This window comes from Balaenoptera physalus, assembly GCF_965194825.1.
Source record: "Balaenoptera physalus genome assembly, contig: HAP1_SCAFFOLD_1551, whole genome shotgun sequence".
NCBI lineage: Eukaryota > Metazoa > Chordata > Mammalia > Artiodactyla > Balaenopteridae > Balaenoptera > Balaenoptera physalus.
The window spans coordinates 56,598-128,686 of record NW_028125245.1 but is presented as its reverse complement, the minus strand read 5'-3'; the positions used below and the strand labels follow the sequence as shown (position 1 = coordinate 128,686).

Genomic DNA, 72,089 nt, shown 5'->3' with positions numbered 1-72,089 from the left:
AACCCCATCTCCAAACCCAAATCTGACCCTGGAGTGCCAAACTGGGAGTGGCAGGTGGGCTCTGCCGGTGCTTCAGCGCCCTCTGGAGGTTGTCTGCTCTAATGGCAACTCTCAGCCCTTCCTCCTCCTCCTTCCCTAGTCCTGGGGGCTGCCTTGGCCTCCTGCAGCTGCTGGCCTGAATTCATTCTTCTTTTTTCTCCAATTACAATGAAGTGTCTTACAGAGGTTTGGAATCTCTTGAAGAAGGAAGATCTTTTAGCCAATACACCTTAACCGTGAGAAGTTGGTTTCAAGAATAAACCTGAAATACTGTATTTTTCTCCTGATGATTCCAAGGAGAGACAGCTCAAGTTTTCTAAATCATAAGAAAAACCAAGGTAAATATGATATTCTGAGCCAGAGATGAAAAAGCAGTTTTTAGCACCCCCTCCTCATGTCATATGACCGTGATTTAAATCAATCAACTGCCACTGGTTTTTAAATCAAGTGACCCAACTTTAAATCCATCAGCTGCTTCCCTGTAACTCACGTGACTTGGCTTTGAATAGTAAGAAATGCAGAGGTATAAAAATGATGTTCTGAACAATAAATGGAAAGACAACATTTTAGGAAGTTTTTTCCTTTTCGAATGGACCATTCATTGCCTACAGAATAAAGGATTCCCTTGTGGATTTCTGGAACTGTAAACACATACATTGTCTCCGTTGGCTTGATTGACTTAGATTTTGGGTTTCTTGTTGTTGTTGTTGTTGTTGTTAACATCTTTATTGGAGTATAATTGCTTTACATTGTTGTGTTAGCTTCTGCTGTATAACAAAGTGAATCAACTATTCGTATACATATATCCCCATATCCTCTCCCTCTTGTGTCTCCCTCCCACCTTCCCTATCCCACCCCTCTAGGTGATCACAAAGCACTGAGCTGATCTCCCTGTGCTATATGCAGCTGCTTCCCAATAGCTATCTATTTCACCTTTGGTAGTGTATATATGTCCATGCCACTCTCTCACTTCATCCCAGCATACCCTTCCCCCTCCCTGTGTCCTCAGGTCCGTTCTCTACATCTACGTCTTTATTCCTCAGCAGCGACTCCTGCTAGGGACGGATACTTCCTTTTATGCTCAGGGAAATCCCCTAGTTTGAATATGATTTGAGTTTGATCCTGTGAAACCATCAGAACTTCCCACCAGAGATAAATGAGGAGATTCTGGCCTTTATTAGTATGCATGATGAACACGGGTGTCCTGGCTGTACTTGCCAACCCTCCTATTTTACCCACCTATTTTTATCCACCTTCCTCCCTGTGAGTACCTTTGACCAACCCTGAGTTCAGACTCCTGACCTATTACAGTGACTTTGTCAGCCTTTCTTTAAAAATGGACAGGTAATGAAACGAATTTAACCTAGAAGCAGCAGCTCAGTAAGGGAAATAAAATCATCAGAAGTTATCTAATCACAGCCACAGCCATCCAGGGCTCTGTCTTACCTGCTGGGTCATAAGAATGGGACCTTCCTAAACTTGAAGGGCATCCAATCAAATAAGTAAAGGTCTGCTCACCTCTGGCTCTTGGAGGGATTGCTAGGCACTCTACCCAGTGTATACTAACTGCAAAACACTGTCATGGTTGTGAAACACCTATGTTCCAGGAAAGCTTTTTGGGGTGCATGGGGAAGGTTTCTTTTTGACATCAAGCAAAAAATAAATCACCAAGCTCTTTGAGCACAGGGGTTCTTAAGAGGGCAGTAGAAGGAAGGAATGGGCAGAAAAGACGATCTCCAGTGAAGTGAAGGCCGTTTTTCCAAAAGAGTAGGATTTAGTCTCAGTTTAAGGAGAACACTTTTAAATAGCTGGGACAGCTCCAAACTGCAGTTTAGGGAACGAGTGCTTCAAAAGAACAGTGCTTTAAAAGTCCTGGCAAGGCAGCAAGAGGATGAAGAGTTGGTTTTGCATAGTTTTGAACACAGGAGTAAAGAAGCAGAGGCGTCTCTGACTAAAAGGCCCTGAGATCTTATGGCATCAATGGGTCAGTTGCAGGGGCAGGGGGTGTGGGGGACAATATTTCTCTCTCAAAGTCTCCCAGGGCAGCCACCCCTCCCGACGCCACCCCCCCACTCCCTTCACCCTTCCTCCCTCCACTGTTGGGTCCCCAGGGACAGCACTTTTCAAGCTGGAGCCCTCAGGCACCATCTCTGCTGTCTGGATTCTTCCTGGAGCCTGGCAAGTTTTGGGACAGGAAGGCGGGTCTGCAAGGCCGCTGCTGTGCAGTCGGACCTGGAGGCCTGGAGGGGAACTGGAGCCCTGAAGCCCACCCACGTCCTTGAACCCGAGGGAGGAACACATCCTCCTAACACTACTTCTCAGGGGTCAGCGTGCTCCCCACCCGACGGTGATCCATAATCAGTTGAGGTAGCAAGGACTGCCTCTAACTGGCCCCCTCGATTCCGCCTTAAGGGTCCTCGCACATGTGTGATAGCGCAGGCCCCGGATCTCTTTAGTCAGCTGAGGCCAGTGCTGCCGGCATCCCTCCAGTCCCATCCCCCAGCCCCTCCCTCTGGGATTGTATCTAATAGAAGAAAGAGCACAGAGGAATTGGCTGAATCAAGGGACCTGGGAGCCTGGGGATGAGTTTGAAGACCGAGAACCTAAGGTGCAATTAAATATTATTGGAAACTCTTGTGCAGTGTGTGGGGGGGGAGGTTAGGAGACTGAGAGGCTGAGTCGACTTGCTGAGTCCAGCCCCAGGACACCACACAGACCTGTCCCCCTTTCCCTGCCATCAGACAAGCGGTGCCGCAACTCCAGCCGGGACTCTGCACTTCCCCCTCCCTGATTCTCCAGAAGAGCAGGTGGCCCCCCTCTGAGGGCAGGGGCAAGACAATGGACCAAGTCCCCCTGCACTAAGGCGCTACTGGAATCTCTTCCTGAACAGCAGTGCTGGCTTGGAGCGAACCCGTGCACCGCCAAAGTTGGTCTCGTCCTGCAGCTGAAGGACGCAGGCTTTAAGTCAGCTGCCTTGGCTTTAAATCAATCAGTCCCCCCTTTAAGTCAGGTGACCCGACTTTAAATCACTGTGTGGCCCCCAAGCCTGCCACTTCAAAAGTTGGGAACTTCACTTTGATCCCAGCACCTCACACAGCTGAATGCACACTGTAGTCACCCCCAAGCCTGGCTTAGAGGCAGGATATAAGGTAAGGGGATGGGCTGCACACATGGTGAGGAGGGTGCACTTCATGTACCAGAAGGGTCCAGGTACTCTGGGTACAGCAAGCAGTGCACGATACAGCAGCTCCCTGGCAAAGCTGGTGATGCACAGGGGGAGCAGGCACACTCAGGCACGCAGAGGTTCCAGGCCGGGAGCTGGGGCACAGCCAGCTGGGAGGGTGTGAAAGCCGAGGATCTGAGCCTTCTTGAGAAAGGCAGACACAGAGGATGGATGAGAAACAAAGACCAGATGAAACATGGATTTGAAAAGCACACCCTGCTCTTGAAATTGGGGTGGGGTCACCCCAGATTTGAGTCTTCTTACGCCCCAGTACCTAGTGCTTTGGCATTTGCCCAATTACTTATAAAATGTGACTGATAATATCTAAACCACAGAATACTGCATTTGGAGTGGTTTTGCGTGTTTATGTTTCTATAGTAGAAAAATCTTTTCTACAAGAAAAATGTACACAATCTCAAATAAATTCAAACCCCTCTTTAAGAAGTACTATATCGGACTTCCCTGGTGGCGCAGTTCTTAAGAATCTGCCTGCCAAGGCAGGGGACATGGGTTCGAGCCCTGTTCAGGGAAGATCCCACATGCCGCGCAGCAGCTAAGCCCATGGGCCACAACTACTGAGCCTGCAGACCACAACTACTGAAACCCGCGCGCCTAGAACCGGTGTTCCACAACAAGCGCATCAAGAGAAGCCACCGCAATGAGAAGCCCGCGCACCGCAACAAAGAGTAGCCCCCGCTTGCCGAACTACAGAAAGCCTGCACATAGCAACGAAGACCCAACGCAGCCAAAAACAAATTAATTAATTAATTAGTTAACTATTTTAAACAAAAGTACTATATCCTTCTGTACAGCTTCTCTGGGAAGAACAGAGAGATGGTGTAGGAGAGTGAGAAAGACCAATATTTAGTGCACATCTCTCATGCAGGTGCTCTGCTGGCTCAGATAGATTTATCCCCACTTTACAAAGGAGAAAATAATCTCAGAGAGGTTTAGTAATTTTCCCAAAGCCAAACAGCTATGGAGTGGCAGAACCAAGATCTGAACCAAGTCTGTTACCTTCAAAGCCTAAGTCCTCATCACAACAAAACTCAATTAATATTTACATTTATCGAATTACATTGCAACCTGGGGAGTTCTTGGCACAATCCTGAAGAAGAGTGAGAAAGAAAGAAATAGCATTGTTCCTACATTCAACCCACATTTTTGGAGCAGCTGCTAGATGCCTGGCCCTTTTTGGGCTTCAGCAGTGATCAAGACAGGAAGAGTCCTGCTTTCATGAACCACGTAGTGGGGAGGAGAGACGGGTGAAACTTGGGTGAGGGATTTCACCTTGCTGGACCTCTGTTTTGTCATCTGGAAAATGGGATGGGTGTTCCTCATTTTCTGGGATTGTCCAGCCCTCACATTCTCTGATTCCATAAGAAGCATTTGTTTTCCTGTTTCTTTAAAATTCATTCAGGCCGTGAGCTGTGATGAATGTGGTTAGCTGCTCCCCAAATCACTCTATTCCCACCCTTTTCCTGTGATCAGGTCTTTCCCGAAACATGACTCACAGTCAGTCAAGTCACAGAACCTAAGGGGCACCCAGCAGAAAAATTCCAACCCTTGCTTCCCAGGAGCTCTGCGGTCTACCTGCCAGGTAAACTTAACTCACCTGGCACAAGGTGGCCATCCCTGGTTTCACATCAACATGATCTCAGGCACAAACCTCCTTGTTTTTCCATTTTGTCTTTAAGTTACTTGTTGAAACAACTGCACAAATATGACACAGATAGAAAATCAGGCATCTTCTGCCCCCAGTGCCTACTAATAAATGATTTTCTGCCACTTTAATGATAAAGATAGAACATTTCCACATTCTGCTACCCTTATTATTTGTCATTTTTGTTGATATTTCTATTGACTACATCTTTCAATATTTTAACAATGGAACATTTATTTAGGGTGTTCCAGACCCAGCCTTTAGTGGTAAAGGTTTCGTTGTTATATTTCTATTATGTTTCCTTTAAAAATCATTATCCTATTTAAATGGATTAAGTCAATTCTATAGGCATTTATCTTATGATATTGATGAAATTGATACATAGAGGGCAGTAGTACAAGTTGATTGGACTTGAGAACTTCTATTAGCACAATTAAGTATAAATATTATCTATATGTAAACCAAAGTACAGGCCGAGTGAGATTCTCTGACTTTTTTTTCCACTGTCTGCCCTTCAAGCCTGTGAGAAATGGAATAGTTCTTGCCCTATCAGTAAACAAAGGATATCACAGTCTTCAGCACTTGCAGCCCTCCAATGTGAGCCGGCGGGCCCTGAGGCACTCAGGATATGCAAATACAGAATGCAGGCCCCAGAGAGCTGAGGTGCATACCAAAGGAAGGATTTCAGTGAGCCCCGGGAAAGAAAAGCGCTGCATCCTCACCTTGGGAGAGCTGGTTTTCCTTAGTTAACAATCACCTTTTGATGTTCCCCATTACCTGCGCCAGTTCCCTGCCCTGTCCCCTCCCCCCGGTACTTTAGCTCAGGGAGGAAGGAGCGCAGAGGGACTCGGCTGAATAAGGGGCCTGCCTGCCTCGGGAGGAGTTTTCAGCGGCTTTCCCCGCAGTCGGGAAGAGGGGCGTTGACGCTGCAGCCAGACCCTGCGCCTCCCTTGCCCCGTTTCCCCTCAGGACGCTCAGGCCGACCCCCTCCTCACGCCCACCAGGCCTCGCGAGCCAGGACGAGGGCAGGGGCGAGAGGACGGACCGAAGTTCCCGGGGACCAGACGCTGGAGGCCGCTCTTTCTGCACAGCAGCGGCGGGTGGCAGCGAACCCGTGCCCCTCAGAAGCTGGTCTTGTGCTGCCGCCAGGGCACCGGACCAGGCGGAGGGTCGGCGCCCACTTACCCGGCCCGCCGTCCCCGCGACTGTCATGGCTTCGGCCGCCGGGGCACGACCAGAGCCGGCAGCCTCAGTGAGGTCGCCCTCCCCTCGGGCTCCGGGGCAGTTCCGTGAAGGCGGAGGGAAGAGACCCCGCCTGAGCCGGGAGTTCCAGCTCTGAGGAAACGCTGGCTCTGTTCAGCGCGCAGTGGGTGGGACCGCTCTGCCCCGAGGCCCTCTGGGAGGGAGCAGGGCGGCGGGGGAGGGAGCCGCCAGGAGCGCAGGGCCCCGTCAGGGGTCCTGGAGGGGCGGCCCGGCCTGGGGGCCATGCCCATTGTGGCTGCAGCCCAGGCCGTTTTCCTGGAATCCTACCCAAAAAAATTAGAAAGATACACAGTCTATAGTAAATACTCACAAATGATTGTTGCTGTTGTGCTCACTATTCTATTAAAGGTGTAAAATCCATAAAACACTTTAAGTTCAAAATTAAATATGAATTTTTACCTTTCTAATTATGTCTCTGATATTCACAGTTGTGGTTAATGAATCAGAGACTGTGGCATCACTAGTTAAAAATGAGCTTGTGAAAAAAATAGAACTCAGGCCCACCGGACCTACTGAATCACAATCTGCACTTTTACAATCTCCCCAGTGTACTCGTGTACCCATGAATAGTTGAAAGGTACATTTCTACCTCGAAAGGTCTTTTCTCTATGATAAATACACACATTTTATCCAGTTTGATATAAATAAAACACTCAAAAATGCATATGCCTGTGTTGAAACCATCATTTTATCATTTCTTTTCCAGACCAGTATAGTCTCTATACTGGTTTTGTGGCTCACATGCCATACTCTTTTCTTGTAGTTAGAAATAAGGTAGAGAAAGTTACTTTGTAAAAAAATATATATATATATGTATTAGTGGATAATTGAAGACACTCTTCTAAATTAAAACCTTCCTTAACTTGCTGTTTTCTTCTTGGGTCATATTATGAACTCTTCCCGTGGCCACATGGCATGTGTACGTTTAATTTCAGGGACTGCTGACATTCCAGGATGTGGCCATAGATTTCTGTCAAGAGGAGTGAGAATGCCTGGACCAAGATCAATGGGAATTGTACAGGGATGTGATGTTAGAGAAGTTAGGAACCTGCTCTCCTTGGGTGAGGATACCTTCCTTCCAGAATTCCTTATCCAACCACAGGGTTTGGAGTCCTTCTTTTGTAGAATGTCTCCTGGAATCTTCTACTTCCTACAATAGGGTTTCAGATTGCAACGTTTCAGGAAAGATTGGGAGTTTGTGGGTATAATTTTTCTTATTCTTTTAAAATTGCAGCCTCCTTTTTAATATACTTTGTAACTGCTTGGGATGTGTCTATATGAACTGTGTACTATATGCTTCTGTTATAGTCCTTACAATCTTTTATTGCCTTATTTTCTCTAACAATTTTCCATGGATTCTTTGGGCTTAAGGTATATTAACAGGGAGACTGCGAATCTGGGACTTCCCTGGTGATGCAGTGATTAAGAATTCGCCTGCCAATGAACTATGGGACCCGGTTCGATCCCCGGTCCGGGAAGATCTCACGTGCCACGGAACAACTAAGCCATTGGGCCACAACTACTGAGTCTGCACGCCACAACTACTGAAGACGGTGTGTCTTGAGCCCATGCGCCATTTATTTTTTGGAGAATAAAACCACTTCTGAGTGATTAAAATTTAGGCCAGCTAGTCAAAATGCTTTATCACCTGTTCTTCTAAAACACTGGTCAATGGAACAAGTTTTACTAGGGATAACAGTGTAATTGTATTCTGGAGTTCATATGGGCAATATGGTTTATGACCTTGATGCTGGATCACGACATTTCAACGGTATAACTGCTATTAATTGTCTGTTTGTTCAACGATTAAAGTCTCACGTGATCTGAGTTCAGACTGGAGTCATCCTGGTTGGTTTCTGTCTATTGCAGATTTCTTCCAGTATGAAAGGACAAGAGCAATACGGCTTCCTTTACAAAATGTCTTCAAACTAAATGATGATATAATCTACATTCAATTAATTTATACATACCCTACTGTAGAACAGGGTTCGTTACGCTGGCAGAGCCCGGTAATTATGTAAAACTGAAACTTTTTCTGCACTGGTTCAAGTCCTCTTCCTAAGAATATGTTTATAATCAACATTCTTTCACAAATTACCCAATTTAATTCACCATAGCATTCCTCATATTAACTAAATGGAAAATCCTAGGCTATATACAAATCCAAAAAGGGCCAAAAATCGTCAGCCCCCATGGATGATTACAACCCATTGCTGAGGCGTTCAAATTACTTATTAAAGAACCACTATGTCCATCAACATCATCAATTTATATATTATTGCCCCAATGCTAGCCTTAACCCTGGCTCTCACAACATGAATTCCTCTTCCCATATCTTATCCACTAATTAGTATAAATGTAGGCATATTATTTCTATTAGCCATATCACACCTAGCCATTTATTCCATCCTCAGATCTGGATGAACTTCACATTCAAAATACTCACTCACTGGAGCTCCAGGAACAATAGCACAGACGATCATCTCATATGAAGTAATGTAGCAGTTATTCTATTCTCAGTCTTACTGGTAAATGGATCATTTACACTTTCAACAGTAATTATTACACAAGAACACCTATGACTAATTTTCTCCTGACCCCTACCGAGAATTTGATTATCTCCGCAGTAGCAGAAATCCAGTGAAGCCCCACTTGATTTAACAGAAGTAGAATCAAAACCTGTACATGTCTTCAATGTAGAAAATGTAGCAGGCCCATTCACCCCGTCCTTCCTAGAGAATATGTCAATTTCCCTATAATAAACGTTTCCACAGCAATCTATTTTTAGGAGCATTCGACAATCCCTAGGTGCCAGAATTATAGATTCTTTCATCTTGTAAATATAGTTTTCTTTAAAAAATAATTTTTATAGTTTTACTACCTTTAAACAAAATGTACTCCATTGCTGTGGAATATTCCTTCATAGGAGCGTGCATGGTTCATTTCTGCATCCGTCTGTGATGGCCTTCAGGTTCCTTCAGGTTTGGCTCCTGTGGCTGCAAGTCCATGTCCGTGTGTCCTGGTGCAGGGCTGGTGGGTTTGTGTTCAACTGGGAGGAGCACTGTGGGTCTCTGTGCACGGACTTCGCTATCTGAGGCCCGATTGCTTCAGAAGTGGTTGCATCCCCCCGTTGCGTACCAGGCTTTCCATTGCTCCACATCCTGCTGATGTTTGATACTATGTCTTTCATGTCTGCCATTCTGGTAGGTGTATGCACAGTATTTTGCTTATGGCTTTAATCCCTCTGTTGTTAGTGAAGTTGTGCATCTTGTGGTATTCATGGACTATTTCCTGTTGTTTTTTGAAAAGTTTTAAAAATTGTGGTCTGGTACACATAACATAAAATGTACTATCTTAAGCATTTTTAAGTGCACATTTCAGGGTCAGGAAGTAATTCACACTGTTGTGCAAACCTGACCACCATCATCCTGCAGAACTTTTTCATCTTGCAAAATTGAAACAGTCCCCATTAAACACTCACTCCCCATTGTCCCTCCCTCAGCCTCTGGCCCTCAACATCCTACTTTATGTCTCTATATTTCCGACTGCTCTAGGGGCCTTGTATGAGTGGATCAAGCACTGTTTGTTTTTTTGTGTCTAGCTTACATCACTGAGCATAATGCCCTCAAGGTTCATCCCTGCTGCATCCTGTGTCAGAATTGACTTGCTTTTTAGGCTGAATAGCCTTTCCTTGTATTGATGGATCGTGTTTTTCTTCTCCATTCATCCATTAGTGGACACATGTAATATCTACATTCATTTCTACTGTCATAATATTTGTGGAATAAAATCAGAAAGTCCTATGAATCAAAAGTCATTTGCCATTAACTTTTTTCTTAAACTTTTTGCTGTGGAAAACATCAAGGCTAAGAAAAGGGAAAAATACATGTCAGCTTCACTTGTGTTCAGGAATTAATGCTTTACGGATTCACTTTATTCCCTGTGTGTGTGCTATGCGTGTGCATGTGCCTGTTTGCATACATATGCTGTGCATGTGCATAGGTATGTGAACTTGCACACATTAGTGTGTGCATGGGCATATGGGTGCATGTGTGTTCACATGCTAGTGTGTGAATATATTTGTGCTGTGCACGTGCATATGTTTGTGTGTGTGCTGTGCCTGCCTGTGCGCACACCTGTGTGTTTGCTGGAACCACTTGCAAGTTGGCTGCAGACTGAATTGTGCCCCAGATATATCCGCACGCAGCTGCTCTAACAATCCTGCGTAGTCACGTAAAGGTCACAGATCTCAGGGATTTAAATGGACGGAGCAGGATATCCTGACACAGAGTTTGTCTTCCAATGACTGTCACTGTCTCAGTAACATCCTTCACACCTTCTTTAAGCCCCATTCAGGGTCCAGTTTAGACTCCCATTACATTCAGTCACCTGTCCCAGGTCCCCTAAAGCAACAATGTCACCGTTGGAGAGCCTGGCCAAGGCCGGGGGTGCCCCTCCTGTTGGCCTGGCCTCCAGGCCCTGCCCTTGGCTCCTGTTTTCTCATATCTCAGCCAGGCCCCGACTTGGATCGGGCCGACACCTCTTTCCTCACACGGTCCCATCGCCCAGTCAAGGGGGTTCATTCTCCCCAAACACAGCATCAGGAGTCGGGGGCTGACAGTCCCCACTGGGTCTCCTTCATGTGAGACCCTGTGCTGTTGAAAGAGCAGGCACCCAGCCCTCGGGGGTGGGGGACTGGGGGGCGACATGCGGCCCACGATGGGCAGGCGGGTGTCCGGGTGGGGCGAGCCAGTATGCAAGGAGTTCCGCGGTGGGTTCTCCTCTCCAACGGCTTCTGTGCCCCTAACTCTCCCCGTGCCTCCCCTCGAAGACAGTGCGGTGCCCGGGTTGGGAACTATGGGAGCCGTCAGCCACCGCCCCCTCTACACACACACACACACGCACATGCACACGCACACGCACACGCTGCAGGGAAGCAGGACCTGAGTGCAGGGGTCTCAGCGGCCCTGAGCGCCCCACCCGGAATCGGCCAGCCGAATGGACAGACCGGATCTCCCTGCCTGGACCATGCAGGACTCTCCTGACCTGGCTTGCAGTGTGGCCGCCTCCTTCTGGAAGCCTGGGAGGCTGGAATCAGGCCACTTCTTGTCTGTCCTGGCAGCAGACTGGGCTGCACTCTAAGAAGTTCGTGGCTGGCCCGTGGATGCTGACCATCAGGTGGCCAGAGACATTGGGAACATTTCTGTTTTGCCTGTTGAAATGTTTAATGACAAAGATTTTGTTCAGTTTCCTGATGTGGGTGTCCAAAGATGAGAGACCCATGTGTGTGATCTGTACCCCCTATGAGATCAGCCCTAAGCTAGTTTAAACATGATCAAGTTGTGTCTACATGGTAGATTTAGACCTCTGCATGTCCTGTCTACTGATTATGTTTAGAGCTGACCATGTGTTGTCTAGAATAAGAAGATTTAGACCTGACCATGTTCTGTGTACGCTAGGACTACGGGGACCTGGGTAGAGACCCGGCCTGGCCTCACTACTGGGAAGCTCCGTGCCTGCATCTGAATGTCAGTGCTTAGATGTCTGGGGTCTGGAGCTGAGGTGGGCTTGTGTACGTAACAGCCTCTCTTCTGAGTGTGGTGACCTGGTCCTCCCAAGGGTCAGTGCTATGGTCGGGGCCTTAGTCTTAATCCCTGCAAGGTTCACCTTCCCTGGGGCTCATGGAGAATCCTCAGGAGGACTACCTGGCAATAATTCCAATTTACCAGCACGTGCACGGTGCATAGGGAAGCAGGGTTAGCTGCTGAATTGATTGCAGGGCACGCAGATCGGGCAAAAGGCCGATGGGTGACAGCTGAGGCTGCTGCTGAGCTCTCCCTCCAGTCTACCGTCCCTACTCAGCAGAGTCCAGAGCTGCCCCTCGGCTTTCAGCCCTGCTGTCCTGTGAGTGTTCTCAACATGTAAGTGAGACGAGAAAGGACTGAGCATGCCAGCACCAGGGTCGTGTGTTCAACTCTAGTATGAAAGCTGTAAAAACAGTTAAAATCACACAGAACCAAAGTGAGAAGAGGAGGACTCCTCTGGGACAAGTGTGGGGAAAGGAGACCCACCTGACACTTTTTCCCATCCCAGGAGGTCCCAGGGACCCAGCTTGTTTCCACATTGGGGGAGCCCCCTGCAGAGCCATGGTGTCCTGACCAAGGGGACGTGTGACCCCAGGTGCAGGGTCTGGGGAGGTGAGGTCACCCTGGGACTGTGGACATGTGACCCAGGTGGAGGGGTCTGGGGAGGTGGGTCACCCTGGTGAGTGTGGATGTGTGGCCCCAGGTATAGGGTGCTGGGACTGTGTGGGTCTCACCATACCTGCATGGGTCAGGAGCACATGGATGGGGAGACCGCATATGCGCTCTTTGCCTGCAGTGTGTCCTGTCCCCTTTGAGATTTCCAACCTCTGCATTAAGGGTGTTGTCCTGATTAACCTGTGGTTCCTTTTCTTCTCTTCATCTTGTCACAATCATATGAGGTCAGGCATGTTTGAGTGGGTTGCTGCTCTGTGTTCCGGTGAGTGACAACACTTGGTGGTATCGTATTAATACTATAGCATATCATATGTCTAATCTATGGGGGTCACCACTGCCTGGGTCCCCCTGGACAGAGGTCAGGTGAGCACAGACTAGCCCCCCCTAAGAATGGTCTCCCACGTGCTCTGTGAGGGTACCGTGATGGCCCCTAAGGTAGGAGACTGTGTCTGAGCCTCCGACATTTGTGATGAAGGGGAGTCGAAATGGAATCTCAATTAACAAGACATTATCTTAAGAATTTATTTTAAGTGAAATAAAACACACGTCATATACCCTTTACCATCATCACCATTTTAAGTGCACGTTTCTGAGGCATCAGATAGATTCACTTTCTCGTGGAGCCATCACCACCATCACTAGAACTTTTCGTTCTTCAAAACCACAATTCCACAACCATGAAAGTCTCATTCCCCATTCCCTCCCACTGTCCCTGGCACCGATATCCACTTCAATCCCTGAGGTGTCGACTCCAGGGCACCCACTGGAGTGGAATCCTGCCGTGTTTGCTGACGGGTCATTTTGGAAGAGCTGACTTTCAATCTGAAGCTCTGCCTGTTCGCATCTGAAGAATCTGCATTTAAGGAGAGGGTGTATGAGGAAGGGGGTGTATGCGGGACAAAGGTGTCCGGGGTGCAGGTGAGCCAGGACCTGACCAGCTGCCTTTTGGGTCCTCTGGTCCCATCTCTTGGTCTGTGCCTCATCTGCATCATCACTGTCCCCGCTGCCACCGCTGGGGTGTTGTTGTCTGAGTGAGAGTCCCCTGGTGCCCCTGCTCTCCTCCCCTCCTCCTGCTGGTTGCGGAGGGAACTGCTTGCTGTGTGGTCTCTACTCCTGAGGCATGAAGGACCCTGTAGCATGGACCTGCAGAGTGTGGGGTGTGGTCCCAAGAGCATGGGGCCCACATAGGACACGACATTGGGGCGTGACAAGTGCTAGGGCTGCCTCATCACTGACAGGGAATGTTGCCCAGATCCTGCTCCAGAGGGCGTGGTGGGTGGCCTGGGACCCTAGAGGCCCCATTCCTATACTGGAGCTTGGAGAGTGCATCCCCATGGGCTGCAGATTCACCCCATATCTCAGCCATATCCCTCTGTCCTGTCTTTGAACTCAGGAAAACGAGCTCTCTTGTCCACAACATAGGCCTGGTCCTGTTGATATAACGATTCTTTAAGTTAGGCGTCCTGGGATAGCAGCTCCTTTTAGGCCTGAGAAGGAACAACTCCGGAGTGTACAACGATTTCAGATGAAACTAATATTCAATGACTATCCCTAACTACTCGGTTGTTGACTTCTATTAGTCATTATTCTCCTGGTTTTAGCTCTGATGTGGGGATTACAGAGGAGTCAACATTTAAATCTTCGTAATCTGTGTATTTGTAGCTTCAGTATCATTACTGACCCATAGTTTTTTATGGTTTGGGAAGAGTTATTGATTTCATGTATCATGTAAAGGATTCACAATGATGATAGGGCAATTAAGATTACAATAATAGCTAGTAAATTGTTCACATTTTCTCTACCTGTGCATCTATTGTATGCATATGAGTTTAGATGTCAATATTAGTGAAATGATATAGAGGACTAGAGAACTTATTTTAAAAATCACTATTAATGTGTGATGAAGAAAATGTAAAAGTTTTTCCATAATCGGTGATGTTGTATCTTGAGAGCCTAGATGAAATTGATATGCCTTAGTGATATACAGGATTTTAGCCTATCATTTAACTTTGACAAAGCTACATCACTTTTTACTTTTATCTCATTTATTGAGGAAGACATAATTGTTATGGTGTTGGCTTGAAACTGGTTGAAAAGGACTTGAGTCCTTCCTTATTTTACATTTACATAGGTAGGATCTTGAAACGTAGGATATGGTGGAGGACATCCGTGTAACCATTCTAGGTTAGGAGTAGCAATTTCCACTGCTAAGACTTCTTGTTTAGACACAAATGCTTTTCAAAGTATGAAGATTATTAGCATTACTGCTGCTACTGAGATGAATGAGCCTAAAGACAAAATATTTCATGTTGTGTGTGCCTCAGGGTACTCAGACTAACGTAGTGACATCCCTGAGAGGCCACGAAAGTGCTGCAGGAAGTCATATTTACTACTACAAATATACTTGTGAAGTGAATTTTTGCTCATGCTGAGTTAACTGTATAACCTGAGAATAGTGGGAATCAGTGTAGAAAGCCTCCTATAATAGTGAAGACTGCTCCCATGGACATTAGGTCATGGAAGTGTGCTACTACATAGTATATATCCTGGAGGACAATGTCTGGGGATGAGTTGGCTAAGATGATTCCTGTCAAACCACCTACTGTAAAAAGAAAAACTAAAGCCTAAAACTCATAATATAGTGGGAGGTCATATAGTATTACCTCCATGAACAGTTGCTAACCAGGGACTTCCCTGGTGACGCAGTGGTTAAGAATTCGTCTGCCAATGCAGGGGACACGGGTTCGAGCCCTTGTCTGGGAAGATTCCACATGCCGCGGAGCAAAAAGCCCGTGTGCCACAACTACTGAGCCTGCCCTCTAGAGCCCGCAAGCCACCACTACTGAAGCCCACGCGCCTAGAGGCCGTGCTCTGCAACAAGAGAAGCCACTGCAATGAAAGGGCCGCACACCGCAACGAAGAGTAGCTGCCGCTCACCGCAAACAGAGAAAGCCCATGCGCAGCAACCAAGACCCAACTCAGCCAAAAAAAAAAAAAAAAGAAAAGAAAAAGAAAAATTAAATAAAGAGTTGCTAATCAGCTAGATACTTTTACTCCTGTAGGGATAGAAGTAATTACGGTAGCTGATGCAAAGTGTGCTCCTGAGTCCACAGCTATCCCTATGGTAAACATATGATGGGCCCACAAGAGAACTCCTAAAAAACCAGTGGACATGACTCATACTATTCCCAGATAGCTGAAAGGCAATTTTTGTCCTAAATAGTATGTAATGATATGTGAGTTTATAACAAACCCTGTTAGGCCATGAATACAGACTTCAGGGTGAGCAAAGTATCAAAAGAGGTGTTGGTATAGGATTCGGTCTCCTCCTGCCGGGTCAAAGAAAGTAGTGTTTAGATTTCTATCTCTTAACAGCATGGCAATTCTGGCTGCTTGGACTGAGATTGGTAATTATAGTAATATGGCTATAGTTGTGGAAGATTAAACAAATAATGGTGTTTGGTATTGGGATATGACTGCTGGTTTTGTATTAAAGACTATAGTAATAAAAGTAATAATACCAAGAATTGAGGAGACACCTGCTAAATGTAAGGAGAAAACAGTTAGGTCGACAGAGGCTCCTGCATGGGCCAGATTGCAGGCTAGAGCTGAATACACGGTCCCACTGGTACCAGAACCAGCTTCTACTATTGGTGATATGAGTAGGAGTAAGAATGATGGGGGAAGTAGGCAAAAGTTTATATGATTTATTGGGGGAAATGCTACTTCAGGTGTCCGAGTTATTAGTGGCCCAAGTCAGTTTTCAAAAGCCTGCAATCATAACGGGTACAGCTATAAAGAAAATTATTACAAGTGCAGGGACTGTTATGACAACCTTACAGATTTGGGCATCTCCAAGTAGCGGTCCAGGTGAGCATAGCTCAGCCTGGATTAATATAATTAAGGTGCTGCCTGCTACTCCAGCTCAAGCACCAAATAGTAAATATAAAATGCCGATATCTTTGTGATTTGTTGAAAATATACAGCAGTGTATGAACAGAGGTAAAATGACTGAGTTAGCATTAGACTGTAAATCTGAAGACAGAGATTGAGCCCTCTTTCTGGCAAACCCTGTGGTGAATCAACAAATTGAATTGTAACTTCAGAGAAGCAGCTTCAATTCTGCCAGTGATTATCCTGCCTTTTTTTTTTCTTTTTTTCTTTCTCAAATGAAGGAGAAGTAGACTGAAGCCAGTTGACTAGAGGATTTGCCTGTTAACTAAAGTTTCCTGGGGTTAAAACTCATCAATCTCGTAAAGATTTGGCTTCAATACAGTGTTTGCTTTACATTCAATTGATGTAGAATAAAGTCTTGCAATCCTTATTTTTAGGAATTAAGTCAATTTCACTTGTTTAGGGTTTTGAAAGCTCTTGGTCTGAACTAACCTAAATTCCTAGTCCAGCACCGATAGAATGGGTGTTGTGTGTAGTAACCGTGAGGGTATTATGATTGGTAACGATAGGAAGGTTATTTCTTTGTATGTTGAAATTGTTTTGTGTTTGTGTTGTTTAATGAAGGGAATATAGTTAGTGATGTGGAGTATGTTAGCTGCAAGTAGAAATATATGCTGAGGACTGCTATGGTGGCTATTAGTGTTGGTAGAATGATGTTGTCGTTTTTGTTATCTCTTGGATAATTATTCATTTGCGTAGAAAGCCTGATAGTGATGGGCGATGTCCTAATGATACTATAATGGTGAGGAAAATGATTGTGATGGGAGGTGTTTTATCTCATGTGTGTGATAATGATACTCTTGTAGTACATGATCTGGGCATAAATAAGAAGAAGATAGTGTTGTTATGATATAAATTAGTATGTTTAGGATTGTTATAATCTGAATATACATTATAATAGCTGTTATTCATCCTATATGGGCAATTGATGGGGAGGGTGTAATATTTTCCAGGTGAGTATGGCGAAGTCTGCCTCAGCCTCCAGCTATGATTTATAATATCACTATGATTAATAGTATATTTAGGTTGATGGATGGTGACATGTGGTATAAAACTGATAGGGGTGCAATTTTGTCATGTTGATAGCATCAGGTCTGCTGTTCATGGGATGCCTCGTGTGACTTCAGGCACTCAGAAGTGAAATGGGGAAAGTCCTACTTTTGTGACAAGGGCGATTGTCATGAGGGTGGATGCTCCTGGATTAAAGATTCTTGTTATTCACTGTGCTCTTTGACCAGAGTATATTAGATTAATGATAATAGCCATTATAAGTAGTATTGATGTGGTGGACTGTTTTAGGAAATATTTGTTGGATGCTTCTGTAGCTTATGGGTTCATGTTTTTTATTAGAATGGGGATACCATTAACCAGTGTGAGCTTGTTATACAATTATATTTCCTGAGAAAATGGTCAGTAGAATGATGGTAAAAACAATGAGAGTTTATTAGCACAGGAAGGATATACAAAAATATTTTGGGGGTATGGGCCTGTAGCTTACTTAGAGAACTTTACTATATAGCATGTGGTGTAATGTGGTAGGTAGCATGGAGAATGTAAAATTATTAGGAAGAATTCAATTCCAGGAATAAGAGCATTGAAACCTCTATGATTTACTCTATCAAAGTAACTCTTTTGTCAGACATATTTCTTAAATTTGTGGTGGGTTGCCTGGTATGATGACAAGTAGTGAAAACTCTCATATACATAGGGTTAATGTTAGTCGTAAAAAAACTTTTCATAAGAGATGTATGCGTTGATCATATCAAAATTGTAGGTAGGAGGCTCAAATTCATAGAAAGGAGATTGTTAGATGTGTTTTAATGATGACTTGGGCTGTATATAATTCTGGCACCTAGGGATTGTCGAATGCTCTTAAAAATAGATTGCTGTGGAAATGTTTATTATAGGGAAATTGACATATTCTCTAGGAGGGACGGGGTGAATGGGCCTGCTACATTTTCTACATTGAAGACATATACAGGTTTTGATGCTACTTCCGTTAAATCAAGTGGGGCTTCATTGGATTTCTGCTACTGCGGAGATAATCAAATTCTGGGTAGGGGTCAGGAGAAAATTAGTCATAGGTGTTCTTGTGTAATAATTACTGTTGAAAGTGTAAATGATCCATTTATCAGTAAGACTGAGAATAGAATAACTGCTACATTACTTCATAGGAGATGATTGTCTGTGCTATTGTTCCTAGAGCTCCAGTGAGTGTGTATTTTGAATGTGAAGTTCATCCAGATCTGAGGATGGAGTAAATGGCTAGGTGTGATATGGCTAATAGAAATAATATGCCTACATTTATATTAATTAGTGGATAAGATATGGGAAGAGGAATTCATGTTGTGAGAGCCATGGTTAAGGCTAGCATTGGGGTTAAGGCTAGCAAGAGAAGCCACCGCAATGAGAAGCCCGCGCACCGCAACAAAGAGTAGCCCCCGCTTGCTGCAACTAGAGAAAGCCTGCGCATAGCAACGAAGACCCAACGCAGCCAAAAACAAATTAATTAATTAATTAGTTAACTATTTTAAACAAAAGTACTATATCCTTCAGTACAGCTTCTCTGGGAAGAACACAGAGATGGCGTAAGAGAGTGAGAAAGACCAATATTTAGTGCACATCTCTCATGCAGGTGCTCTGCTGGCTCAGATAGATTTATCCCCACTTTACAAAGGAGGAAATAATCTCAGAGAGGTTTAGTAATTTTCCCAAAGCCAAACAGCTATGGAGTGGCAGAACCAAGATCTGAACCAAGTCTGTTACCTTCAAAGCCTAAGTCCTCATCACAACAAAACTCAATTAATATTTACATTTATCGAATTACATTGCAACCTGGGGAGTTCTTGGCACAATCCTGAAGAAGAGTGAGAAAGAAAGAAATAGCATTGTTCCTACAGTCAACCCACATTTTTGGAGCAGCTGCTAGATGCCTGGCCCTTTTTGGGCTTCAGCAGTGATCAAGACAGGAAGAGTCCTGCTTTCATGAACCACGTAGTGGGAAGGAGAGACGGGTGCAACTTGGGTGAGGGATTTCACCTTGCTGGACCTCTGTTTTGTCATCTGCAAAATGGGATGGGTGTTCCTCATTTTCTGGGATTGTCCAGCCCTCACATTCTCTGATTCCATAAGAAGCATTTGTTTTCCTGTTTCTTTAAAATTCATTCAGGCCGTGAGCTGTGATGAATGTGGTTAGCTGCTCCCCAAATCACTCTATTCCCACCCTTTTCCTGTGATCAGGTCTTTCCCGAAACATGACTCACAGTCAGTCAAGTCACAGAACCTAAGGGGCACCCAGCAGAAAAATTTCAACCCTTGCTTCCCAGGAGCTCTGCGGTCTACCTGCCAGGTAAACTTAACTCACCTGGCACAAGGTGGCCATCCCTGGTTTCACATCAACATGATCTCAGGCACAAACCTCCTTGTTTTTCCATTTTGTCTTTAAGTTACTTGTTGAAACAACTGCACAAATATGACACAGATAGAAAATCAGGCATCTTCTGCCCCCAGTGCCTACTAATAAATGATTTTCTGCCACTTTAATGATAAAGATAGAACATTTCCACATTCTGCTACCCTTATTATTTGTCATTTTTGTTGATATTTCTATTGACTACATCTTTCAATATTTTAACAATGGAACATTTATTTAGGGTGTTCCAGACCCAGCCTTTAGTGGTAAAGGTTTCGTTGTTATATTTCTATTAAGTTTCCTTTAAAAATCATTATCCTATTTAAACGGATTAAGTCAATTCTATAGGCATTTATCTTATGATATTGATGAAATTGATACATAGAGGGCAGTAGTACAAGTTGATTGGACTTGAGAACCTCTATTAGCACAGTTAAGTATAAATATTATCTATATGTAAACCAAAGTACAGGCCGAGTGAGATTCTCTGACTTTTTTCCACTGTCTGCCCCTCAAGCCTGTGAGAAATGGAATAGTTCTTGCCCTATCAGTAAACAAAGGATGTCACAGTCTTCAGCACTTGCAGCCCTCCAATGTGAGCCGGCGGGCCCTGAGGCACTCAGGATATGCAAATACAGAATGCAGGCCCCAGAGAGCTGAGGTGCATATCAAAGGAAGGAATTCAGTGAGCCCAGGCAAAGAAAAGCGCCGCATTCCTCACCTTGGGAGAGCTGGTTTTCCTTAGTTAACAATCACCTTTTGATGTTCCCCATTACCTGCGTCAGTTCCCTGCCCTGTCCCCTCCCCCCGGTACTTTAGCTCAGGGAGGAAGGAGCGCAGAGGGTCTCGGCTGAATAAGGGGCCTGCGCGCCTCGGGAGGAGTTTTCAGCCGCTTTCCCCGCAGTCGGGAAGAGGGGCGATGACGCTGCAGCCGGACCCTGCGCCTCCCTTGCCCCGTTTCCCCTCAGGACGCTCAGGCCGACCCCCTCCTCACGCCCACCAGGCCTCGCGAGCCAGGACGAGGGCAGGGGCGAGAGGACGGACCGAAGTTCCCGGGGACCAGACGCTGGAGGACGCTCTTTCTGCACAGCTGCGGCGGGTGGCAGCGAACCCGTGCCCCTCAGAAGCTGGTCTTGTGCTGCCGCCAGGGCACCGGACCAGGCGGAGGGTCGGCGCCCACTTAACCGGCCCGCCGTCCCCGCGACTGTCATGGCTTCGGCAGCCGGGGCACCTCCAGAGCCGGCAGCCTCAGTGAGGTTGCCCTCCCCTCGGGCTCCGGGGCAGTTCCGTGAAGGCGGAGGGAAGAGACCCCGCCTGAGCCGGGAGTTCCAGCTCTGAGGAAACGCGGGCTCTGTTCAGCGCGCAGTGGGTGGGACCGCTCTGCCCCGAGGCCTTCCGGGAGGGAGCGGGGCGGCGGGGGAGGGCGCCGCCAGGAGCGCAGGGCCCCGTCGGGGGTCCTGGAGGGGCGGCCCGGCCTGGGGGCCATGCCCATTGTGGCCGCAGCCCAGGCCTTTTTCCTGGAATCCTACCCAAAAAAATTAGAAAGATACACAGTCTATAGTAAATACTCACAAATGATTGTTGCTGCTGTGCTCACTATTCTATTAAAGGTGTAAAATCCATAAAACACTTTAAGTTCAAAATTAAATATGAATTTTTACCTTTCTAATTATGTCTCTGATATTCACAGTTGTGGTTAATGAATCAGAGACTGTGGCATCACTAGTTAAAAATGAGCTTGTTAAAAAAATAGAACTCAGGCCCACCGGACCTACTGAATCACAATCTGCACTTTTACAATCTCCCCAGTGTACTCGTGTACCCATGAATAGTTGAAAGGTACATTTCTACCTCGACAGGTCTTTTCTCTATGAGAAATACACACATTTTATCCAGTTTGATATAAATAAAACACTCAAAAATGCATATGCCTGTGTTGAAACCATCATTTTATCATTTCTTTTTCAGACAAGTATAGTCTCTATACTGGTTTTGTGGCTCACATGCCATACTCTTTTCTTGTAGGTAGAAATAAGGTAGAGAAAGTCACTTTGTAAAAAAAAAATTATACATATATATATATATATATATATATATATATATATATGTATTAGTGGATAATTGAAGACACTCTTCTAAATTAAAACCTTCCTTAACTTGCTGTTTTCTTCTTGGGTCATATTATGAACTCTTCCCGTGGCCACATGGCATGTGTACGTTTAATTTCAGGGACTGCTGACATTCCAGGATGTGGCCATAGATTTCTGTCAAGAGGAGTGAGAATGCCTGGACCAAGATCAATGGGAATTGTACAGGGATGTGATGTTAGAGAAGTATAGGAACCTGCTCTCCTTGGGTGAGGATACCTTCCTTCCAGAATTCCTTATCCAACCACAGGGTTTGGAGTCCTTCATTTGTAGAATATCTCCTGGAATCTTCTGCTTCCTACAATAGGGTTTCAGATTGCAACGTTTCAGGAAAGATTGGGAGTTTGTGGGTATAATTTTCCTTATTCTTTTAAAATTGCAGCCTCCCTTTTAATATACTTTGTAACTGCTTGGGATGTGTCTATATGAACTGTGTACTATATGCTTCTGTTATAGTCCTTACAATCTTTTATTGCCTTATTTTCTCTAACAATTTTCCATGGATTCTTTGGGCTTAAGGTATATTAACAGGGAGACTGCGAATCTGGGACTTCCCTGGTGATGCAGTGATTAAGAATTCGCCTGCCAATGAACTATGGGACCCGGTTCGATCCCCGGTCCGGGAAGATCTCACGTGCCACGGAACAACTAAGCCATTGGGCCACAACTACTGAGTCTGCACGCCACAACTACTGAAGACGGTGTGTCTTGAGCCCATGCGCCATTTATTTTTTGGAGAATAAAACCACTTCTGAGTGATTAAAATTTAGGCCAGCTAGTCAAAATGCTTTATCACCTGTTCTTCTAAAACACTGGTCAATGGAACAAGTTTTACTAGGGATAACAGTGTAATTGTATTCTGGAGTTCATATGGGCAATATGGTTTATGACCTTGATGCTGGATCACGACATTTCAACGGTATAACTGCTATTAATTGTCTGTTTGTTCAACGATTAAAGTCTCACGTGATCTGAGTTCAGACTGGAGTCATCCTGGTTGGTTTCTGTCTATTGCAGATTTCTTCCAGTATGAAAGGACAAGAGCAATACGGCTTCCTTTACAAAATGTCTTCAAACTAAATGATGATATAATCTACATTCAATTAATTTATACATACCCTACTGTAGAACAGGGTTCGTTACGCTGGCAGAGCCCGGTAATTATGTAAAACTGAAACTTTTTCTGCACTGGTTCAAGTCCTCTTCCTAAGAATATGTTTATAATCAACATTCTTTCACAAATTACCCAATTTAATTCACCATAGCATTCCTCATATTAACTAAATGGAAAATCCTAGGCTATATACAAATCCAGAAAGGGCCAAAAATCGTCAGCCCCCATGGATGATTACAACCCATTGCTGAGGCATTCAAATTACTTATTAAAGAACCACTATGTCCATCAACATCATCAATTTATATATTATTGCCCCAATGCTAGCCTTAACCCTGGCTCTCACAACATGAATTCCTCTTCCCATATCTTATCCACTAATTAGTATAAATGTAGGCATATTATTTCTATTAGCCATATCACACCTAGCCATTTATTCCATCCTCAGATCTGGATGAACTTCACATTGAAAATACTCACTCACTGGAGCTCCAGGAACAATAGCACAGACGATCATCTCATATGAAGTAATGTAGCAGTTATTCTATTCTCAGTCTTACTGGTAAATGGATCATTTACACTTTCAACAGTAATTATTACACAAGAACACCTATGACTAATTTTCTCCTGACCCCTACCCAGAATTTGATTATCTCCGCAGTAGCAGAAATCCAGTGAAGCCCCACTTGATTTAACAGAAGTAGAATCAAAACCTGTACATGTCTTCAATGTAGAAAATGTAGCAGGCCCATTCACCCCGTCCTTCCTAGAGAATATGTCAATTTCCCTATAATAAACGTTTCCACAGCAATCTATTTTTAGGAGCATTCGACAATCCCTAGGTGCCAGAATTATAGATTCTTTCATCTTGTAAATATAGTTTTCTTTAAAAAATAATTTTTATAGTTTTACTACCTTTAAACAAAATGTACTCCATTGCTGTGGAATATTCCTTCATAGGAGCGTGCATGGTTCATTTCTGCATCCGTCTGTGATGGCCTTCAGGTTCCTTCAGGTTTGGCTCCTGTGGCTGCAAGTCCATGTCCGTGTGTCCTGGTGCAGGGCTGGTGGGTTTGTGTTCAACTGGGAGGAGCACTGTGGGTCTCTGTGCACGGACTTCGCTATCTGAGGCCCGATTGCTTCAGAAGTGGTTGCATCCCCCCGTTGCGTACCAGGCTTTCCATTGCTCCACATCCTGCTGATGTTTGATACTATGTCTTTCATGTCTGCCATTCTGGTAGGTGTATGCACAGTATTTTGCTTATGGCTTTAATCCCTCTGTTGTTAGTGAAGTTGTGCATCTTGTGGTATTCATGGACTATTTCCTGTTGTTTTTTGAAAAGTTTTAAAAATTGTGGTCTGGTACACATAACATAAAATGTACTATCTTAAGCATTTTTAAGTGCACATTTCAGGGTCAGGAAGTAATTCACACTGTTGTGCAAACCTGACCACCATCATCCTCCAGAACTTTTTCATCTTGCAAAATTGAAACAGTCCCCATTAAACACTCACTCCCCATTGTCCCTCCCTCACCCTCTGGCCCTCAACATCCTACTTTATGTCTCTATATTTCCGACTGCTCTAGGGGCCTTGTATGAGTGGATCAAGCACTGTTTGTTTTTTTGTGTCTAGCTTACATCACTGAGCATAATGCCCTCAAGGTTCATCCCTGCTGCATCCTGTGTCAGAATTGACTTGCTTTTTAGGCTGAATAGCCTTTCCTTGTATTGATGGACCGTGTTTTTCTTCTCCATTCATCCATTAGTGGACACATGTAATATCTACATTCATTTCTACTGTCATAATATTTGTGGAATAAAATCAGAAAGTCCTATGAATCAAAAGTCATTTGCCATTAACTTTTTTCTTAAACTTTTTGCTGTGGAAAACATCAAGGCTAAGAAAAGGGAAAAATACATGTCAGCTTCACTTGTGTTCAGGAATTAATGCTTTACGGATTCACTTTATTCCCTGTGTGTGTGCTATGCGTGTGCATGTGCCTGTTTGCATACATATGCTGTGCATGTGCATAGGTATGTGAACTTGCACACATTAGTGTGTGCATGGGCATATGGGTGCATGTGTGTTCACATGCTAGTGTGTGAATATATTTGTGCTGTGCACGTGCATATGTTTGTGTGTGTGCTGTGCCTGCCTGTGCGCACACCTGTGTGTTTGCTGGAACCACTTGCAAGTTGGCTGCAGACTGAATTGTGCCCCAGATATATCCGCACGCAGCTGCTCTAACAATCCTGCGTAGCCACGTAAAGGTCACAGATCTCAGGGATTTAAATGGACGGAGCAGGATATCCTGACACAGAGTTTGTCTTCCAATGACTGTCACTGTCTCAGTAACATCCTTCACACCTTCTTTAAGCCCCATTCAGGGTCCAGTTTAGACTCCCATTACATTCAGTCACCTGTCCCAGGTCCCCTAAAGCAACAATGTCACCGTTGGAGAACCTGGCCAAGGCCGGGGGTGCCCCTCCTGTTGGCCTGGCCTCCAGGCCCTGCCCTTGGCTCCTGTTTTCTCATATCTCAGCCAGGCCCCGACTTGGATCGGGCCGACACCTCTTTCCTCACAGGGTCCCATCGCCCAGTCAAGGGGGTTCATTCTCCCCAAACACAGCATCAGGAGTCGGGGGCTGACAGTCCCCACTGGGTCTCCTTCATGTGAGACCCTGTGCTGTTGAAAGAGCAGGCACCCAGCCCTCGGGGGTGGGGGACTGGGGGCGACATGCGGCCCACGATGGGCAGGCGGGTGTCCGGGTGGGGCGAGCCAGTATGCAAGGAGTTCCGCGGTGGGTTCTCCTCTCCAACGGCTTCTGTGCCCCTAACTCTCCCCGTGCCTCCCCTCGAAGACAGTGCGGTGCCCGGGTTGGGAACTATGGGAGCCGTCAGCCACCGCCCCCTCTACACACACACACACACGCACATGCACACGCACACGCACACGCTGCAGGGAAGCAGGACCTGAGTGCAGGGGTCTCAGCGGCCCTGAGCGCCCCACCCGGAATCGGCCAGCCGAATGGACAGACCGGATCTCCCTGCCTGGACCATGCAGGACTCTCCTGACCTGGCTTGCAGTGTGGCCGCCTCCTTCTGGAAGCCTGGGAGGCTGGAATCAGGCCACTTCTTGTCTGTCCTGGCAGCAGACTGGGCTGCACTCTAAGAAGTTCGTGGCTGGCCCGTGGATGCTGACCATCAGGTGGCCAGAGACATTGGGAACATTTCTGTTTTGCCTGTTGAAATGTTTAATGACAAAGATTTTGTTCAGTTTCCTGATGTGGGTGTCCAAAGATGAGAGACCCATGTGTGTGATCTGTACCCCCTATGAGATCAGCCCTAAGCTAGTTTAAACATGATCAAGTTGTGTCTACATGGTAGATTTAGACCTCTGCATGTCCTGTCTACTGATTATGTTTAGAGCTGACCATGTGTTGTCTAGAATAAGAAGATTTAGACCTGACCATGTTCTGTGTACGCTAGGACTACGGGGACCTGGGTAGAGACCCGGCCTGGCCTCACTACTGGGAAGCTCCGTGCCTGCATCTGAATGTCAGTGCTTAGATGTCTGGGGTCTGGAGCTGAGGTGGGCTTGTGTACGTAACAGCCTCTCTTCTGAGTGTGGTGACCTGGTCCTCCCAAGGGTCAGTGCTATGGTCGGGGCCTTAGTCTTAATCCCTGCAAGGTTCACCTTCCCTGGGGCTCATGGAGAATCCTCAGGAGGACTACCTGGCAATAATTCCAATTTACCAGCACGTGCACGGTGCATAGGGAAGCAGGTTTAGCTGCTGAATTGATTGCAGGGCACGCAGATCGGGCAAAAGGCCGATGGGTGACAGCTGAGGCTGCTGCTGAGCTCTCCCTCCAGTCTACCGTCCCTACTCAGCAGAGTCCAGAGCTGCCCCTCGGCTTTCAGCCCTGCTGTCCTGTGAGTGTTCTCAACATGTAAGTGAGACGAGAAAGGACTGAGCATGCCAGCACCAGGGTCGTGTGTTCAACTCTAGTATGAAAGCTGTAAAAACAGTTAAAATCACACAGAACCAAAGTGAGAAGAGGAGGACTCCTCTGGGACAAGTGTGGGGAAAGGAGACCCACCTGACACTTTTTCCCATCCCAGGAGGTCCCAGGGACCCAGCTTGTTTCCACATTGGGGGAGCCCCCTGCAGAGCCATGGTGTCCTGACCAAGGGGACGTGTGACCCCAGGTGCAGGGTCTGGGGAGGTGAGGTCACCCTGGGACTGTGGACATGTGACCCAGGTGGAGGGGTCTGGGGAGGTGGGTCACCCTGGTGAGTGTGGATGTGTGGCCCCAGGTATAGGGTGCTGGGACTGTGTGGGTCTCACCATACCTGCATGGGTCAGGAGCACATGGATGGGGAGACCGCATATGCGCTCTTTGCCTGCAGTGTGTCCTGTCCCCTTTGAGATTTCCAACCTCTGCATTAAGGGTGTTGTCCTGATTAACCTGTGGTTCCTTTTCTTCTCTTCATCTTGTCACAATCATATGAGGTCAGGCATGTTTGAGTGGGTTGCTGCTCTGTGTTCCGGTGAGTGACAACACTTGGTGGTATCGTATTAATACTATAGCATATCATATGTCTAATCTATGGGGGTCACCACTGCCTGGGTCCCCCTGGACAGAGGTCAGGTGAGCACAGACTAGCCCCCCCTAAGAATGGTCTCCCACGTGCTCTGTGAGGGTACCGTGATGGCCCCTAAGGTAGGGGACTGTGTCTGAGCCTCCGACATTTGTGATGAAGGGGAGTCAAAATGGAATCTCAATTAACAAGACATTATCTTAAGAATTTATTTTAAGTGAAATAAAACACACGTCATATACCCTTTACCATCATCACCATTTTAAGTGCACGTTTCTGAGGCATCAGATAGATTCACTTTCTCGTGGAGCCATCACCACCATCACTAGAACTTTTCGTCCTTCAAAACCACAATTCCACAACCATGAAAGTCTCATTCCCCATTCCCTCCCACTGTCCCTGGCACCGATATCCACTTCAATCCCTGAGTTGTCGACTCCAGGGCACCCACTGGAGTGGAATCCTGCCGTGTTTGCTGACGGGTCATTTTGGAAGAGCTGACTTTCAATCTGAAGCTCTGCCTGTTCGCATCTGAAGAATCTGCATTTAAGGAGAGGGTGTATGAGGAAGGGGGTGTATGCGGGACAAAGGTGTCCGGGGTGCAGGTGAGCCAGGACCTGACCAGCTGCCTTTTGGGTCCTCTGGTCCCATCTCTTGGTCTGTGCCTCATCTGCATCATCACTGTCCCCGCTGCCACCGCTGGGGTGTTGTTGTCTGAGTGAGAGTCCCCTGGTGCCCCTGCTCTCCTCCCCTCCTCCTGCTGGTTGCGGAGGGAACTGCTTGCTGTGTGGTCTCTACTCCTGAGGCATGAAGGACCCTGTAGCATGGACCTGCAGAGTGTGGGGTGTGGTCCCAAGAGCATGGGGCCCACATAGGACACGACATTGGGGCGTGACAAGTGCTAGGGCTGCCTCATCACTGACAGGGAATGTTGCCCAGATCCTGCTCCAGAGGGCGTGGTGGGTGGCCTGGGACCCTAGAGGCCCCATTCCTATACTGGAGCTTGGAGAGTGCATCCCCATGGGCTGCAGATTCACCCCATATCTCAGCCATATCCCTCTGTCCTGTCTTTGAACTCAGGAAAACGAGCTCTCTTGTCCACAACATAGGCCTGGTCCTGTTGATATAACGATTCTTTAAGTTAGGCGTCCTGGGATAGCAGCTCCTTTTAGGCCTGAGAAGGAACAACTCCGGAGTGTACAACGATTTCAGATGAAACTAATATTCAATGACTATCCCTAACTACTCGGTTGTTGACTTCTATTAGTCATTATTCTCCTGGTTTTAGCTCTGATGTGGGGATTACAGAGGAGTCAACATTTAAATCTTCGTAATCTGTGTATTTGTAGCTTCAGTATCGTTACTGACCCATAGTTTTTTATGGTTTGGGAAGAGTTATTGATTTCATGTATCATGTAAAGGATTCACAATGATGATAGGGCAATTAAGATTACAATAATAGCTAGTAAATTGTTCACATTTTCTCTACCTGTGCATCTATTGTATGCATATGAGTTTAGATGTCAATATTAGTGAAATGATATAGAGGACTAGAGAACTTATTTTAAAAATCACTATTAATGTGTGATGAAGAAAATGTAAAAGTTTTTCCATAATCGGTGATGTTGTATCTTGAGAGCCTAGATGAAATTGATATGCCTTAGTGATATACAGGATTTTAGCCTATCATTTAACTTTGACAAAGCTACATCACTTTTTACTTTTATCTCATTTATTGAGGAAGACATAATTGTTATGGTGTTGGCTTGAAACTGGTTGAAAAGGACTTGAGTCCTTCCTTATTTTACATTTACATAGGTAGGATCTTGAAACGTAGGATATGGTGGAGGACATCCGTGTAACCATTCTAGGTTAGGAGTAGCAATTTCCACTGCTAAGACTTCTTGTTTAGACACAAATGCTTTTCAAAGTATGAAGATTATTAGCATTACTGCTGCTACTGAGATGAATGAGCCTAAAGACAAAATATTTCATGTTGTGTGTGCCTCAGGGTACTCAGACTAACGTAGTGACATCCCTGAGAGGCCACGAAAGTGCTGCAGGAAGTCATATTTACTACTACAAATATACTTGTGAAGTGAATTTTTGCTCATGCTGAGTTAACTGTATAACCTGAGAATAGTGGGAATCAGTGTAGAAAGCCTCCTATAATAGTGAAGACTGCTCCCATGGACATTAGGTCATGGAAGTGTGCTACTACATAGTATATATCCTGGAGGACAATGTCTGGGGATGAGTTGGCTAAGATGATTCCTGTCAAACCACCTACTGTAAAAAGAAAAACTAAAGCCTAAAACTCATAATATAGTGGGAGGTCATATAGTATTACCTCCGTGAACAGTTGCTAACCAGGGACTTCCCTGGTGACGCAGTGGTTAAGAATTCGTCTGCCAATGCAGGGGACACGGGTTCGAGCCCTTGTCTGGGAAGATTCCACATGCCGCGGAGCAAAAAGCCCGTGTGCCACAACTACTGAGCCTGCCCTCTAGAGCCCGCAAGCCACCACTACTGAAGCCCACGCGCCTAGAGGCCGTGCTCTGCAACAAGAGAAGCCACTGCAATGAAAGGGCCGCACACCGCAACGAAGAGTAGCTGCCGCTCACCGCAAACAGAGAAAGCCCATGCGCAGCAACCAAGACCCAACTCAGCCAAAAAAAAAAAAAAGAAAAGAAAAAGAAAAATTAAATAAAGAGTTGCTAATCAGCTAGATACTTTTACTCCTGTAGGGATAGAAGTAATTACGGTAGCTGATGCAAAGTGTGCTCCTGAGTCCACAGCTATCCCTATGGTAAACATATGATGGGCCCACAAGAGAACTCCTAAAAAACCAGTGGACATGACTCATACTATTCCCAGATAGCTGAAAGGCAATTTTTGTCCTAAATAGTATGTAATGATATGTGAGTTTATAACAAACCCTGTTAGGCCATGAATACAGACTTCAGGGTGAGCAAAGTATCAAAAGAGGTGTTGGTATAGGATTCGGTCTCCTCCTGCCGGGTCAAAGAAAGTAGTGTTTAGATTTCTATCTCTTAACAGCATGGCAATTCTGGCTGCTTGGACTGAGATTGGTAATTATAGTAATATGGCTATAGTTGTGGAAGATTAAACAAATAATGGTGTTTGGTATTGGGATATGACTGCTGGTTTTGTATTAAAGACTATAGTAATAAAAGTAATAATACCAAGAATTGAGGAGACACCTGCTAAATGTAAGGAGAAAACAGTTAGGTCGACAGAGGCTCCTGCATGGGCCAGATTGCAGGCTAGAGCTGAATACACGGTCCCACTGGTACCAGAACCAGCTTCTACTATTGGTGATATGAGTAGGAGTAAGAATGATGGGGGAAGTAGGCAAAAGTTTATATGATTTATTGGGGGAAATGCTACTTCAGGTGTCCGAGTTATTAGTGGCCCAAGTCAGTTTTCAAAAGCCTGCAATCATAACGGGTACAGCTATAAAGAAAATTATTACAAGTGCAGGGACTGTTATGACAACCTTACAGATTTGGGCATCTCCAAGTAGCGGTCCAGGTCAGCATAGCTCAGCCTGGATTAATATAATTAAGGTGCTGCCTGCTACTCCAGCTCAAGCACCAAATAGTAAATATAAAATGCCGATATCTTTGTGATTTGTTGAAAATATACAGCAGTGTATGAACAGAGGTAAAATGACTGAGTTAGCATTAGACTGTAAATCTGAAGACAGAGATTGAGCCCTCTTTCTGGCAAACCCTGTGGTGAATCAACAAATTGAATTGTAACTTCAGAGAAGCAGCTTCAATTCTGCCAGTGATTATCCTGCCTTTTTTTTTTCTTTTTTTCTTTCTCAAATGAAGGAGAAGTAGACTGAAGCCAGTTGACTAGAGGATTTGCCTGTTAACTAAAGTTTCCTGGGGTTAAAACTCATCAATCTCGTAAAGATTTGGCTTCAATACAGTGTTTGCTTTACATTCAATTGATGTAGAATAAAGTCTTGCAATCCTTATTTTTAGGAATTAAGTCAATTTCACTTGTTTAGGGTTTTGAAAGCTCTTGGTCTGAACTAACCTAAATTCCTAGTCCAGCACCGATAGAATGGGTGTTGTGTGTAGTAACCGTGAGGGTATTATGATTGGTAACGATAGGAAGGTTATTTCTTTGTATGTTGAAATTGTTTTGTGTTTGTGTTGTTTAATGAAGGGAATATAGTTAGTGATGTGGAGTATGTTAGCTGCAAGTAGAAATATATGCTGAGGACTGCTATGGTGGCTATTAGTGTTGGTAAAATGATGTTGTCGTTTTTGTTATCTCTTGGATAATTATTCATTTGCGTAGAAAGCCTGATAGTGATGGGCGATGTCCTAATGATACTATAATGGTGAGGAAAATGATTGTGATGGGAGGTGTTTTATCTCATGTGTGTGATAATGATACTCTTGTAGTACATGATCTGGGCATAAATAAGAAGAAGATAGTGTTGTTATGATATAAATTAGTATGTTTAGGATTGTTATAATCTGAATATACATTATAATAGCTGTTATTCATCCTATATGGGCAATTGATGAGGAGGGTGTAATATTTTCCAGGTGAGTATGGCGAAGTCTGCCTCAGCCTCCAGCTATGATTTATAATATCACTATGATTAATAGTATATTTAGGTTGATGGATGGTGACATGTGGTATAAAACTGATAGGGGTGCAATTTTGTCATGTTGATAGCATCAGGTCTGCTGTTCATGGGATGCCTCGTGTGACTTCAGGCACTCAGAAGTGAAATGGGGAAAGTCCTACTTTTGTGACAAGGGCGATTGTCATGAGGGTGGATGCTCCTGGATTAAAGATTCTTGTTATTCACTGTGCTCTTTGACCAGAGTATATTAGATTAATGATAATAGCCATTATAAGTAGTATTGATGTGGTGGACTGTTTTAGGAAATATTTGTTGGATGCTTCTGTAGCTTATGGGTTCATGTTTTTTATTAGAATGGGGATACCATTAACCAGTGTGAGCTTGTTATACAATTATATTTCCTGAGAAAATGGTCAGTAGAATGATGGTAAAAACAATGAGAGTTTATTAGCACAGGAAGGATATACAAAAATATTTTGGGGGTATGGGCCTGTAGCTTACTTAGAGAACTTTACTATATAGCATGTGGTGTAATGTGGTAGGTAGCATGGAGAATGTAAAATTATTAGGAAGAATTCAATTCCAGGAATAAGAGCATTGAAACCTCTATGATTTACTCTATCAAAGTAACTCTTTTGTCAGACATATTTCTTAAATTTGTGGTGGGTTGCCTGGTATGATGACAAGTAGTGAAAACTCTCATATACATAGGGTTAATGTTAGTCGTAAAAAAACTTTTCATAAGAGATGTATGCGTTGATCATATCAAAATTGTAGGTAGGAGGCTCAAATTCATAGAAAGGAGATTGTTAGATGTGTTTTAATGATGACTTGGGCTGTATATAATTCTGGCACCTAGGGATTGTCGAATGCTCTTAAAAATAGATTGCTGTGGAAATGTTTATTATAGGGAAATTGACATATTCTCTAGGAGGGACGGGGTGAATGGGCCTGCTACATTTTCTACATTGAAGACATATACAGGTTTTGATGCTACTTCCGTTAAATCAAGTGGGGCTTCATTGGATTTCTGCTACTGCGGAGATAATCAAATTCTGGGTAGGGGTCAGGAGAAAATTAGTCATAGGTGTTCTTGTGTAATAATTACTGTTGAAAGTGTAAATGATCCATTTATCAGTAAGACTGAGAATAGAATAACTGCTACATTACTTCATAGGAGATGATTGTCTGTGCTATTGTTCCTAGAGCTCCAGTGAGTGTGTATTTTGAATGTGAAGTTCATCCAGATCTGAGGATGGAGTAAATGGCTAGGTGTGATATGGCTAATAGAAATAATATGCCTACATTTATATTAATTAGTGGATAAGATATGGGAAGAGGAATTCATGTTGTGAGAGCCATGGTTAAGGCTAGCATTGGGGTTAAGGCTAGCAAGAGAAGCCACCGCAATGAGAAGCCCGCGCACCGCAACAAAGAGTAGCCCCCGCTTGCTGCAACTAGAGAAAGCCTGCGCATAGCAACGAAGACCCAACGCAGCCAAAAACAAATTAATTAATTAATTAGTTAACTATTTTAAACAAAAGTACTATATCCTTCAGTACAGCTTCTCTGGGAAGAACACAGAGATGGCGTAAGAGAGTGAGAAAGACCAATATTTAGTGCACATCTCTCATGCAGGTGCTCTGCTGGCTCAGATAGATTTATCCCCACTTTACAAAGGAGGAAATAATCTCAGAGAGGTTTAGTAATTTTCCCAAAGCCAAACAGCTATGGAGTGGCAGAACCAAGATCTGAACCAAGTCTGTTACCTTCAAAGCCTAAGTCCTCATCACAACAAAACTCAATTAATATTTACATTTATCGAATTACATTGCAACCTGGGGAGTTCTTGGCACAATCCTGAAGAAGAGTGAGAAAGAAAGAAATAGCATTGTTCCTACAGTCAACCCACATTTTTGGAGCAGCTGCTAGATGCCTGGCCCTTTTTGGGCTTCAGCAGTGATCAAGACAGGAAGAGTCCTGCTTTCATGAACCACGTAGTGGGAAGGAGAGACGGGTGCAACTTGGGTGAGGGATTTCACCTTGCTGGACCTCTGTTTTGTCATCTGCAAAATGGGATGGGTGTTCCTCATTTTCTGGGATTGTCCAGCCCTCACATTCTCTGATTCCATAAGAAGCATTTGTTTTCCTGTTTCTTTAAAATTCATTCAGGCCGTGAGCTGTGATGAATGTGGTTAGCTGCTCCCCAAATCACTCTATTCCCACCCTTTTCCTGTGATCAGGTCTTTCCCGAAACATGACTCACAGTCAGTCAAGTCACAGAACCTAAGGGGCACCCAGCAGAAAAATTTCAACCCTTGCTTCCCAGGAGCTCTGCGGTCTACCTGCCAGGTAAACTTAACTCACCTGGCACAAGGTGGCCATCCCTGGTTTCACATCAACATGATCTCAGGCACAAACCTCCTTGTTTTTCCATTTTGTCTTTAAGTTACTTGTTGAAACAACTGCACAAATATGACACAGATAGAAAATCAGGCATCTTCTGCCCCCAGTGCCTACTAATAAATGATTTTCTGCCACTTTAATGATAAAGATAGAACATTTCCACATTCTGCTACCCTTATTATTTGTCATTTTTGTTGATATTTCTATTGACTACATCTTTCAATATTTTAACAATGGAACATTTATTTAGGGTGTTCCAGACCCAGCCTTTAGTGGTAAAGGTTTCGTTGTTATATTTCTATTATGTTTCCTTTAAAAATCATTATCCTATTTAAACGGATTAAGTCAATTCTATAGGCATTTATCTTATGATATTGATGAAATTGATACATAGAGGGCAGTAGTACAAGTTGATTGGACTTGAGAACCTCTATTAGCACAGTTAAGTATAAATATTATCTATATGTAAACCAAAGTACAGGCCGAGTGAGATTCTCTGACTTTTTTCCACTGTCTGCCCCTCAAGCCTGTGAGAAATGGAATAGTTCTTGCCCTATCAGTAAACAAAGGATGTCACAGTCTTCAGCACTTGCAGCCCTCCAATGTGAGCCGGCGGGCCCTGAGGCACTCAGGATATGCAAATACAGAATGCAGGCCCCAGAGAGCTGAGGTGCATATCAAAGGAAGGAATTCAGTGAGCCCAGGCAAAGAAAAGCGCCGCATTCCTCACCTTGGGAGAGCTGGTTTTCCTTAGTTAACAATCACCTTTTGATGTTCCCCATTACCTGCGTCAGTTCCCTGCCCTGTCCCCTCCCCCCGGTACTTTAGCTCAGGGAGGAAGGAGCGCAGAGGGTCTCGGCTGAATAAGGGGCCTGCGCGCCTCGGGAGGAGTTTTCAGCCGCTTTCCCCGCAGTCGGGAAGAGGGGCGATGACGCTGCAGCCGGACCCTGCGCCTCCCTTGCCCCGTTTCCCCTCAGGACGCTCAGGCCGACCCCCTCCTCACGCCCACCAGGCCTCGCGAGCCAGGACGAGGGCAGGGGCGAGAGGACGGACCGAAGTTCCCGGGGACCAGACGCTGGAGGCCGCTCTTTCTGCACAGCTGCGGCGGGTGGCAGCGAACCCCTGCCCCTCAGAAGCTGGTCTTGTGCTGCTGCCCGGGCACCGGACCAGGCGGAGGGTCGGCGCCCACTTACCCGGCCCGCCGTCCCCGCGACTGTCATGGCTTCGGCAGCCGGGGCACCTCCAGAGCCGGCAGCCTCAGTGAGGTTGCCCTCCCCTCGGGCTCCGGGGCAGTTCCGTGAAGGCGGAGGGAAGAGACCCCGCCTGAGCCGGGAGTTCCAGCTCTGAGGAAACGCGGGCTCTGTTCAGCGCGCAGTGGGTGGGACCGCTCTGCCCCGAGGCCTTCCGGGAGGGAGCGGGGCGGCGGGGGAGGGCGCCGCCAGGAGCGCAGGGCCCCGTCGGGGGTCCTGGAGGGGCGGCCCGGCCTGGGGGCCATGCCCATTGTGGCCGCAGCCCAGGCCTTTTTCCTGGAATCCTACCCCAAAAAATTAGAAAGATACACAGTCTATAGTAAATACTCACAAATGATTGTTGCTGCTGTGCTCACTATTCTATTAAAGGTGTAAAATCCATAAAACACTTTAAGTTCAAAATTAAATATGAATTTTTACCTTTCTAATTATGTCTCTGATATTCACAGTTGTGGTTAATGAATCAGAGACTGTGGCATCACTAGTTAAAAATGAGCTTGTTAAAAAAATAGAACTCAGGCCCACCGGACCTACTGAATCACAATCTGCACTTTTACAATCTCCCCAGTGTACTCGTGTACCCATGAATAGTTGAAAGGTACATTTCTACCTCGACAGGTCTTTTCTCTATGAGAAATACACACATTTTATCCAGTTTGATATAAATAAAACACTCAAAAATGCATATGCCTGTGTTGAAACCATCATTTTATCATTTCTTTTTCAGACAAGTATAGTCTCTATACTGGTTTTGTGGCTCACATGCCATACTCTTTTCTTGTAGGTAGAAATAAGGTAGAGAAAGTCACTTTGTAAAAAAAAAATTATACATATATATATATATATATATGTATTAGTGGATAATTGAAGACACTCTTCTAAATTAAAACCTTCCTTAACTTGCTGTTTTCTTCTTGGGTCATATTATGAACTCTTCCCGTGGCCACATGGCATGTGTACGTTTAATTTCAGGGACTGCTGACATTCCAGGATGTGGCCATAGATTTCTGTCAAGAGGAGTGAGAATGCCTGGACCAAGATCAATGGGAATTGTACAGGGATGTGATGTTAGAGAAGTATAGGAACCTGCTCTCCTTGGGTGAGGATACCTTCCTTCCAGAATTCCTTATCCAACCACAGGGTTTGGAGTCCTTCATTTGTAGAATATCTCCTGGAATCTTCTGCTTCCTACAATAGGGTTTCAGATTGCAACGTTTCAGGAAAGATTGGGAGTTTGTGGGTATAATTTTCCTTATTCTTTTAAAATTGCAGCCTCCCTTTTAATATACTTTGTAACTGCTTGGGATGTGTCTATATGAACTGTGTACTATATGCTTCTGTTATAGTCCTTACAATCTTTTATTGCCTTATTTTCTCTAACAATTTTCCATGGATTCTTTGGGCTTAAGGTATATTAACAGGGAGACTGCGAATCTGGGACTTCCCTGGTGATGCAGTGATTAAGAATTCGCCTGCCAATGAACTATGGGACCCGGTTCGATCCCCGGTCCGGGAAGATCTCACGTGCCACGGAACAACTAAGCCATTGGGCCACAACTACTGAGTCTGCACGCCACAACTACTGAAGACGGTGTGTCTTGAGCCCATGCGCCATTTATTTTTTGGAGAATAAAACCACTTCTGAGTGATTAAAATTTAGGCCAGCTAGTCAAAATGCTTTATCACCTGTTCTTCTAAAACACTGGTCAATGGAACAAGTTTTACTAGGGATAACAGTGTAATTGTATTCTGGAGTTCATATGGGCAATATGGTTTATGACCTTGATGCTGGATCACGACATTTCAACGGTATAACTGCTATTAATTGTCTGTTTGTTCAACGATTAAAGTCTCACGTGATCTGAGTTCAGACTGGAGTCATCCTGGTTGGTTTCTGTCTATTGCAGATTTCTTCCAGTATGAAAGGACAAGAGCAATACGGCTTCCTTTACAAAATGTCTTCAAACTAAATGATGATATAATCTACATTCAATTAATTTATACATACCCTACTGTAGAACAGGGTTCGTTACGCTGGCAGAGCCCGGTAATTATGTAAAACTGAAACTTTTTCTGCACTGGTTCAAGTCCTATTCCTAAGAATATGTTTATAATCAACATTCTTTCACAAATTACCCAATTTAATTCACCATAGCATTCCTCATATTAACTAAATGGAAAATCCTAGGCTATATACAAATCCAGAAAGGGCCAAAAATCGTCAGCCCCCATGGATGATTACAACCCATTGCTGAGGCATTCAAATTACTTATTAAAGAACCACTATGTCCATCAACATCATCAATTTATATATTATTGCCCCAATGCTAGCCTTAACCCTGGCTCTCACAACATGAATTCCTCTTCCCATATCTTATCCACTAATTAGTATAAATGTAGGCATATTATTTCTATTAGCCATATCACACCTAGCCATTTATTCCATCCTCAGATCTGGATGAACTTCACATTGAAAATACTCACTCACTGGAGCTCCAGGAACAATAGCACAGACGATCATCTCATATGAAGTAATGTAGCAGTTATTCTATTCTCAGTCTTACTGGTAAATGGATCATTTACACTTTCAACAGTAATTATTACACAAGAACACCTATGACTAATTTTCTCCTGACCCCTACCCAGAATTTGATTATCTCCGCAGTAGCAGAAATCCAGTGAAGCCCCACTTGATTTAACAGAAGTAGAATCAAAACCTGTACATGTCTTCAATGTAGAAAATGTAGCAGGCCCATTCACCCCGTCCTTCCTAGAGAATATGTCAATTTCCCTATAATAAACGTTTCCACAGCAATCTATTTTTAGGAGCATTCGACAATGCCTAGGTGCCAGAATTATAGATTCTTTCATCTTGTAAATATAGTTTTCTTTAAAAAATAATTTTTATAGTTTTACTACCTTTAAACAAAATGTACTCCATTGCTGTGGAATATTCCTTCATAGGAGCGTGCATGGTTCATTTCTGCATCCGTCTGTGATGGCCTTCAGGTTCCTTCAGGTTTGGCTCCTGTGGCTGCAAGTCCATGTCCGTGTGTCCTGGTGCAGGGCTGGTGGGTTTGTGTTCAACTGGGAGGAGCACTGTGGGTCTCTGTGCACGGACTTCGCTATCTGAGGCCCGATTGCTTCAGAAGTGGTTGCATCCCCCCGTTGCGTACCAGGCTTTCCATTGCTCCACATCCTGCTGATGTTTGATACTATGTCTTTCATGTCTGCCATTCTGGTAGGTGTATGCACAGTATTTTGCTTATGGCTTTAATCCCTCTGTTGTTAGTGAAGTTGTGCATCTTGTGGTATTCATGGACTATTTCCTGTTGTTTTTTGAAAAGTTTTAAAAATTGTGGTCTGGTACACATAACATAAAATGTACTATCTTAAGCATTTTTAAGTGCACATTTCAGGGTCAGGAAGTAATTCACACTGTTGTGCAAACCTGACCACCATCATCCTCCAGAACTTTTTCATCTTGCAAAATTGAAACAGTCCCCATTAAACACTCACTCCCCATTGTCCCTCCCTCAGCCTCTGGCCCTCAACATCCTACTTTATGTCTCTATATTTCCGACTGCTCTAGGGGCCTTGTATGAGTGGATCAAGCACTGTTTGTTTTTTTGTGTCTAGCTTACATCACTGAGCATAATGCCCTCAAGGTTCATCCCTGCTGCATCCTGTGTCAGAATTGACTTGCTTTTTAGGCTGAATAGCCTTTCCTTGTATTGATGGACCGTGTTTTTCTTCTCCATTCATCCATTAGTGGACACATGTAATATCTACATTCATTTCTACTGTCATAATATTTGTGGAATAAAATCAGAAAGTCCTATGAATCAAAAGTCATTTGCCATTAACTTTTTTCTTAAACTTTTTGTTGTGGAAAACATCAAGGCTAAGAAAAGGGAAAAATACATGTCAGCTTCACTTGTGTTCAGGAATTAATGCTTTACGGATTCACTTTATTCCCTGTGTGTGTGCTATGCGTGTGCATGTGCCTGTTTGCATACATATGCTGTGCATGTGCATAGGTATGTGAACTTGCACACATTAGTGTGTGCATGGGCATATGGGTGCATGTGTGTTCACATGCTAGTGTGTGAATATATTTGTGCTGTGCACGTGCATATGTTTGTGTGTGTGCTGTGCCTGCCTGTGCGCACACCTGTGTGTTTGCTGGAACCACTTGCAAGTTGGCTGCAGACTGAATTGTGCCCCAGATATATCCGCACGCAGCTGCTCTAACAATCCTGCGTAGCCACGTAAAGGTCACAGATCTCAGGGATTTAAATGGACGGAGCAGGATATACTGACACAGAGTTTGTCTCTGCGGTGTGTCCTGTCCCCTTTGAGATTTCCAAGCTCTGCATTAAGGGTGTTTTCCTGATTAACCTGTGGTTCCTTTTCTTCTCTTCATCTTGTCAGAGTTTGTCTTCCAATGACTGTCACTGTCTCAGTAACATCCTTCACACCTTCTTTACATTCAGTCACCTGTCCCAGGTCCCCTAAAGCAACAATGTCACCGTTGGAGAGCCTGGCCAAGGCTGGGGTGCACCTCCTGTTGGCCTGGCCTCCAGGCCCTGCCCTTGGCTCCTGTTTTCTCATATCTCAGCCAGGCCCCTACTTGGATCGGGCCGACACGTCTTTCCTCACAGGGACCCATCGCCCAGTCAAGGGGGTTCATTCTCCCCAAACACAGCATCAGGAGTCGGGGGCTGACAGTCCCCACTGGGTCTCCTTCATGTGAGACCCTGTGCTGTTGAAAGAGCAGGCACCCTGCCCTCGGGGGTGGGGGACAGGGGGGCGACATGCGGCCCACAATGGGCAGGCGGGTGTCTGGGTGGGGCGAGCCAGTATGCAAGGAGTTCCGCGGTGGGTTCTCCTCTCCAATGGCTTCTGTGCCCCTACCTCTCCCCGTGCCTCCCCTCGAAGACAGCGCGGTGCCCGGGTTGGGAACCATGGGAGCCGTCAGCCACCGCCCCCTCTACACACACACACACACGCACACGGACACGCACACGCACACGCTGCAGGGAAGCAGGACCTGAGTGCAGGGCTCTCAGCGGCCCTGAGCGCCCCGCCCAGAATCGGCCAGCCGAATGGACAGACCGGATCTCCCGGCCCGGACCATGCAGGACTCTCCTGACCTGGCTTGCAGTGTGGCCGCCTCCTTCTAGAAGCCTGGGAGGCTGGAATCAGGCCACTTCTTGTCTGTCCTGGCAGCAGACTGGGCTGCACTCTAAGAAGTTCGTGGCTCGCCCGTGGATGCTGACCATCAGGTGGCCAGAGACATTGGGAACATTTCTGTTTTGCCTGTTGAAATGTTTAATGACAAAGATTTTGTTCAGTTTCCTGATGTGGGTGTCCAAAGATGAGAGACCCATGTGTGTGATCTGTACCCCCTATGAGATCAGCCCTAAGCTAGTTTAAACATGATCAAGTTGTGTCTACATGGTAGATTTAGACCTCTGCATGTCCTGTCTACTGATTATGTTTAGAGCTGACCATGTGTTGTCTAGAATAAGAAGATTTAGACCTGACCATGTTCTCTGTACGCTAGGACTATGGGGACCTGGGTAGAGACCCGGCCTGGCCTCAGTACTGGGAAGCTCCGTGCCTGCATCTGAATTTCAGTGCTTAGATGTCTGGGGTCTGGAGATGAGGTGGGCTTGTCTACGTAACAGCCTCTCTTCTGAGTGTGGTGACCTGGTCCTCCCAAGGGTCAGTGCTATGGTCTGGGCCTTAGTCTTAATCCCTGCAAGTTTCACCTTCCCTGGGGCTCATGGAGAATCCTCAGCAGGACTACCTGGCAATAATTCCAATTTACCAGCACGTGCATGGTGCATAGGGAAGCAGGGTTAGCTGCTGAATTGATTGCAGGGCACGCAGATCGGGCAAAAGGCCGATGGGTGACAGCTGAGGCTGCTGCTGAGCTCTCCCTCCAGTCTACCGTCCCTACTCAGCAGAGTCCAGAGCTGCCCCTCGGCTTTCAGCCCTGCTGTCCTGTGAGTGTTCTCAACATGTAAGTGAGACGAGAAAGGACTGAGCATGCCAGCACCAGGGTCGTGTGTTCAACTCTAGTATGAAAGCTGTAAAAACAGTTAAAATCACACAGAACCAAAGTGAGAAGAGGAGGACTCCTCTGGGACAAGTGTGGGGAAAGGAGACCCACCTGACACTTTTTCCCATCCCAGGAGGTCCCAGGGACCCAGCTTGTTTCCACATTGGGGGAGCCCCCTGCAGAGCCATGGTGTCCTGACCAAGGGGACGTGTGACCCCAGGTGCAGGGTCTGGGGAGGTGAGGTCACCCTGGGACTGTGGACATGTGACCCAGGTGGAGGGGTCTGGGGAGGTGGGTCACCCTGGTGAGTGTGGATGTGTGGCCCCAGGTATAGGGTGCGGGGACTGTGTGGGTCTCACCATACCTGCATGGGTCAGGATCACATGGATGGGGAGACCGCATATGCGCTCTTTGCCTGCAGTGTGTCCTGTCCCCTTTGAGATTTCCAACCTCTGCATTAAGGGTGTTGTCCTGATTAACCTGTGGTTCCTTTTCTTCTCTTCATCTTGTCACAATCATATGAGGTCAGGCATGTTTGAGTGGGTTGCTGCTCTGTGTTCCGGTGAGTGACAACACTTGGTGGTATCGTATTAATACTATAGCATATCAAATGTCTAATCTATGGGGGTCACCACAGCCTGGGTCCCCCTGGACAGAGGTCAGGTGAGCACAGACTAGCCCCCCCTAAGAATGGTCTCCCACGTGCTCTGTGAGGGTACCGTGATGCCCCCTAAGGTAGGGGACTGTGTCTGGGCCTCCGACATTTGTGATGAAGGGGAGTCGAAATGGAATCTCAATTAACAAGACATTATTTTAAGAATTTTTTTCAAGTGAAATAAAACACACGTCACATACCCTTTACCATCATCACCATTTTAAGTGCACGTTTTTGAAGGCATCAGATAGATTCACTTTCTCGTGGAGCCATCACCACCATCACTAGAACTTTTCGTCCTGCAAAACCAAAATTCCACAACCATGAAAGTCTCATTCCCCATTCCCTCCCACTGCCCCTGGCACCGATATCCACTTCAGTCCCTGAGTTGTCGACTCCAGGGCACCCACTGGAGTGGAATCCTGCCGTGTTTGCTGACGGGTCATTTTGGAAGAGCTGACTTTCAGTCTGAAGCTCTGCCTGTTCGCATCTGAAGAATCTGCATTTAAGGAGAGGGTGTATGAGGAAGGGGGTGTATGCGGGACAAAGGTGTCCGGGGTGCAGGTGAGCCAGGACCTGACCAGCTGCCTTTTGGGTCCTCTGGTCCCATCTCTTGGTCTGTGCCTCATCTGCATCATCACTGTCCCCGCTGCCACCGCTGGGGTGTTGTTGTCTGAGTGAGAGTCCCCTGGTGCCCCTGCTCTCCTCCCCTCCTCCTGCTGGTTGCGGAGGGAACTGCTTGCTGTGTGGTCTCTACTCCTGAGGCATGAAGGACCCTGTAGCATGGACCTGCAGAGTGTGGGGTGTGGTCCCAAGAGCATGGGGCCCACATAGGACACGACATCAGGGCGTGACAAGTGCTAGGGCTGCCTCATCACTGACAGGGAATGTTGCCCAGATCCTGCTCCAGAGGGCGTGGTGGGTGGCCTGGGACCCTAGAGGCCCCATTCCTATATTGGAGCTTGGAGGGTGCATCCCCATGGGCTGCAGATTCACCCCATATCTCAGCCATATCCCTCTGTCCTGTCTTTGAACTCAGGAAAACGAGCTCTCTTGTCCACAACATAGGCCTGGTCCTGTTGATATTACGATTCTTTAAGTTAGGCGTCCTGGGATAGCAGCTCCTTTTAGGCCTGAGAAGGAACAACTCCGGAGTGTACAACGATTTCAGTTGAAACTAATATTCAATGACTATCCCTAACTACTCGGTTGTTGACTTCTATTAGTCATTATTCTCCGGGTTTTAGCTCTGATGTGGGGATTACAGAGGAGTCAACATTTAAATCTTCGTAATCTGTGTATTTGTAGCTTCAGTATCATTACTGACCCATAGTTTTTTATGGTTTGGGAAGAGTTATTGATTTCATGTATCATGTAAAGGATTCACAATGATGATAGGGCAATTAAGATTACAATAATAGCTAGTAAATTGTTCACATTTTCTCTACCTGTGCATCTACTGTATGCATATGAGTTTAGATGTCAATATTAGTGAAATGATATAGAGGACTAGAGAATTTATTTTAAAAATCACTATTAATATGTGATGAAGAAAATGTAAAAGTTCTTCCATAATCGGTGATGTTGTATCTTGAGAGCCTAGATGAAATTGATATGCCTTAGTGATATACAGGATTTTAGCCTATCATTTAACTTTGACAAATCTACATCACTTTTTACTTTTATCTCATTTATTGAGGAAGACATAATTGTTATGGTGTTGGCTTGAAACTGGTTGAAAAGGACTTGAGTCCTTCCTTATTTTACATTTACATAGGTAGGATCTTGAAACGTAGGATATGGTGGAGGACATCCGTGTAACCATTCTAGGTTAGGGGTAGCAATTTCCACTGCTAAGATTTCTTGTTTAGACACAAATGCTTTTCAAAGTATGAAGATTATTAGCATTACTGCTGCTACTGAGATGAATGAGCCTAAAGACAAAATATTTCATGTTGTGTGTGCCTCAGGGTACTCAGACTAATGTAGTGACCTCCCTGAGAGGCCACGAAAGTGCTGCAGGAAGTCATATTTACTACTACAAATATACTTGTGAAGTGAATTTTTGCTCATGCTGAGTTAACTGTATAACCTGAGAATAGTGGGAATCAGTGTAGAAAGCCTCCTATAATAGTGAAGACTGCTCCCATGGACATTAGGTCATGGAAGTGTGCTACTACATAGTATGTATCCTGGAGGACAATGTCTGGGGATGAGTTGGCTAAGATGTTTCCTGTCAAACCACCTACTGTAAAAAGAAAAACTAAAGCCTAAAACTCATAATATAGTGGGAGGTCATAGAGTATTACCTCCGTGAACAGTTGCTAACTAGGGACTTCCCTGGTGATGCAGTGGTTAAGAATTCGTCTGCCAATGCAGGGGACACGGGTTCGAGCCCTTGTCTGGGAAGATTCCACATGCCGTGGAGCAAAAAGCCCGTGTGCCACAACTACTGAGCCTGCCCTCTAGAGCCCGCAAGCCACCACTACTGAAGCCCACGAGCCTAGAGGCCGTGCTCTGCAACAAGAGAAGCCACTGCAATGAAAGGGCCGCACACCGCAACGAAGAGTAGCTGCCGCTCACCGCAACCAGAGAAAGCCAATGCGCAGCAACCAAGACCCAACTCAGCCAAAAAAAAAAAAAAGAAAAGAAAAAGAAAAATTAAATAAAGAGTTGCTAATCAGCTAGATACTTTTACTCCTGTAGGGATAGAAGTAATTACGGTAGCTGATGCAAAGTATGCTCCTGAGTCCACAGCTATCCCTATGGTAAACATATGATGGGCCCACAAGAGAACTCCTAAAAAACCAGTGGACATGACTCATACTATTCCCAGATACCTGAAAGGCAATTTTTCTCCTAAATAGTATGTAATGATATGTGAGTTTATAACAAACCCTGTTAGGCCATGAATACAGACTTCAGGGTGAGCAAAGTATCAAAAGAGGTGTTGGTATAGGATTCGGTCTCCTCCTGCCGGGTCAAAGAAAGTAGTGTTTAGATTTCTATCTCTTAACAGCATGGCAATTCTGGCTGCTTGGACTGAGATTGATAATTATAGTAATATGGCTATAGTTGGGGAAGATTAAACAAATAATGGTGTTTGGTATTGGGATATGACTGCTGGTTTTGTATTAAAGACTATAGTAATAAAAGTAATAATACCAAGAATTGAGGAGACACCTGCTAAATGTAAGGAGAAAACAGTTAGGTCGACAGAGGCTCCTGCATGGGCCAGATTGCAGGCTAGAGCTGAATACACGGTCCCACTGGTACCAGAACCAGCTTCTACTATTGGTGATATGAGTAGGAGTAAGAATGATGGGGGAAGTAGTCAAAAGTTTATATGATTTATTGGGGGAAATGCTACTTCAGGTGCCCGAGTTATTAGTGGCCCAAGTCAGTTTTCAAAGCCTGCAATCATAACAGGTACAGCTATAAAGAAATTTATTACAAGTGCAGGGACTGTTATGACAACCTTACAGATTTGGGCATCTCCAAGTAGCGGTCCAGGTCAGCATAGCTCAGCCTGGATTAATATAATTAAGGTGCTGCCTGCTACTACAGCTCAAGCACCAAATAGTAAATATAAAATGCCGATATCTTTGTGATTTGTTGAAAATAATCAGCAGTGTATGAACAGAGGTAAAATGACTGAGTTAGCATTAGACTGTAAATCTAAAGACAGAGATTGAGCCCTCTTTCTGGCAAACCCTGTGGTGAATCAACAAATTGAATTGTAACTTCAGAGAAGCAGCTTCAATTCTGCCAGTGATTATCCTGCCTTTTTTTTTTCTTTTTTTCTTTCTCAAATGAAGGAGAAGTAGACTGAAGCCAGTTGACTAGAGGATTTGCCTGTTAACTAAAGTTTCCTGGGGTTAAAACTCATCAATCTCGTAAAGATTTGGCTTCAATACAGTGTTTGCTTTACATTCAATTGATGTAGAATAAAGTCTTGCAATCCTTATTTTTAGGAATTAAGTCAATTTCACTTGTTTAGGGTTTTGAAAGCTCTTGGTCTGAACTAACCTAAATTCCTAGTCCAGCACCGATAGAATGGGTGTTGTGTGTAGTAACCGTGTGGGTATTATGATTGGAAATGATAGGAAGGTTATTTCTTTGTATGTTGAAATTGTTTAGTGTTTGTGTTGTTTAATGAAGGGAATATAGTTAGTGATGTGGAGTATGTTACCTGCAAGTAGAAATATATGCTGAGGCCTGCTATGATGGCTATTAGTGTTGGTAGAATGATTTTGTCGTTTTTGTTATCTCTTGGATAATTATTCATTTGGGTAGAAAGCCTGATAGTGATGGGCGATGTCCTAATGATACTATAATAGTGAGGAAAATGATTGTGATGGGAGGTGTTTTATCTCATGTGTGTGATAATGATACTCTTGTAGTACATGATCTGGGCATAAATAAGAAGAAGATAGTGTTCTTATGATATAAATTAGTATGTTTAGGATTGTTATAATCTGAATATACATTATAATAGCTGTTATTCATCCTATATGGGCAATTGATGAGGAGGGTGTAATATTTTCCAGGTGAGTATGGCGAAGTCTGCCTCAGCCTCCAGCTATGATTTATAATATCACTATGATTAATAGTATATTTAGGTTGATGGATGGTGACATGTGGTATAAAACTGATAGGGGTGCAATTTTGTCATGTTGATAGCATCAGGTCTGCTGTTCATGGGATGCCTCGTGTGACTCCAGGAACTCAGAAGTGAAATGGGGAAAGTCCTACTTTTGTGACAAGGGCGATTGTCATGAGGGTGGATGCTGCTGGATTAAAGATTCTTGTTATTCATTGTGCTCTTTGACCAGAGCATATTAGATTAATGATAATAGCCATTATAAGTAGTATTGATGTGGTGGACTGTTTTAGGAAATATTTGTTGGATGCTTCTGTAGCTTATGGGTTCATGTTTTTTATTAGAATGGGGATACCATTAACCAGTGTGAGCTTGTTATACAATTATATTTCCTGAGAAAATGGTCAGTAGAATGATGGTAAAAACAATGAGAGTTTATTAGCACAGGAAGGATATACAAAAATATTTTGGGGGTATGGGCCTGTAGCTTACTTAGAGAACTTTACTATATAGCATGTGGTGTAATGTGGTAGGTAGCATGGAGAATGTAAAATTATTAGGAAGAATTCAATTCCAGCAATAAGAGCATTGAAACCTCTATGATTTACTCTATCAAAGTAACTCTTTTGTCAGACATATTTCTTAAATTTGTGGTGGGTTGCCTGGTATGATGACAAGTAGTGAAAACTCTCATATACATAGGGTTAATGTTAGTCGTAAAAAAACTTTTCATAAGAGATGTATGCGTTGATCATATCAAAATTGTAGGTAGGAGGCTCAAATTCATAGAAAGGAGATTGTTAGATGTGTTTTAATGATGACTTGGGCTGTATATAATTCTGGCACCTAGGGATTGTCGAATGCTCTTAAAAATAGATTGCTGTGGAAATGTTTATTATAGGGAAATTGACATATTCTCTAGGAGGGACGGGGTGAATGGGCCTGCTACATTTTCTACATTGAAGACATATACAGGTTTTGATGCTACTTCCGTTAAATCAAGTGGGGCTTCATTGGATTTCTGCTACTGCGGAGATAATCAAATTCTGGGTAGGGGTCAGGAGAAAATTAGTCATAGGTGTTCTTGTGTAATAATTACTGTTGAAAGTGTAAATGATCCATTTATCAGTAAGACTGAGAATAGAATAACTGCTACATTACTTCATAGGAGATGATTGTCTGTGCTATTGTTCCTAGAGCTCCAGTGAGTGTGTATTTTGAATGTGAAGTTCATCCAGATCTGAGGATGGAGTAAATGGCTAGGTGTGATATGGCTAATAGAAATAATATGCCTACATTTATATTAATTAGTGGATAAGATATGGGAAGAGGAATTCATGTTGTGAGAGCCATGGTTAAGGCTAGCATTGGGGTTAAGGCTAGCAAGAGAAGCCACCGCAATGAGAAGCCCGCGCACCGCAACAAAGAGTAGCCCCCGCTTGCTGCAACTAGAGAAAGCCTGCGCATAGCAACGAAGACCCAACGCAGCCAAAAACAAATTAATTAATTAATTAGTTAACTATTTTAAACAAAAGTACTATATCCTTCAGTACAGCTTCTCTGGGAAGAACACAGAGATGGCGTAAGAGAGTGAGAAAGACCAATATTTAGTGCACATCTCTCATGCAGGTGCTCTGCTGGCTCAGATAGATTTATCCCCACTTTACAAAGGAGGAAATAATCTCAGAGAGGTTTAGTAATTTTCCCAAAGCCAAACAGCTATGGAGTGGCAGAACCAAGATCTGAACCAAGTCTGTTACCTTCAAAGCCTAAGTCCTCATCACAACAAAACTCAATTAATATTTACATTTATCGAATTACATTGCAACCTGGGGAGTTCTTGGCACAATCCTGAAGAAGAGTGAGAAAGAAAGAAATAGCATTGTTCCTACAGTCAACCCACATTTTTGGAGCAGCTGCTAGATGCCTGGCCCTTTTTGGGCTTCAGCAGTGATCAAGACAGGAAGAGTCCTGCTTTCATGAACCACGTAGTGGGGAGGAGAGACGGGTGCAACTTGGGTGAGGGATTTCACCTTGCTGGACCTCTGTTTTGTCATCTGGAAAATGGGATGGGTGTTCCTCATTTTCTGGGATTGTCCAGCCCTCACATTCTCTGATTCCATAAGAAGCATTTGTTTTCCTGTTTCATTAAAATTCATTCAGGCCGTGAGCTGTGATGAATGTGGTTAGCTGCTCCCCAAATCACTCTATTCCCACCCTTTTCCTGTGATCAGGTCTTTCCCGAAACATGACTCACAGTCAGTCAAGTCACAGAACCTAAGGGGCACCCAGCAGAAAAATTTCAACCCTTGCTTCCCAGGAGCTCTGCGGTCTACCTGCCAGGTAAACTTAACTCACCTGGCACAAGGTGGCCATCCCTGGTTTCACATCAACATGATCTCAGGCACAAACCTCCTTGTTTTTCCATTTTGTCTTTAAGTTACTTGTTGAAACAACTGCACAAATATGACACAGATAGAAAATCAGGCATCTTCTGCCCCCAGTGCCTACTAATAAATGATTTTCTGCCACTTTAATGATAAAGATAGAACATTTCCACATTCTGCTACCCTTATTATTTGTCATTTTTGTTGATATTTCTATTGACTACATCTTTCAATATTTTAACAATGGAACATTTATTTAGGGTGTTCCAGACCCAGCCTTTAGTGGTAAAGGTTTCGTTGTTATATTTCTATTAAGTTTCCTTTAAAAATCATTATCCTATTTAAACGGATTAAGTCAATTCTATAGGCATTTATCTTATGATATTGATGAAATTGATACATAGAGGGCAGTAGTACAAGTTGATTGGACTTGAGAACCTCTATTAGCACAGTTAAGTATAAATATTATCTATATGTAAACCAAAGTACAGGCCGAGTGAGATTCTCTGACTTTTTTCCACTGTCTGCCCCTCAAGCCTGTGAGAAATGGAATAGTTCTTGCCCTATCAGTAAACAAAGGATGTCACAGTCTTCAGCACTTGCAGCCCTCCAATGTGAGCCGGCGGGCCCTGAGGCACTCAGGATATGCAAATACAGAATGCAGGCCCCAGAGAGCTGAGGTGCATATCAAAGGAAGGAATTCAGTGAGCCCAGGCAAAGAAAAGCGCCGCATTCCTCACCTTGGGAGAGCTGGTTTTCCTTAGTTAACAATCACCTTTTGATGTTCCCCATTACCTGCGTCAGTTCCCTGCCCTGTCCCCTCCCCCCGGTACTTTAGCTCAGGGAGGAAGGAGCGCAGAGGGTCTCGGCTGAATAAGGGGCCTGCGCGCCTCGGGAGGAGTTTTCAGCCGCTTTCCCCGCAGTCGGGAAGAGGGGCGATGACGCTGCAGCCGGACCCTGCGCCTCCCTTGCCCCGTTTCCCCTCAGGACGCTCAGGCCGACCCCCTCCTCACGCCCACCAGGCCTCGCGAGCCAGGACGAGGGCAGGGGCGAGAGGACGGACCGAAGTTCCCGGGGACCAGACGCTGGAGGCCGCTCTTTCTGCACAGCTGCGGCGGGTGGCAGCGAACCCCTGCCCCTCAGAAGCTGGTCTTGTGCTGCTGCCCGGGCACCGGACCAGGCGGAGGGTCGGCGCCCACTTACCCGGCCCGCCGTCCCCGCGACTGTCATGGCTTCGGCAGCCGGGGCACCTCCAGAGCCGGCAGCCTCAGTGAGGTTGCCCTCCCCTCGGGCTCCGGGGCAGTTCCGTGAAGGCGGAGGGAAGAGACCCCGCCTGAGCCGGGAGTTCCAGCTCTGAGGAAACGCGGGCTCTGTTCAGCGCGCAGTGGGTGGGACCGCTCTGCCCCGAGGCCTTCCGGGAGGGAGCGGGGCGGCGGGGGAGGGCGCCGCCAGGAGCGCAGGGCCCCGTCGGGGGTCCTGGAGGGGCGGCCCGGCCTGGGGGCCATGCCCATTGTGGCCGCAGCCCAGGCCTTTTTCCTGGAATCCTACCCAAAAAAATTAGAAAGATACACAGTCTATAGTAAATACTCACAAATGATTGTTGCTGCTGTGCTCACTATTCTATTAAAGGTGTAAAATCCATAAAACACTTTAAGTTCAAAATTAAATATGAATTTTTACCTTTCTAATTATGTCTCTGATATTCACAGTTGTGGTTAATGAATCAGAGACTGTGGCATCACTAGTTAAAAATGAGCTTGTGAAAAAAATAGAACTCAGGCCCACCGGACCTACTGAATCACAATCTGCACTTTTACAATCTCCCCAGTGTACTCGTGTACCCATGAATAGTTGAAAGGTACATTTCTACCTCGACAGGTCTTTTCTCTATGAGAAATACACACATTTTATCCAGTTTGATATAAATAAAACACTCAAAAATGCATATGCCTGTGTTGAAACCATCATTTTATCATTTCTTTTTCAGACAAGTATAGTCTCTATACTGGTTTTGTGGCTCACATGCCATACTCTTTTCTTGTAGGTAGAAATAAGGTAGAGAAAGTCACTTTGTAAAAAAAAAATTATACATATATATATATATATATATATATATATATATATATATATGTATTAGTGGATAATTGAAGACACTCTTCTAAATTAAAACCTTCCTTAACTTGCTGTTTTCTTCTTGGGTCATATTATGAACTCTTCCCGTGGCCACATGGCATGTGTACGTTTAATTTCAGGGACTGCTGACATTCCAGGATGTGGCCATAGATTTCTGTCAAGAGGAGTGAGAATGCCTGGACCAAGATCAATGGGAATTGTACAGGGATGTGATGTTAGAGAAGTATAGGAACCTGCTCTCCTTGGGTGAGGATACCTTCCTTCCAGAATTCCTTATCCAACCACAGGGTTTGGAGTCCTTCATTTGTAGAATATCTCCTGGAATCTTCTGCTTCCTACAATAGGGTTTCAGATTGCAACGTTTCAGGAAAGATTGGGAGTTTGTGGGTATAATTTTTCTTATTCTTTTAAAATTGCAGCCTCCCTTTTAATATACTTTGTAACTGCTTGGGATGTGTCTATATGAACTGTGTACTATATGCTTCTGTTATAGTCCTTACAATCTTTTATTGCCTTATTTTCTCTAACAATTTTCCATGGATTCTTTGGGCTTAAGGTATATTAACAGGGAGACTGCGAATCTGGGACTTCCCTGGTGATGCAGTGATTAAGAATTCGCCTGCCAATGAACTATGGGACCCGGTTCGATCCCCGGTCCGGGAAGATCTCACGTGCCACGGAACAACTAAGCCATTGGGCCACAACTACTGAGTCTGCACGCCACAACTACTGAAGACGGTGTGTCTTGAGCCCATGCGCCATTTATTTTTTGGAGAATAAAACCACTTCTGAGTGATTAAAATTTAGGCCAGCTAGTCAAAATGCTTTATCACCTGTTCTTCTAAAACACTGGTCAATGGAACAAGTTTTACTAGGGATAACAGTGTAATTGTATTCTGGAGTTCATATGGGCAATATGGTTTATGACCTTGATGCTGGATCACGACATTTCAACGGTATAACTGCTATTAATTGTCTGTTTGTTCAACGATTAAAGTCTCACGTGATCTGAGTTCAGACTGGAGTCATCCTGGTTGGTTTCTGTCTATTGCAGATTTCTTCCAGTATGAAAGGACAAGAGCAATACGGCTTCCTTTACAAAATGTCTTCAAACTAAATGATGATATAATCTACATTCAATTAATTTATACATACCCTACTGTAGAACAGGGTTCGTTACGCTGGCAGAGCCCGGTAATTATGTAAAACTGAAACTTTTTCTGCACTGGTTCAAGTCCTCTTCCTAAGAATATGTTTATAATCAACATTCTTTCACAAATTACCCAATTTAATTCACCATAGCATTCCTCATATTAACTAAATGGAAAATCCTAGGCTATATACAAATCCAAAAAGGGTCAAAAATCGTCAGCCCCCATGGATGATTACAACCCATTGCTGAGGCGTTCAAATTACTTATTAAAGAACCACTATGTCCATCAACATCATCAATTTATATATTATTGCCCCAATGCTAGCCTTAACCCTGGCTCTCACAACATGAATTCCTCTTCCCATATCTTATCCACTAATTAGTATAAATGTAGGCATATTATTTCTATTAGCCATATCACACCTAGCCATTTATTCCATCCTCAGATCTGGATGAACTTCACATTCAAAATACTCACTCACTGGAGCTCCAGGAACAATAGCACAGACGATCATCTCATATGAAGTAATGTAGCAGTTATTCTATTCTCAGTCTTACTGGTAAATGGATCATTTACACTTTCAACAGTAATTATTACACAAGAACACCTATGACTAATTTTCTCCTGACCCCTACCCAGAATTTGATTATCTCCGCAGTAGCAGAAATCCAGTGAAGCCCCACTTGATTTAACAGAAGTAGAATCAAAACCTGTACATGTCTTCAATGTAGAAAATGTAGCAGGCCCATTCACCCCGTCCTTCCTAGAGAATATGTCAATTTCCCTATAATAAACGTTTCCACAGCAATCTATTTTTAGGGGCATTCGACAATCCCTAGGTGCCAGAATTATAGATTCTTTCATCTTGTAAATATAGTTTTCTTTAAAAAATAATTTTTATAGTTTTACTACCTTTAAACAAAATGTACTCCATTGCTGTGGAATATTCCTTCATAGGAGCGTGCATGGTTCATTTCTGCATCCGTCTGTGATGGCCTTCAGGTTCCTTCAGGTTTGGCTCCTGTGGCTGCAAGTCCATGTCCGTGTGTCCTGGTGCAGGGCTGGTGGGTTTGTGTTCAACTGGGAGGAGCACTGTGGGTCTCTGTGCACGGACTTCGCTATCTGAGGCCCGATTGCTTCAGAAGTGCTTGCATCCCCCCGTTGCGTACCAGGCTTTCCATTGCTCCACATCCTGCTGATGTTTGATACTATGTCTTTCATGTCTGCCATTCTGGTAGGTGTATGCACAGTATTTTGCTTATGGCTTTAATCCCTCTGTTGTTAGTGAAGTTGTGCATCTTGTGGTATTCATGGACTATTTCCTGTTGTTTTTTGAAAAGTTTTAAAAATTGTGGTCTGGTACACATAACATAAAATGTACTATCTTAAGCATTTTTAAGTGCACATTTCAGGGTCAGGAAGTAATTCACACTGTTGTGCAAACCTGACCACCATCATCCTGCAGAACTTTTTCATCTTGCAAAATTGAAACAGTCCCCATTAAACACTCACTCCCCATTGTCCCTCCCTCAGCCTCTGGCCCTCAACATCCTACTTTATGTCTCTATATTTCCGACTGCTCTAGGGGCCTTGTATGAGTGGATCAAGCACTGTTTGTTTTTTTGTGTCTAGCTTACATCACTGAGCATAATGCCCTCAAGGTTCATCCCTGCTGCATCCTGTGTCAGAATTGACTTGCTTTTTAGGCTGAATAGCCTTTCCTTGTATTGATGGATCGTGTTTTTCTTCTCCATTCATCCATTAGTGGACACATGTAATATCTACATTCATTTCTACTGTCATAATATTTGTGGAATAAAATCAGAAAGTCCTATGAATCAAAAGTCATTTGCCATTAACTTTTTTCTTAAACTTTTTGTTGTGGAAAACATCAAGGCTAAGAAAAGGGAAAAATACATGTCAGCTTCACTTGTGTTCAGGAATTAATGCTTTACGGATTCACTTTATTCCCTGTGTGTGTGCTATGCGTGTGCATGTGCCTGTTTGCATACATATGCTGTGCATGTGCATAGGTATGTGAATTTGCACACATTAGTGTGTGCATGGGCATATGGGTGCATGTGTGTTCACATGCTAGTGTGTGAATATATTTGTGCTGTGCACGTGCATATGTTTGTGTGTGTGCTGTGCCTGCCTGTGCGCACACCTGTGTGTTTGCTGGAACCACTTGCAAGTTGGCTGCAGACTGAATTGTGCCCCAGATATATCCGCACGCAGCTGCTCTAACAATCCTGCGTAGTCACGTAAAGGTCACAGATCTCAGGGATTTAAATGGACGGAGCAGGATATCCTGACACAGAGTTTGTCTTCCAATGACTGTCACTGTCTCAGTAACATCCTTCACACCTTCTTTAAGCCCCATTCAGGGTCCAGTTTAGACTCCCATTACATTCAGTCACCTGTCCCAGGTCCCCTAAAGCAACAATGTCACCGTTGGAGAGCCTGGCCAAGGCCGGGGGTGCCCCTCCTGTTGGCCTGGCCTCCAGGCCCTGCCCTTGGCTCCTGTTTTCTCATATCTCAGCCAGGCCCCGACTTGGATCGGGCCGACACCTCTTTCCTCACAGGGTCCCATCGCCCAGTCAAGGGGGTTCATTCTCCCCAAACACAGCATCAGGAGTCGGGGGCTGACAGTCCCCACTGGGTCTCCTTCATGTGAGACCCTGTGCTGTTGAAAGAGCAGGCACCCAGCCCTCGGGGGTGGGGGACTGGGGGGCGACATGCGGCCCACGATGGGCAGGCGGGTGTCCGGGTGGGGCGAGCCAGTATGCAAGGAGTTCCGCGGTGGGTTCTCCTCTCCAACGGCTTCTGTGCCCCTAACTCTCCCCGTGCCTCCCCTCGAAGACAGTGCGGTGCCCGGGTTGGGAACTATGGGAGCCGTCAGCCACCGCCCCCTCTACACACACACACACACGCACATGCACACGCACACGCACACGCTGCAGGGAAGCAGGACCTGAGTGCAGGGGTCTCAGCGGCCCTGAGCGCCCCACCCGGAATCGGCCAGCCGAATGGACAGACCGGATCTCCCTGCCTGGACCATGCAGGACTCTCCTGACCTGGCTTGCAGTGTGGCCGCCTCCTTCTGGAAGCCAGGGGGGCTGGAATCAGGCCACTTCTTGTCTGTCCTGGCAGCAGACTGGGCTGCACTCTAAGAAGTTCGTGGCTCGCCCGTGGATGCTGACCATCAGGTGCCCAGAGACATTGGGAACATTTCTGTTTTGCCTGTTGAAATGTTTAATGACAAAGATTTTGTTCAGTTTCCTGATGTGGGTGTCCAAAGATGAGAGACCCATGTGTGTGATCTGTACCCCCTAAGAGATCAGCCCTAAGCTAGTTTAAACATGATCAAGTTGTGTCTACATGGTAGATTTAGACCTCTGCATGTCCTGTCTACTGATTATGTTTAGAGCTGACCATGTGTTGTCTAGAATAAGAAGATTTAGACCTGACCATGTTCTGTGTACGCTAGGACTACGGGGACCTGGGTAGAGACCCGGCCTGGCCTCACTACTGGGAAGCTCCGTGCCTGCATCTGAATGTCAGTGCTTAGATGTCTGGGGTCTGGAGCTGAGGTGGGCTTGTGTACGTAACAGCCTCTCTTCTGAGTGTGGTGACCTGGTCCTCCCAAGGGTCAGTGCTATGGTCGGGGCCTTAGTCTTAATCCCTGCAAGGTTCACCTTCCCTGGGGCTCATGGAGAATCCTCAGGAGGACTACCTGGCAATAATTCCAATTTACCAGCACGTGCACGGTGCATAGGGAAGCAGGTTTAGCTGCTGAATTGATTGCAGGGCACGCAGATCGGGCAAAAGGCCGATGGGTGACAGCTGAGGCTGCTGCTGAGCTCTCCCTCCAGTCTACCGTCCCTACTCAGCAGAGTCCAGAGCTGCCCCTCGGCTTTCAGCCCTGCTGTCCTGTGAGTGTTCTCAACATGTAAGTGAGACGAGAAAGGACTGAGCATGCCAGCACCAGGGTCGTGTGTTCAACTCTAGTATGAAAGCTGTAAAAACAGTTAAAATCACACAGAACCAAAGTGAGAAGAGGAGGACTCCTCTGGGACAAGTGTGGGGAAAGGAGACCCACCTGACACTTTTTCCCATCCCAGGAGGTCCCAGGGACCCAGCTTGTTTCCACATTGGGGGAGCCCCCTGCAGAGCCATGGTGTCCTGACCAAGGGGACGTGTGACCCCAGGTGCAGGGTCTGGGGAGGTGAGGTCACCCTGGGACTGTGGACATGTGACCCAGGTGGAGGGGTCTGGGGAGGTGGGTCACCCTGGTGAGTGTGGATGTGTGGCCCCAGGTATAGGGTGCTGGGACTGTGTGGGTCTCACCATACCTGCATGGGTCAGGAGCACATGGATGGGGAGACCGCATATGCGCTCTTTGCCTGCAGTGTGTCCTGTCCCCTTTGAGATTTCCAACCTCTGCATTAAGGGTGTTGTCCTGATTAACCTGTGGTTCCTTTTCTTCTCTTCATCTTGTCACAATCATATGAGGTCAGGCATGTTTGAGTGGGTTGCTGCTCTGTGTTCCGGTGAGTGACAACACTTGGTGGTATCGTATTAATACTATAGCATATCATATGTCTAATCTATGGGGGTCACCACTGCCTGGGTCCCCCTGGACAGAGGTCAGGTGAGCACAGACTAGCCCCCCCTAAGAATGGTCTCCCACGTGCTCTGTGAGGGTACCGTGATGGCCCCTAAGGTAGGGGACTGTGTCTGGGCCTCCGACATTTGTGATGAAGGGGAGTCGAAATGGAATCTCAATTAACAAGACATTATCTTAAGAATTTATTTTAAGTGAAATAAAACACACGTCATATACCCTTTACCATCATCACCATTTTAAGTGCACGTTTCTGAGGCATCAGATAGATTCACTTTCTCGTGGAGCCATCACCACCATCACTAGAACTTTTCGTCCTGCAAAACCACAATTCCACAACCATGAAAGTCTCATTCCCCATTCCCTCCCACTGTCCCTGGCACCGATATCCACTTCAATCCCTGAGTTGTCGACTCCAGGGCACCCACTGGAGTGGAATCCTGCCGTGTTTGCTGACGGGTCATTTTGGAAGAGCTGACTTTCAATCTGAAGCTCTGCCTGTTCGCATCTGAAGAATCTGCATTTAAGGAGAGGGTGTATGAGGAAGGGGGTGTATGCGGGACAAAGGTGTCCGGGGTGCAGGTGAGCCAGGACCTGACCAGCTGCCTTTTGGGTCCTCTGGTCCCATCTCTTGGTCTGTGCCTCATCTGCATCATCACTGTCCCCGCTGCCACCGCTGGGGTGTTGTTGTCTGAGTGAGAGTCCCCTGGTGCCCCTGCTCTCCTCCCCTCCTCCTGCTGGTTGCGGAGGGAACTGCTTGCTGTGTGGTCTCTACTCCTGAGGCATGAAGGACCCTGTAGCATGGACCTGCAGAGTGTGGGGTGTGGTCCCAAGAGCATGGGGCCCACATAGGACACGACATTGGGGCGTGACAAGTGCTAGGGCTGCCTCATCACTGACAGGGAATGTTGCCCAGATCCTGCTCCAGAGGGCGTGGTGGGTGGCCTGGGACCCTAGAGGCCCCATTCCTATACTGGAGCTTGGAGAGGGCATCCCCATGGGCTGCAGATTCACCCCATATCTCAGCCATATCCCTCTGTCCTGTCTTTGAACTCAGGAAAACGAGCTCTCTTGTCCACAACATAGGCCTGGTCCTGTTGATATAACGATTCTTTAAGTTAGGCGTCCTGGGATAGCAGCTCCTTTTAGGCCTGAGAAGGAACAACTCCGGAGTGTACAACGATTTCAGATGAAACTAATATTCAATGACTATCCCTAACTACTCGGTTGTTGACTTCTATTAGTCATTATTCTCCTGGTTTTAGCTCTGATGTGGGGATTACAGAGGAGTCAACATTTAAATCTTCGTAATCTGTGTATTTGTAGCTTCAGTATCATTACTGACCCATAGTTTTTTATGGTTTGGGAAGAGTTATTGATTTCATGTATCATGTAAAGGATTCACAATGATGATAGGGCAATTAAGATTACAATAATAGCTAGTAAATTGTTCACATTTTCTCTACCTGTGCATCTATTGTATGCATATGAGTTTAGATGTCAATATTAGTGAAATGATATAGAGGACTAGAGAACTTATTTTAAAAATCACTATTAATGTGTGATGAAGAAAATGTAAAAGTTCTTCCATAATCGGTGATGTTGTATCTTGAGAGCCTAGATGAAATTAATATGCCTTAGTGATATACAGGATTTTAGCCTATCATTTAACTTTGACAAAGCTACATCACTTTTTACTTTTATCTCATTTATTGAGGAAGACATAATTGTTATGGTGTTGGCTTGAAACTGGTTGAAAAGGACTTGAGTCCTTCCTTATTTTACATTTACATAGGTAGGATCTTGAAACGTAGGATATGGTGGAGGACATCCGTGTAACCATTCTAGGTTAGGAGTAGCAATTTCCACTGCTAAGACTTCTTGTTTAGACACAAATGCTTTTCAAAGTATGAAGATTATTAGCATTACTGCTGCTACTGAGATGAATGAGCCTAAAGACAAAATATTTCATGTTGTGTGTGCCTCAGGGTACCTAGACTAACGTAGTGACCTCCCTGAGAGGCCACGAAAGTGCTGCAGGAAGTCATATTTACTACTACAATTATACTTGTGAAGTGAATTTTTGCTCATGCTGAGTTAACTGTATAACCTGAGAATAGTGGGAATCAGTGTAGAAAGCCTCCTATAATAGTGAAGACTGCTCCCATGGACATTAGGTCATGGAAGTGTGCTACTACATAGTATGTATCCCGGAGGACAATGTCTGGGGATGAGTTGGCTAAGATGATTCCTGTCAAACCACCTACTGTAAAAAGAAAAACTAAAGCCTAAAACTCATAATATAGTGGGAGGTCATATAGTATTACCTCCGTGAACAGTTGCTAACCAGGGACTTCTCTGGTGACGCAGTGGTTAAGAATTCGTCTGCCAATGCAGGGGACACGGGTTCGAGCCCTTGTCTGGGAAGATTCCACATGCCGCGGAGCAAAAAGCCCGTGTGCCACAACTACTGAGCCTGCCCTCTAGAGTCCGCAAGCCACTACTACTGAAGCCCACGCGCCTAGAGGCCGTGCTCTGCAACAAGAGAAGCCACTGCAATGAAAGGGCCGCACACCGCAACGAAGAGTAGCTGCCGCTCACCGCAAACAGAGAAAGCCCATGCGCAGCAACCAAGACCCAACTCAGCCAAAAAAAAAAAAAAAGAAAAGAAAAAGAAAAATTAAATAAAGAGTTGCTAATCAGCTAGATACTTTTACTCCTGTAGGGATAGAAGTAATTACGGTAGCTGATGCAAAGTGTGCTCCTGAGTCCACAGCTATCCCTATGGTAAACATATGATGGGCCCACAAGAGAACTCCTAAAAAACCAGTGGACATGACTCATACTATTCCCAGATAGCTGAAAGGCAATTTTTGTCCTAAATAGTATGTAATGATATGTGAGTTTATAACAAACCCTGTTAGGCCATGAATACAGACTTCAGGGTGAGCAAAGTATCAAAAGAGGTGTTGGTATAGGATTCGGTCTCCTCCTGCCGGGTCAAAGAAAGTAGTGTTTAGATTTCTATCTCTTAACAGCATGGCAATTCTGGCTGCTTGGACTGAGATTGGTAATTATAGTAATATGGCTATAGTTGTGGAAGATTAAACAAATAATGGTGTTTGGTATTGGGATATGACTGCTGGTTTTGTATTAAAGACTATAGTAATAAAAGTAATAATACCAAGAATTGAGGAGACACCTGCTTAATGTAAGGAGAAAACAGTTAGGTCGACAGAGGCTCCTGCATGGGCCAGATTGCAGGCTAGAGCTGAATACACGGTCCCACTGGTACCAGAACCAGCTTCTACTATTGGTGATATGAGTAGGAGTAAGAATGATGGGGGAAGTAGGCAAAAGTTTATATGATTTATTGGGGGAAATGCTACTTCAGGTGTCCGAGTTATTAGTGGCCCAAGTCAGTTTTCAAAAGCCTGCAATCATAACGGGTACAGCTATAAAGAAAATTATTACAAGTGCAGGGACTGTTATGACAACCTTACAGATTTGGGCATCTCCAAGTAGCGGTCCAGGTCAGCATAGCTCAGCCTGGATTAATATAATTAAGGTGCTGCCTGCTACTCCAGCTCAAGCACCAAATAGTAAATATAAAATGCCGATATCTTTGTGATTTGTTGAAAATATACAGCAGTGTATGAACAGAGGTAAAATGACTGAGTTAGCATTAGACTGTAAATCTGAAGACAGAGATTGAGCCCTCTTTCTGGCAAACCCTGTGGTGAATCAACAAATTGAATTGTAACTTCAGAGAAGCAGCTTCAATTCTGCCAGTGATTATCCTGCCTTTTTTTTCTCTTTTTTTCTTTCTCAAATGAAGGAGAAGTAGACTGAAGTCAGTTGACTAGAGGATTTGCCTGTTAACTAAAGTTTCCTGGGGTTAAAACTCATCAATCTCGTAAAGATTTGGCTTCAATACAGTGTTTGCTTTACATTCAATTGATGTAGAATAAAGTCTTGCAATCCTTATTTTTAGGAATTAAGTCAATTTCACTTGTTTAGGGTTTTGAAAGCTCTTGGTCTGAACTAACCTAAATTCCTAGTCCAGCACCGATAGAATGGGTGTTGTGTGTAGTAACCGTGAGGGTATTATGATTGGTAACGATAGGAAGGTTATTTCTTTGTATGTTGAAATTGTTTTGTGTTTGTGTTGTTTAATGAAGGGAATATAGTTAGTGATGTGGAGTATGTTAGCTGCAAGTAGAAATATATGCTGAGGACTGCTATGGTGGCTATTAGTGTTGGTAGAATGATGTTGTCGTTTTTGTTATCTCTTGGATAATTATTCATTTGCGTAGAAAGCCTGATAGTGATGGGCGATGTCCTAATGATACTATAATGGTGAGGAAAATGATTGTGATGGGAGGTGTTTTATCTCATGTGTGTGATAATGATACTCTTGTAGTACATGATCTGGGCATAAATAAGAAGAAGATAGTGTTGTTATGATATAAATTAGTATGTTTAGGATTGTTATAATCTGAATATACATTATAATAGCTGTTATTCATCCTATATGGGCAATTGATGAGGAGGGTGTAATATTTTCCAGGTGAGTATGGCGAAGTCTGCCTCAGCCTCCAGCTATGATTTATAATATCACTATGATTAATAGTATATTTAGGTTGATGGATGGTGACATGTGGTATAAAACTGATAGGGGTGCAATTTTGTCATGTTGATAGCATCAGGTCTGCTGTTCATGGGATGCCTCGTGTGACTTCAGGCACTCAGAAGTGAAATGGGGAAAGTCCTACTTTTGTGACAAGGGCGATTGTCATGAGGGTGGATGCTCCTGGATTAAAGATTCTTGTTATTCACTGTGCTCTTTGACCAGAGTATATTAGATTAATGATAATAGCCATTATAAGTAGTATTGATGTGGTGGACTGTTTTAGGAAATATTTGTTGGATGCTTCTGTAGCTTATGGGTTCATGTTTTTTACTAGAATGGGGATACCATTAACCAGTGTGAGCTTGTTATACAATTATATTTCCTGAGAAAATGGTCAGTAGAATGATGGTAAAAACAATGAGAGTTTATTAGCACAGGAAGGATATACAAAAATATTTTGGGGGTATGGGCCTGTAGCTTACTTAGAGAACTTTACTATATAGCATGTGGTGTAATGTGGTAGGTAGCATGGAGAATGTAAAATTATTAGGAAGAATTCAATTCCAGGAATAAGAGCATTGAAACCTCTATGATTTACTCTATCAAAGTAACTCTTTTGTCAGACATATTTCTTAAATTTGTGGTGGGTTGCCTGGTATGATGACAAGTAGTGAAAACTCTCATATACATAGGGTTAATGTTAGTCGTAAAAAAACTTTTCATAAGAGATGTATGCGTTGATCATATCAAAATTGTAGGTAGGAGGCTCAAATTCATAGAAAGGAGATTGTTAGATGTGTTTTAATGATGACTTGGGCTGTATATAATTCTGGCACCTAGGGATTGTCGAATGCTCTTAAAAATAGATTGCTGTGGAAATGTTTATTATAGGGAAATTGACATATTCTCTAGGAGGGACGGGGTGAATGGGCCTGCTACATTTTCTACATTGAAGACATATACAGGTTTTGATGCTACTTCCGTTAAATCAAGTGGGGCTTCATTGGATTTCTGCTACTGCGGAGATAATCAAATTCTGGGTAGGGGTCAGGAGAAAATTAGTCATAGGTGTTCTTGTGTAATAATTACTGTTGAAAGTGTAAATGATCCATTTATCAGTAAGACTGAGAATAGAATAACTGCTACATTACTTCATAGGAGATGATTGTCTGTGCTATTGTTCCTAGAGCTCCAGTGAGTGTGTATTTTGAATGTGAAGTTCATCCAGATCTGAGGATGGAGTAAATGGCTAGGTGTGATATGGCTAATAGAAATAATATGCCTACATTTATACTAATTAGTGGATAAGATATGGGAAGAGGATTTCATGTTTTGAGAGCCAGGGTTAAGGCTAGCATTGGGGTAATAATATATAAATTGATGATGTTGATGCACATAGTGGTTCTTTAATAAGTAATTTGAATGCCTCAGCAATGGGTTGTAATCATCCATGGGGGTGATGATTTTTGGCCCTTTCTGGATTTGTATATAGCCTAGGAGTTTCCATTTAGTTAATATGAGGAATGCTATGGTGAATTAAATTGGGTAATTTGTGAAAGAATGTTGATTATAAACATATTCTTAGGAAGAGGACTTGAACGAGTGCAGAAAATGTTTCAGTTTTACATAATTACCGGGCTCTGCCAGCGTAACGAACCCTGTTCTACAGTAGGGTATGTATAAATTAATTGAATGTAGATTATATCATCATTTAGTTTGAAGACATTTTGTAAAGGAAGCCGTATTGCTCTTGTCCTTTCATACTGGAAGAAATCTGCAATAGACAGAAACCAACCAGGATGACTCCATTCTGAACTCAGATCACGTGAGACTTTAATCGTTGAACAAACAGACAGTTAATAGCAGTTATACCGTTGAAACGTCGTGATCCAGCATCAAGGTCATAAACCATATTGCCCATATGAACTCCAGAATACAATTACAATGTTATCCCTAGTAAAACTTGTTCCACTGACCAGTGTTTTACAAGAACAGGTGATAAAGCATTTTGACTAGCTGGCCTAAATTTTAATCACTCAGAAGTGGTTTTATTCTCCAAAAAATAAATGGCGCATGGGCTCAAGACACACCGGCTTCAGTAGTTGTGGCGTGCAGACTCAGTAGTTGTGGCCCAATGGCTTAGTTGTTCCGTGGCACGTGAGATCTTCCCGGACCGGGGATCGAACCGGGTCCCATAGTTCATTGGCAGGCGAATTCTTAATCACTGCATCACCAGGGAAGTCCCAGATTCGCAGTCTCCCTGTTAATATACCTTAAGCCCAAAGAATCCATGGAAAATTGTTAGAGAAAATAAGGCAATAAAAGATTGTAAGGACTATAACAGAAGCATATAGTACACAGTTCATATAGACACATCCCAAGCAGTTACAAAGTATATTAAAAGGGAGGCTGCAATTTTAAAAGAATAAGGAAAATTATACCCACAAACTCCCAATCTTTCCTGAAACGTTGCAATCTGAAACCCTATTGTAGGAAGCAGAAGATTCCAGGAGATATTCTACAAATGAAGGACTCCAAACCCTGTGGTTGGATAAGGAATTCTGGAAGGAAGGTATCCTCACCCAAGGAGAGCAGGTTCCTATACTTCTCTAACATCACATCCCTGTACAATTCCCATTGATCTTGGTCCAGGCATTCTCACTCCTCTTGACAGAAATCTATGGCCACATCCTGGAATGTCAGCAGTCCCTGAAATTAAACGTACACATGCCATGTGGCCACGGGAAGAGTTCATAATATGACCCAAGAAGAAAACAGCAAGTTAAGGAAGGTTTTAATTTAGAAGAGTGTCTTCAATTATCCACTAATACATACATATATATATATATATATATATATGTATAATTTTTTTTTTACAAAGTGACTTTCTCTACCTTATTTCTACCTACAAGAAAAGAGTATGGCATGTGAGCCACAAAACCAGTATAGAGACTATACTTGTCTGAAAAAGAAATGATAAAATGATGGTTTCAACACAGGCATATGCATTTTTGAGTGTTTTATTTATATCAAACTGGATAAAATGTGTGTATTTCTCATAGAGAAAAGACCTGTCGAGGTAGAAATGTACCTTTCAACTATTCATGGGTACACGAGTACACTGGGGAGATTGTAAAAGTGCAGATTGTGATTCAGTAGGTCCGGTGGGCCTGAGTTCTATTTTTTTCACAAGCTCATTTTTAACTAGTGATGCCACAGTCTCTGATTCATTAACCACAACTGTGAATATCAGAGACATAATTAGAAAGGTAAAAATTCATATTTAATTTTGAACTTAAAGTGTTTTATGGATTTTACACCTTTAATAGAATAGTGAGCACAGCAGCAACAATCATTTGTGAGTATTTACTATAGACTGTGTATCTTTCTAATTTTTTTGGGTAGGATTCCAGGAAAAAGGCCTGGGCTGCGGCCACAATGGGCATGGCCCCCAGGCCGGGCCGCCCCTCCAGGACCCCCGACGGGGCCCTGCGCTCCTGGCGGCGCCCTCCCCCGCCGCCCCGCTCCCTCCCGGAAGGCCTCGGGGCAGAGCGGTCCCACCCACTGCGCGCTGAACAGAGCCCGCATTTCCTCAGAGCTGGAACTCCCGGCTCAGGCGGGGTCTCTTCCCTCCGCCTTCACGGAACTGCCCCGGAGCCCGAGGGGAGGGCAACCTCACTGAGGCTGCCGGCTCTGGAGGTGCCCCGGCTGCCGAAGCCATGACAGTCGCGGGGACGGCGGGCCGGGTAAGTGGGCGCCGACCCTCCGCCTGGTCCGGTGCCCGGGCGGCAGCACAAGACCAGCTTCTGAGGGGCAGGGGTTCGCTGCCACCCGCCGCTGCTGTGCAGAAAGAGCGGCCTCCAGCGTCTGGTCCCCGGGAACTTCGGTCCGTCCTCTCGCCCCTGCCCTCGTCCTGGCTCGCGAGGCCTGGTGGGCGTGAGGAGGGGGTCGGCCTGAGCGTCCTGAGGGGAAACGGGGCAAGGGAGGCGCAGGGTCCGGCTGCAGCGTCATCGCCCCTCTTCCCGACTGCGGGGAAAGCGGCTGAAAACTCCTCCCGAGGCGCGCAGGCCCCTTATTCAGCCGAGACCCTCTGCGCTCCTTCCTCCCTGAGCTAAAGTACCGGGGGGAGGGGACAGGGCAGGGAACTGACGCAGGTAATGGGGAACATCAAAAGGTGATTGTTAACTAAGGAAAACCAGCTCTCCCAAGGTGAGGAATGCGGCGCTTTTCTTTGCCTGGGCTCACTGAATTCCTTCCTTTGATATGCACCTCAGCTCTCTGGGGCCTGCATTCTGTATTTGCATATCCTGAGTGCCTCAGGGCCCGCCGGCTCACATTGGAGGGCTGCAAGTGCTGAAGACTGTGACATCCTTTGTTTACTGATAGGGCAAGAACTATTCCATTTCTCACAGGCTTGAGGGGCAGACAGTGGAAAAAAGTCAGAGAATCTCACTCGGCCTGTACTTTGGTTTACATATAGATAATATTTATACTTAACTGTGCTAATAGAGGTTCTCAAGTCCAATCAACTTGTACTACTGCCCTCTATGTATCAATTTCATCAATATCATAAGATAAATGCCTATAGAATTGACTTAATCCGTTTAAATAGGATAATGATTTTTAAAGGAAACATAATAGAAATATAACAACGAAACCTTTACCACTAAAGGCTGGGTCTGGAACACCCTAAATAAATGTTCCATTGTTAAAATATTGAAAGATGTAGTCAATAGAAATATCAACAAAAATGACAAATAATAAGGGTAGCAGAATGTGGAAATGTTCTATCTTTATCATTAAAGTGGCAGAAAATCATTTATTAGTAGGCACTGGGGGCAGAAGATGCCTGATTTTCTATCTGTGTCATATTTGTGCAGTTGTTTCAACAAGTAACTTAAAGACAAAATGGAAAAACAAGGAGGTTTGTGCCTGAGATCATGTTGATGTGAAACCAGGGATGGCCACCTTGTGCCAGGTGAGTTAAGTTTACCTGGCAGGTAGACCGCAGAGCTCCTGGGAAGCAAGGGTTGAAATTTTTCTGCTGGGTGCCCCTTAGGTTCTGTGACTTGACTGACTGTGAGTCATGTTTCGGGAAAGACCTGATCACAGGAAAAGGGTGGGAATAGAGTGATTTGGGGAGCAGCTAACCACATTCATCACAGCTCACGGCCTGAATGAATTTTAAAGAAACAGGAAAACAAATGCTTCTTATGGAATCAGAGAATGTGAGGGCTGGACAATCCCAGAAAATGAGGAACACCCATCCCATTTTGCAGATGACAAAACAGAGGTCCAGCAAGGTGAAATCCCTCACCCAAGTTGCACCCGTCTCTCCTCCCCACTACGTGGTTCATGAAAGCAGGACTCTTCCTGTCTTGATCACTGCTGAAGCCCAAAAAGGGCCAGGCATCTAGCAGCTGCTCCAAAAATGTGGGTTGACTGTAGGAACAATGCTATTTCTTTCTTTCTCACTCTTCTTCAGGATTGTGCCAAGAACTCCCCAGGTTGCAATGTAATTCGATAAATGTAAATATTAATTGAGTTTTGTTGTGATGAGGACTTAGGCTTTGAAGGTAACAGACTTGGTTCAGATCTTGGTTCTGCCACTCCATAGCTGTTTGGCTTTGGGAAAATTACTAAACCTCTCTGAGATTATTTCCTCCTTTGTAAAGTGGGGATAAATCTATCTGAGCCAGCAGAGCACCTGCATGAGAGATGTGCACTAAATATTGGTCTTTCTCACTCTCTTACGCCATCTCTGTGTTCTTCCCAGAGAAGCTGTACTGAAGGATATAGTACTTTTGTTTAAAATAGTTAACTAATTAATTAATTAATTTGTTTTTGGCTGCGTTGGGTCTTCGTTGCTATGCGCAGGCTTTCTCTAGTTGCAGCAAGCGGGGGCTACTCTTTGTTGCGGTGCGCGGGCTTCTCATTGCGGTGGCTTCTCTTGCTAGCCTTAACCCCAATGCTAGCCTTAACCATGGCTCTCACAACATGAATTCCTCTTCCCATATCTTATCCACTAATTAATATAAATGTAGGCATATTATTTCTATTAGCCATATCACACCTAGCCATTTACTCCATCCTCAGATCTGGATGAACTTCACATTCAAAATACACACTCACTGGAGCTCTAGGAACAATAGCACAGACAATCATCTCCTATGAAGTAATGTAGCAGTTATTCTATTCTCAGTCTTACTGATAAATGGATCATTTACACTTTCAACAGTAATTATTACACAAGAACACCTATGACTAATTTTCTCCTGACCCCTACCCAGAATTTGATTATCTCCGCAGTAGCAGAAATCCAATGAAGCCCCACTTGATTTAACGGAAGTAGCATCAAAACCTGTATATGTCTTCAATGTAGAAAATGTAGCAGGCCCATTCACCCCGTCCCTCCTAGAGAATATGTCAATTTCCCTATAATAAACATTTCCACAGCAATCTATTTTTAAGAGCATTCGACAATCCCTAGGTGCCAGAATTATATACAGCCCAAGTCATCATTAAAACACATCTAACAATCTCCTTTCTATGAATTTGAGCCTCCTACCTACAATTTTGATATGATCAACGCATACATCTCTTATGAAAAGTTTTTTTACGACTAACATTAACCCTATGTATATGAGAGTTTTCACTACTTGTCATCATACCAGGCAACCCACCACAAATTTAAGAAATATGTCTGACAAAAGAGTTACTTTGATAGAGTAAATCATAGAGGTTTCAATGCTCTTATTCCTGGAATTGAATTCTTCCTAATAATTTTACATTCTCCATGCTACCTACCACATTACACCACATGCTATATAGTAAAGTTCTCTAAGTAAGCTACAGGCCCATACCCCCAAAATATTTTTGTATATCCTTCCTGTGCTAATAAACTCTCATTGTTTTTACCATCATTCTACTGACCATTTTCTCAGGAAATATAATTGTATAACAAGCTCACACTGGTTAATGGTATCCCCATTCTAGTAAAAAACATGAACCCATAAGCTACAGAAGCATCCAACAAATATTTCCTAAAACAGTCCACCACATCAATACTACTTATAATGGCTATTATCATTAATCTAATATACTCTGGTCAAAGAGCACAGTGAATAACAAGAATCTTTAATCCAGGAGCATCCACCCTCATGACAATCGCCCTTGTCACAAAAGTAGGACTTTCCCCATTTCACTTCTGAGTGCCTGAAGTCACACGAGGCATCCCATGAACAGCAGACCTGATGCTATCAACATGACAAAATTGCACCCCTATCAGTTTTATACCACATGTCACCATCCATCAACCTAAATATACTATTAATCATAGTGATATTATAAATCATAGCTGGAGGCTGAGGCAGACTTCGCCATACTCACCTGGAAAATATTACACCCTCCCCATCAATTGCCCATATAGGATGAATAACAGCTATTATAATGTATATTCAGATTATAACAATCCTAAACATACTAATTTATATCATAACAACACTATCTTCTTCTTATTTATGCCCAGATCATGTACTACAAGAGTATCATTATCACACACATGAGATAAAACACCTCCCATCACAATCATTTTCCTCACCATTATAGTATCATTAGGACATCGCCCATCACTATCAGGCTTTCTACGCAAATGAATAATTATCCAAGAGATAACAAAAACGACAACATCATTCTACCAACACTAATAGCCACCATAGCAGTCCTCAGCATATATTTCTACTTGCAGCTAACATACTCCACATCACTAACTATATTCCCTTCATTAAACAACACAAACACAAAACAATTTCAACATACAAAGAAATAACCTTCCTATCGTTACCAATCATAATACCCTCACGGTTACTACACACAACACCCATTCTATCGGTGCTGGACTAGGAATTTAGGTTAGTTCAGACCAAGAGCTTTCAAAACCCTAAACAAGTGAAATTGACTTAATTCCTAAAAATAAGGATTGCAAGACTTTATTCTACATCAATTGAATGTAAAGCAAACACTGTATTGAAGCCAAATCTTTACGAGATTGATGAGTTTTAACCCCAGGAAACTTTAGTTAACAGGCAAATCCTCTAGTCAACTGGCTTCAGTCTACTTCTCCTTCATTTGAGAAAGAAAAAAAGAAAAAAAAAAGGCAGGATAATCACTGGCAGAATTGAAGCTGCTTCTCTGAAGTTACAATTCAATTTGTTGATTCACCACAGGGTTTGCCAGAAAGAGGGCTCAATCTCTGTCTTCAGATTTACAGTCTAATGCTAACTCAGTCATTTTACCTCTGTTCATACACTGCTGTATATTTTCAACAAATCACAAAGATATCGGCATTTTATATTTACTATTTGGTGCTTGAGCTGGAGTAGCAGGCAGCACCTTAATTATATTAATCCAGGCTGAGCTATGCTGACCTGGACCGCTACTTGGAGATGCCCAAATCTGTAAGGTTGTCATAACAGTCCCTGCACTTGTAATAATTTTCTTTATAGCTGTACCCGTTATGATTGCAGGCTTTTGAAAACTGACTTGGGCCACTAATAACTCGGACACCTGAAGTAGCATTTCCCCCAATAAATCATATAAACTTTTGACTACTTCCCCCATCATTCTTACTCCTACTCATATCACCAATAGTAGAAGCTGGTTCTGGTACCAGTGGGACCGTGTATTCAGCTCTAGCCTGCAATCTGGCCCATGCAGGAGCCTCTGTCGACCTAACTGTTTTCTCCTTACATTTAGCAGGTGTCTCCTCAATTCTTGGTATTATTACTTTTATTACTATAGTCTTTAATACAAAACCAGCAGTCATATCCCAATACCAAACACCATTATTTGTTTAATCTTCCACAACTATAGCCATATTACTATAATTACCAATCTCAGTCCAAGCAGCCAGAATTGCCATGCTGTTAAGAGATAGAAATCTAAACACTACTTTCTTTGACCCGGCAGGAGGAGACCGAATCCTATACCAACACCTCTTTTGATACTTTGCTCACCCTGAAGTCTGTATTCATGGCCTAACAGGGTTTGTTATAAACTCACATATCATTACATACTATTTAGGACAAAAATTGCCTTTCAGCTATCTGGGAATAGTATGAGTCATGTCCACTGGTTTTTTAGGAGTTCTCTTGTGGGCCCATCATATGTTTACCATAGGGATAGCTGTGGACTCAGGAGCACACTTTGCATCAGCTACCGTAATTACTTCTATCCCTACAGGAGTAAAAGTATCTAGCTGATTAGCAACTCTTTATTTAATTTTTCTTTTTCTTTTCTTTTTTTTTTTTTTTTGGCTGAGTTGGGTCTTGGTTGCTGCGCATGGGCTTTCTCTGTTTGCGGTGAGCGGCAGCTACTCTTCGTTGCGGTGTGCGGCCCTTTCATTGCAGTGGCTTCTCTTGTTGCAGAGCACGGCCTCTAGGCGCGTGGGCTTCAGTAGTGGTGGCTTGCGGGCTCTAGAGGGCAGGCTCAGTAGTTGTGGCACACGGGCTTTTTGCTCCGCGGCATGTGGAATCTTCCCAGACAAGGGCTCGAACCCGTGTCCCCTGCATTGGCAGACGAATTCTTAACCACTGCGTCACCAGGGAAGTCCCTGGTTAGCAACTGTTCACGGAGGTAATACTATATGACCTCCCACTATATTATGAGTTTTAGGCTTTAGTTTTTCTTTTTACAGTAGGTGGTTTGACAGGAATCATCTTAGCCAACTCATCCCCAGACATTGTCCTCCAGGATATATACTATGTAGTAGCACACTTCCATGACCTAATGTCCATGGGAGCAGTCTTCACTATTATAGGAGGCTTTCTACACTGATTCCCACTATTCTCAGGTTA

General features: G+C 44.5%; 2 long non-coding RNA genes across 3 annotated transcripts; both read right to left on the bottom strand.

The window, feature by feature from the left end:
- Positions 1-28,133: 28,133 nt before the first annotated feature.
- LOC309653957 lies at positions 28,134-36,034 on the bottom strand. 2 transcript variants are annotated; one of them, XR_014259673.1, is made up of 3 exons: positions 35,917-36,034; positions 34,685-34,782; positions 28,134-28,221 (listed from the first exon to the last, which is right to left on the bottom strand). It is a non-coding gene; the product is annotated as an uncharacterized lncRNA (long non-coding RNA). The 2 variants fall into 2 exon arrangements; XR_014259674.1 differs by lacking the exon at positions 28,134-28,221 and adding an exon at positions 30,617-30,695.
- Positions 36,035-43,052: 7,018 nt separating this feature from the next.
- LOC309653956 lies at positions 43,053-51,009 on the bottom strand. Its single transcript, XR_014259672.1, has 4 exons — positions 50,892-51,009; positions 49,660-49,757; positions 45,596-45,671; positions 43,053-43,197 (listed from the first exon to the last, which is right to left on the bottom strand). It is a non-coding gene; the product is annotated as an uncharacterized lncRNA (long non-coding RNA).
- Between the last annotated feature and the right edge of the window lie 21,080 nt (positions 51,010-72,089).